Source organism: Thalassophryne amazonica, chromosome 16 (assembly GCF_902500255.1).
Source record: "Thalassophryne amazonica chromosome 16, fThaAma1.1, whole genome shotgun sequence".
Classification (NCBI taxonomy): Eukaryota; Metazoa; Chordata; class Actinopteri; order Batrachoidiformes; family Batrachoididae; genus Thalassophryne; species Thalassophryne amazonica.
The window spans coordinates 73417960-73490048 of record NC_047118.1 but is presented as its reverse complement, the minus strand read 5'-3'; the positions used below and the strand labels follow the sequence as shown (position 1 = coordinate 73490048).

Genomic DNA, 72089 nt, shown 5'->3' with positions numbered 1-72089 from the left:
CTCTGCCTTGTGTAATATTTCTGTTTTCTGTCCAAGACGAACACAGATGAATCTATTGATGCTGCCGGGGTCAGATGTCTCCCGAGACGCACTTTGATCATGTTGTGTTTACTTTCAAATACATGTGATGAAGTTCAGCATGTGGCCATTAAGTTGTAAATCTGCTCTGGATCCTTGTCCTGCATGTGTCATAGCCAGTAATTTGTAATCATTTTAATAGCACATTAGCTGCTGTTGATCTCGATTGATCGTGGAAGATGGATTGGTGCTGCTTCTGAGGTCTTGCAGACGTTGTACCAGATTATCATGGTGAAGAAAGAGCTGAACCAGAAAGCAAACCTCTCAATTTACCAGTTGATTTACACTCCTATCCTCACCTACGTTCATGAACTTTGGGTACTGACTGAAAGAACAAGATCATGGATACAAGCAATGGAAATGAGATTCCTCCGTTGGGCTTACACTCAGGGACAGGATGAGAAGCTTGAGTATTTGGGAGAGGTTTGGAGTAGAGCCATTGCTTCTTCCCATGAAAAGAGTTCAGTTGAGGTGGTTCAGGCATCCCCCTAGTCGTCACCCTCGGGAGGACTTTGAGGCACATCCGACTGGGAGGAGGTCCCAGAGAAGACCTACTGTAGATTTCTGGACTATATTTCCCAGCTATCTTGAGAACACCTTGGTATCTGACAGGAAGAGTGAGGGAACGGGCCCAAGGATTGGACCAAGGAAGTGTGGGATGAGCAGCAGAAAATGGATGAATGAACACTGCACAAAGCAGAAGACATCACAACAAACCAAGTCAAGAGGCAGGAAGCTGGTTTGTGAATCCAGACAGACAGTTTCCGTTTAGCAATATAGTCGGGTTCATAAGTAATTGGACAATGAATTTCACCATGTTGACATCAAATTCAGATCTGAGACAATCTTTGGCACTCAGCTTGCAAATGAGACAGCTGAATGTCAAACCTTAATGTTTTATCATTGCTTCATTCACATTATTTCATCGTTTCATCAAGCTAACAGTCTAAATCTCCAGATTATCCCAGATATTTTAAAATTTAACCAGTGTACTAGTTACTTAAAACTAGTTCTAAAATGGCTCACTTATGTTTTGAAACCAAATCAAACGAGTGACAACGCATTTTAATTCTACATTGTAAAAAAATATTTCCTTGTTTTTACAGAAAGATTCTGGCAACTGGGGTTACCTGGAGAATTCTGTGAAAAATTACAGTGAATATATAAATGGTTTTACATAAAATATGTAAATTTTACATAAACCTGTTGTAATTTGGTTGTCTAAGAAGATAAAATCTCTGCAAAACTGTCACCTTAAAATGTAGTTTAAACATACACATCACCTCTTTTTTCAAACTGTTAATTATCAGATTTTACTGTATTAGTGAAAATTCTCCTTTGTAAAATCTAACTGTATTGTTCAGTTTTTAATATAACAGTTTTTCTGTGTTTAAACTACAATCATTTGTAAATTCTACAATGATATATGATTAATTTAACATATTTGTACTGTTAAATTCACAGTTCAGTTTCGTTCCACATTTTTGGTGTAAATTAAACACTGCTCCATTGTTTTTCTTTTTACAGTTTTTTATATCATGATTTCACATGATTTCACTGTTAATTTCATACTTTTTTACAGTGTTTCTTTGTCATTGAACTTTTTAAAAACTGCTTGTTCCCCATTTTAGACCTTATCAAACCAATTCATACTATTTCACCAGTTTGAAGAGTTTTTATAATATGGATTTTAGTGATTTTAGAGCAGTAAAACCCTTTTATGTCAAATGAAGAAAGTATGTAAATTGGCATGTTTCACAAACACATCAGTACTCTGCTTTTTCTTCCAGATAACTTGTTAGATGATCATCAAATCTTTGTGAATTGTTTGTACATTAGTTGTTAAATATGTTCTATTGTCATATTAAAATCAGATATCTCCATTTTTAATTGTGAATTTATACTTCATCTTTAAAACAAAAATACAAGATATAATATGACCTGGACATTTACATGAAATTTATACTTATTCATTTATTTATTTTAGGATTTGCTGTTTTATTCTTTTTGTATATTATTCAATTATGTATTAATTAATCAAGAAGTTTGAAAAGCCTGAGACTGATAATTTCTTAGAGCAGTTTGCCAGTGACAAATTTTTGGCCCCAATTCACGTTCTTATTCCAACACTGATTAATTGATTGATTGACTGAATCAGGCCCGTGTTCTTTTTTTTTTATAACAGGCCAAATTCATATTACCTAAATGGTACGTCTTTTCCCCCCACATTTCTGTTGAAGAGTGCAACATACTTTTCATGGATGTTTTGTTGCGGAGAAGGATCAGAATGATGCTTCTGCTCAGGGAATGGTAGATCCCGATTACTTCATCTTGTACCAGGATGTGCATTTTTACCTACATTTACGCAAACTTACCCCTGATCTGCATCAATTAAATCCATTTAATCACATTATGTAAATCAGGACTTATTACTATGTTGCAAAGTTTTTAAAGCATTTCTAAAACTTTCCATTTTGTTCACAGTGGTCTACAATGCTAATTTTCCTACCTGCTTACACCTGATTTCAGACTCTGATTGGGTGTTCAAAAACCTAGACAATCTGGTATAAAAAACTGGCAACGGGAGACTATACTTATTCTGTTATCAACACCAATATGCCTGATGTAATCAGAGATCTACAGTGTTGTCCAGCACCATGTTTGGCTTGAACAGACAGCAGTTCATCTAATTAAAATACAGGTTCAGATTCCAGTGGTACTGTATCAGAGGTACAAAACAATAAACTAGATTGTTGCACTGTGCTAAAAGGTAAAGACATAGGCAGGCAAAGTTCAGCTAATTGGTAAAAAGCAAATTAGTGAAGCAGAGTTTTCCTTAGCAGATTAGCTTTCAGCTAATTTTGAAAACAATTAGCAGGCCATTTAACTTTCATGACATTTAGTCCCACTAAATTTGAATCAGCTACCTTAAAATCATACATTTTTTCTACTTGGAGCGAATGGACGTGTGAAGTCAGCAAACATCAATTCAAGGAGATGGAGGAGCAGGAAGCCAAACCAGAGTTAATACATTTAAATTAGCTTGTTAGACTTACACACCAGTGGTGGACAAGTGCTTAGTGTGCTTGGTTTCGGTACAGAAGGTTCCCGGTTCAAACCCCACCCCTGCCACATTTCTCCATGTAATGTGCAGTTGTATCAGGAAGGACATCTGGCATAAAACTTGTGCCAAATCAACATGCAGACCTGCTCTAGTTTTACAAGTTTATTAAAATTATTTTCCATTTGTATTTTTATTTGAGTATTTCTTATTAATTTAATACTTGTACTTGTACTGTGAATAAACTCCGTCTTTAATGGAAACTACTGTTTAATTTCACTGATTTGCTTAATTATTTATGTACGTTTGGATCATCATCTGATCTTGGAGTGCTAAACTTTTGTGGAAACCTCCGTGTTTACAGCATATTAAAATTTCACTTATTTAGAGCTGTTTTTGTTCAGGGTTTTACAGTAAACAAAAAGCCAAAGCAAAATGTGTATAATAACAGTTAGTGGTTATCGGGAGCTTCAGCTAAATGTTTTAACATACCATAATTAACTTTTTAGTTTGTGGATGAGCAGTTATCAAAGCTAACTTTGCTTCACCCTCCGCTGGACGTAGGACAGTTGCCCTACAGTGGCACATTCTATATAATTTTTGTGTTGACACTAAATTATGATTATGATTATGATTTTATACTTTCTTCACTTCTAAAACTGTTGCAACTGAGTATAACGCTAGTGATTATTTTTGGTATCTCCAACACCATTTCTATTTCTTGCATAACCCCTCAACAGAAGATTGGTAGATAGTTGATTCACTGAAAGTCATGCTCATGGACAGGGTTAAAGTGGGATTTGGCAGGTAGATAAACTCTATAATCAGCTGGCCTACAACAACAATAACAAAATCTACAGCAGTTAATTAAACTAAATACTATGAAGATTGAATGAAAAGTAATGCCTCCAAGAAAATTACTTGTGACTAGATGGGAATATTTTAAGGAATGAAACACAATTATTTTTATTAGAATCTGCACTTTATTTACATACCTTCATTTGTCAATAAAGTCACCAGATAACTGAATAAATTTAGTGATGTTTAGTGATGCTGTCACAGAAGAACTGCCCCTTCTGTTTCCGCAACCAGCTCCTGACTGCTGTCTGAAATTCATCATCATAGTCGTAGTGATTTTCACAAAGGTCTTCCTTCATTTTAGGGAAGATGTCAATCACACAGTGCCAAGTCTACACTGTAAGGTGGACGCAGTAATGTGTCGAGTTCCAGCTTCCTAATTCTCTCTGTAAGGGCTTTTTTTTAAAAGCTCAGAGAGTCTCTCTGTAATGAATTGAGTTCATTGTTGTCTCTTTGTTTAGCCTATTGGTACAAGTTCTTTTCTCCTCCCTTTTAGTGTTTAAAACTTGGTATACAGCTCACAAAATTCCTTTCCTCAGTCTTTGCACCTTCTCTTTTCACCTTATGCTGTATCTCCTTGTACTCCTGTCTACTTTCTTCATCTCTTCGACTATCCCAATTCTTTTTCACCAATCACTTTCTCCTTGGACTTTCCTGAACATCTTTGTTCCACCACCAGTTCTTCTTGTTTTCCTTCCTCTGTCCACATGACACACCCAGTACCTCCCTAGCTGTCTCCTTAATCACATCTACAGTACTTTTCCAGTTGTCCACTCCTGCTTCCCCTCCATTCACTGCCTTTCTTACCTTCTCCCTGAATTTCACGTCTTCCTCCTTCAGCTTCCATCATCTGATCCTTTGTTCTTTTTCTTCACCACTAAAGTCATCTTACAAACCACCATCTTATACTGTCAAGCTACTCTTTCTCCTTCCACCAAATTACAGCCTCCAATGTCATTTAGGTAGCATCTTCTAAAAAGAATGTAGTCCACCTGTGTACACCTTCCTTCAATCTTATATGTCACCCTGTGGTCCGCCTTTAAAGTATTCATAACAACCATTTTTTATCCTTTTTGCAAAATTATTGACCATCTGTCCTTCCACATTCTTCTCCTTGATACCATAGCTACCCATTACTTTCTCTTCACCTCTGTTCCCTTCACAAACATGCCCACTGAAGTCTGATCCTTGCACCACTCTTTCATGCTTGGGTACACTCTCCACCACCTTATCTAACTCACTACAGAAATCTTCTTTCTCTATCTTGCAACTTACCTGTGAGGCATATGCACTGATGACATTCATCATCTCCCCTTCAATTTCCAACATCACTTGTGTGATGAGCCGAGAAATGCTAACCCTCACCGTAACCTTATCCGTGACTATAACCATAATCAAAATGTACATGAATGTTCCCTGATGACGCAGAACTGAATCAGATAGGTCTGTGCACTGCCCGAGAGAAATGATGCAGCTGCCAACAAATGCATCTTTTCACATGTCACTGAGGGCCCCTTCACACATAACATGAAATTGGGTGAAAGAAACAGAAACCAGCTGAAAAACTGCAAACAAAAAACAAAATGGGAAAACGTGTCACATTCTACCTGCTATTGGGAGGGACACAGGGTCAGACAGCCATGGACAATACCATGGTGTGCGTGCACAAACATAGTGGGCCTCAAGTATCAATGTTGCGCACTTGTGGCGTAAATTTATGGCGTAAACTTGAAATACACCAAAGTCACCGTGACATGTATCAAGCAGTGTGCACCTGCCCATTTCTGGTGTACGCCTGACGTGATCTTGATAAATGCGGCGGGTGTAAATGATCGTAATTATAATAAACACGCCCATAAACATTCAGACTCCGCTTCAGACACACCCTCATTTTACGACATGGAAGTCAGGAGACAGCAATAAAAAAGAACTCCACCAATCATGATGCGTGCCAATAGAGCGTCAAAAGCGGCCGTCGCATCGTTTTGTAGTATATAATCAATAAAGTGTTACAGTGGTCCCTCATTAATCGCAGGAGTTACGTTCTAAAAAATAGCCCGTAATACGCGAAACTGCGACGTAGTCAGCGTTATTTTTTACAATTATTATAGACGTTTCAAAGCTGTAAAACCCCTCACTACACAGTTTATACACCTTCTCAATCAGGCATGAACATTTTCTCACTTTTCTCTCGTGTGTAAACACTCTCAAAGTTCAAACCTTATTAGGAAAATAATACCAAACTGTTTTCAGGCCCAAACATTTGTTTGAGAAATAAAAATAGAACGTTTTCCTATAAATAATTATGATGGCATTTAGAACTAACGAATTAATTTTAACGATCAACGAATGAGGTCGGACACATAAGAAATTATTAATAGTGACTGACCAGTATTTCACAGATCGGGCCTCTGCGTCCTGACGCCGCACCTTTTCCCACTCACACCTCGCTGCAGCAGGTGTTTGTTTCCGAGTGACAAACACAGTTATGAGTAGTTGTTGGCACTCTTTTCTCTTCTGGGCAACAAGATTCTTATAAACAGATACACAGAACACAGAACACTGTAAAAAAAAAAGGCATGCAAAATTGGACTAAATACTCCCCGAGACTCTGAGGCCACGACAGGTGAACGGCGTTATAGCGAGGGACCACTGTATTCTCTTTTCACATGTCAATAATTCTTGAGCGTGCATCCAGCCGGCCCCATGTGTCCAGCGTGAGGCACACCGAGGACACCGCGTCATGTGGGCCACAGTTCATGTGGGTGATGTGACATTTAGATCACCAGCTGAGTGTGCACATGATCAGACAGTCCTTTTCACCTGGTACAGTCTGCCAATGTGTGCACTGTACGGTCGCTCCAGCCTGTTGCAAAGGTGATATATCTTTTTATGTATTTCCATGTGAGGACAGCATGCCCACGCATGCGCCTCATGGTGGAAAGTTGTAAGGTCATGTCCATCATAACACGGTATGTGTTCTCCAGTTGTGACTTGCAGGTCCACAGATCTCAACAGCAGCCCGCGCGGACATGCCCACCTTACTAAATGAACTCAGCTCAAAGACAAAAGTGTCACTCTCTGTTCCTTTGTTATGTGATTATTTATATTATGTATCTGTTATGTAATTATGTATGTAGTTATTGATGTATGTATTTATTTAATTGTCCTGTTCTGTGTTTTTGATTTAACATGTCATGTGCGCTGAGCTGCACTGTCATCTGGAACTGATGAGAGCATGAGAGCCCACCCACACATCTGCATTGCTGGAGTGTTGTTCATATTGTTGATGGCAAGACACAAGTCATCCAGCTGAGTTGCGAGTACACAGCAGTCAGCTGTTCCAGCTGTGCACTGCGATGGACAGCGATCGCACTCCTGGACCCTCAGCCACACCTCACAATGTTGGAGTATGGTGTGTGTGTGTGTGTGTGTGTGTGTGTTTGTGTGTGTTTGTGTGTGCGCGGGGGGACACACTCCACAAGCCATTTGTGTTGGGGGGAGCACTCTTACATACCATTTGTGTATGTGTGTGTGTCCATCTCTGAAAATCTGTTCTAATCCATGTATAGTACATTCAGTTTTTTTTATTTTAATACTGTACAATTGTGACATGTCAGGATGTTAAGGAAGAATATTTACTTTAATACTTTCTGTGTGTCCACATGTGTGCTTAGTGGTTAGCACTGCTATCTCACAGTGAGAAGGTCCTGGGGTCGCTTCCCTCCTGGCCCTGTTTGTGTGGGTTCCTTCCGGGTGCACCAGCTTCCTCCCACTTCCAAAGGCATGCAGGTTAGGAGAATTGAAAATTTTTAGTTAAGTTTGTCTGTCTATATGTGGCCTTGTGACAGACAGGCGGCCTGTCCAGAGCATATATCACCTCTCGTCCTATGACTGCTGGCTTCAGCTGCCCTTTGAACCCTGATTGCTGTAAATGGGTATAAAAAATGAATGCATGAATGAATACTTTCTATATGCAGTTTTTATTAATGTTTAATGCATTTGACACAAATCTAAGGCTGTACAGATGTTTTAAAGTGTTTAGACAGTAAGATATTTCAGATTGCTGATCACAGAATGTCTCACATCCTGAGACATTTGTGTCTCACTGTAGTTTACAGACAGTGGATACGTCTCCTCTGACACTGATAAAGATCTGAGCTATAAAGTGACTCAGGGACAAAACTGAAGCTCCTCAAAGTTTCTCAGAAGGAAAAGAAAAGCTGAATCAATTTATGAGCATGTCAAAAACTTAGAACCATTCTTAAATTGCATTCTTGTTGCAAAAGAAGGCTTTAAGAATTATTTGTACCAAATTGTATTGTGAGCCAACGAATCCATTATTTGCCTATTTACATATTCTAAAATTCTGGGACTCGGTTGATTACATCACAATACAAATTATGTATAAAGTTTAAAATAAACTGTTGCTACAAAATGTCCAGGATTCGTTTAAACTGAGGGACTCTCATTATTTGAGAGGGATATTATTTTTTGAGAACTTAAGGAATCGAACTACTGCAAAAAGTCATTGTGTTTCTGTTAAAGGTGTTAACATCTGGAATAATTGTTCTGAGTACTTGGTACTTTAGTAGGCTTTAAAAGGCATTGCAATAGTAATAAACTTGCTTGCTGTACTTTGAAGACTTAGGTTTATTGATTTTTGTTATTGCTTTCGGGCTTATAAATGGACTGCATTTATATAGCTTTTCCATCTGCATCAGACGCTCAAAGCGCTTTACAATTATGCCTCACATTCACCCCGATGTCAGGGTGCTGCCATACAAGGCGCTCACTACACACCGGGAACAATAGGGGATTAAAGGCCTTGCCTAAGGGCCCTTAGTGATTTTTCAGTCAGGTGGGGATTTGAACCCATGATCTTCTGGACTCAAGCCCAACACCTTAACCACTAGACCATCACCTCCCCTTATGTGTTGTGCACCATTGTTTGTCTGGTTGTGTTTTGTAAATTTGAGTTCATTGACATTGATATTGCGCAATTTTTTGTATGTGTATAGGTATGTATGCATGTGTATATATATATATACCATGGTCAGTGAGAATTCCATGCCTAACTGGCGTGCATTATTTTTGTGTATACGCACATGTAGTTTGGCAAGTTAAGTCACTGTAATATCACTCCGCTCTGGTCGTCACCATAGCAACATGCAAATCAGTTGGTGCAGATCAGCTGTGTTTTGACAGGTGAATGACAGAAACACAATAAAACATGGATTTCCAAGTGAATTTTAATATTTTTGGCCAAAATAAAACGTTTGAGGAATGGGAAAAGGAGGAGAGCAAACGAGAAGAACAGCAAAAGCAACGGCATAAAGATTTAACATCGGACAAACTGGACAAGATTGAAGACGGGAAAGAAGAAGAGAACATGAAAAAAGTTAACTTAAATAAATATTTGTGTGTTAGCTCACTGTGGGACCATGGTATAAGCTGATTAAACAACTCGAAGCCATGCATTAAATGGTTTGAATGCACTTTGCGGAGTAACACCACACCGATTCGTGTCATGGTGTTTTATGCCGCGTTCACACCGGGCGCGATCAGACGCTACAAATTCGCGGGGGTCGCGTGGCGACGGACGCGCCTCCTTCGCCCGGTGTGTCGCTCTGCTTGGGTGGACTTTCCCTGTGAAAATTCGCTCCAATGCATCATCAAATAGGAGGAGCTTCCATTCCGCTCGGCGTCAAGTCATCATTACGGACCGTGATCACACGGAGCGAGTTGTTGTGGAAAGCTCCCAATACAGGGAGTATCATTATTTGCTGCAGGAGCTGTGTCTAGATGACGGCCGCTTTCAGTGGTCCTTCCGCCTCTGCGGGACCCAGTTTGAGGACCAACTGTCCCTTTCACGCACGCACATGTAAACAATTAAAAAAAAGAAATAAAGAAACTCCGCTGCTTGCTGCGGGGCTGCTCAAAGCTCTTTTCCAAAAAAAACTCTGTCATAATTGTTTTTAAAAACCAGTCACCATTTGCTTTATTATACATCTGTGTAGTTAATATGTAAAATAATCTCCACGGACGATTTGCTCTCGCGCGCACGTAAAATAAAAACAGAAAGAAACTCCTCTCCCACTGCTGTGGTGCTGCTGCTCGCTCCAAAAACTCTGTCATAATTGTGAAATGAAGGACAAAAGAGACATAAGTCCTGCTCACAGGCTGCTACCAGATACAGGACATGTTCACATCTTCAGTCAAACTCCAGACATCTCCACGTCACTACATTTTCAGTCCCTGATTGGTCATTGCGGCGCAAAGAGACGATAAAGTTCAGATTTTTGAACTTGGGGTGGAGGGCAATGTGATGTGATGTGACAATATCACGCCACAAACACACCAATTGCTCAAAATCGCTTCATTCGCATCACTTCACTCGCGCCCATCGTGTCACGCTGCGTGACTTGGCGCCAAAATGCATCATTCCATAGGGATTACATGGCAACCTGTCGCTGCTGTCGCTCGCGCCCGGTGTGAACGCAGCATTAGACTCCGCGTCGTGCATTCAAACCGTATAATGCACGGCTTTGAGTTGTTTAATCCTTACATATACAGTGGTGGGCACAGCTAACCAAAAAAGTTAGCTTTGATAACAGCTAATCAACTAACTGAAAACTTCATTTTATAATGCTAAACTAATAAACCACTAAAAAAAAAATTAGCAGAAGCTACAGCTAACCAGCAACTTTCAGTATTGTCTCTGGTACACTCAGCTACTGACAGGCTGGTTTTGAGTTTAAACACCACCAATGCTTCTGATCAGAATCAAAGACAATCACAAACCCAACACAACCAACAAGCCAGGGTGTCAGTCTTTGTGCGTCCTGCCTACTGCTGTAAGGAAGAGTCATTTCCATTCAGAGAATACAGCGGTTCAGCTGTGAGGCCAAAGTCCTGAAAAGGAAAGCAGGTTTGACTTAAGGTTTTGATTTATAAATCAATTAATCCAGATAGTTTAACTGCAGTGCATGCGTCTCATGTACTGCACTCTGAATATATTTTACTTAACTCAGGTAGGAGGTACAGGGTTCCTCTTTGTAAATATAATCGATATAAACATTCATTTATTCCACTGTCAGTGAAGCTCATAAATCAGCAGATAGCTCAGGGAAGAAAGTATAAGGTTATGTATTGTGGAATTGCACTAAGATGTTAATAATGTTTTTTTTATTAATTGTGTATTTATATTTTAACTTTGATCTACTATGTTGTTGTTTTTGATGTATGGGTGGTATGTATCGGATATGTTGTTGTGTAGCAGACCCCTCTGTCCAAGGCAAATTTCTCCTTAGGGAGACAGATAAAGACACTTTGACTTTGACATTAATGTCAAGTCTGTCATTTGTACAAAGTGAAAATATAACACATATCTTTTAATTTTAAAATAATGCAATAATTTTACATTAATGTAGTTAAACTATCCAGATTCATTTGGTTTATAAATCAAAACCATAAGTCAAGCCTGCTTTCCGTTTGAGGACTTCGGCCTCATGGCTGGACCGCTGTATGCTATAAAAGGTAATGACTTTTTTTTTTAGCAACCTGGTGGCAACATCCCTTCTGCTGGGGTACAGTTGAGCTCAGCTCCTCTTAGCTGCCTCACTGCTGCAAAATACATAGCAGACAGGAGCTAACAGGGTTTATAAATGTTTTTCACCTTTACTATGTAAAAAAATGTTAGTGGTCTAAAAGTTATCGGAACTAAATGTATCGGAAGCTAATTGGTCCACTGATGGTTTTTGAAGTTAGCTGTATATAGCTGTATATAGCTGTGTATACATTTCTTATTTTTATAGTATAAGGGGTGGATTTTTATAAGCTTTGCTTCTGCCCTCACCCGTTCGGTCACTCGGGTTTGTTGCTGAGATGTTTTGTTGAGTTTTATTATTGTTTTGCGTGCCGAATAAATAAATAAATGAATTCATTCATTCATTCTTTCATTCATTCATAAATGATAAGCCAACCTTCAAATGGGTGGTTACTTTTTTGTGATGTTTGCCTTAATGTTGTGATAAACACAGACTATTCAATGACTATACCTTGAAATAGAAACCGTTTTTAAATATCAAAACTATATGATTTTTCTTATGAAAATGTTTTTATAAAATATTAAAATTACCAAAAACTACTTGGATTACAGGGTCTTTGTTGTAATGGATTGATTATTTATGTATATATGATAGCTGCAATATTTTAACCTCATAAGTAAGTAATAACAGATCAGTCCAACTTGGTACTGGTCCAAAGCCTGGGTAGAGTTATAGTGTTCGGAGGACCCATACATAATCATAAATTAAGAATTTATTCATAAATATTGACAATTCCATCAACTTGTTTCCAGGCTTGGGGAGTAATGGAATACATGTGACGGTGTTATGTAATTAGGATACAAAAAAGGTAACTGTATTCCGCCACAGTTACAGAAAAAAAGACGTATTCAGATTACAGGTATATTTAATAAAAATGAGGATTACTTTGCAGGATTACAATTTTAATGCATTTTATGATATTATCCAGGGTTCTAGCCAGTGCAAACTTGCGTTACGGCCCATTACGCTATAATTTTGGACCGTTCCACTTATTTTGGACCGTTACAATTTTCAATACAGCGTCTGTAATCAACCGTTTCTGCAGCGCGACTCCAGTTTGAAGTGTGAATTGAAGCAATGCTTCGATTCAATGGCTCGTGGCTCTTTGATTCGCTGCTCTTCAGAAGTGGTAAGTCCGCTTCTTAACCTCTCTGAAAGCCATTAAAATATCATGAGTCACTTTTGTGTGGATTAAAGTCACTAACTGGGACTCTGGTCTTGTTGCAGTCGAGAAACGAGAATCGGCCTCCGTTTTGTCACAGCTTCAAATGCTGTGTGGCTCTCTGACTCTGTCTCTCTAAGACAGAGTCTGCTCGGAATTAATAACTTCAAAACAAATCGCCGCTTTAAATAAAATGACACCTCTTACAAAGTTGCAATACAGACAATAAACTACAATCGACTAAAATGTTTTTTCCTCCCAAAATGAGACGTGTTGCATTCTTTATAAACCTGACCTGCAGCATATCTACAAGAGCTCAGCTCATAGGTATGGAAAGACATTCATGCCAATAATAATGTCTGAAAGGAAATGCTTTTGACAAAAACTAACAGATTTTATTTCTGTTTATGTCCAGAGATCAAGGATCCACCATGTAGAGTTTATTATGTTCAGAGTTTAAGGATCCAGTAACCAATTTCATATTTATTTACTTTAAGACTCAATAAAATGTTGTTCAATTTCAATTTAATCATCTTATAAAGCGCCAAATTACAACAAAAGCCGTCTCAAGGTGCCTCACACAGAACAGTTCAATATAAAAATTAAAATAAATAAATAAAAATAAAAAAATCAAATACCTAATTAAAAACAGAAGTAAAAGAATAAAACATAACAAAATAAAAACTACTCATAAGAAAGAGAATAAAAATAGGTTTTAAGTCTTGACTTAAAAATGTCCACAGACTCCGACTGCCTCACTGAGGGCCATGTACTGGCTAACCCAGAATGAGATTGCCCACTCAACAAACTTCCCCAGCCTTCTGGACATGATGAAGGAACTTTCCCCTTTGGGTACCCCTAGAATGGCCAATTTTTAGCTTAAATTCTCAAAAGCTGCCCCCCCCCCCCCCCCCCCCCCCCGGTCGCTTCACTCCCTCGACATTACCACTGCGCTAAAATGTTATCCTAGCTAGAACCCTGTTATCTGTACATCCCTTCATGAACAGCGACATGACGTCTCCTCAAAATATTGATGAAGTACCCGGATCCGCAATTGGACACACTCAGAAAAATGCTCGCAAAATACGTGTTAAAAAATGCCATTTTGACCTGGATATTGAGCCAGTAAAATTAAATTACATTAAATTATCTCAGGAAAGTATTAAACTTACTCTGACACACACACATTCCCAAATATTAGTGTTGAAAGTTACACGGATCTGTGCTGTTCAAGCTGCTGAGCTGAGGCGTCCTGCTGCTGCTGTTCAACGCAGCTCCTAAAACCATTACAATACATTTATATACATATTATATTTTTACACAATTATCCTTTATTGACCGAGTTTCATTCATGAAGTCAGTGGTGTGGGTACACATCTACGTGTGGGTGTGACTGTGAGCGGCACAGCGCGGGTCATTATAATCTCATTATTTTAAGGTGCAAATTTTTAAAAATCCCCAGTCTCATCGAACAGTTTTAATCACTAACGACAAATATTTTAACTAGACATTGGTCTAGCAGTGGAAAATATCAACTAGACATAAGTGAAGAGTTAATGGTCCATGTCATCAGGCGACACAGGTACAACAGGAAACATCAGCTGTTTATCATCCAAATATCACAGACAAAGTGACAAGAAAAACCAAAACCACTTACTTATGGAAGGAAATATTGTCTCCCTTGTTCCTCCGTTTGTGGCTTTCCGGCATATTCCACCTGTTTCTTGAACTTCTATGCATGCAAATCACTAAGTTGCCCGGAATTAAAATGGCGACCACGCCTCCTTACTGACAGGATTTAATTAATGGTTTTCATTATGCTGTTGTTCTTATTTTGAAAGTTCAAAAAGTGGACTGATATGTTAAACATGGTGCGAATTTACTGGACAAGTAGTAGACTTTTTTTGTTTTGTATATTGTTCTGCAAGCCACTTTTAATTACAAATTCATCCGCACACGCCTGAGTTTTCATTATCCTTCATTTGTTTGGCATTTTTTGTTGAACATTTAGCAGGTGAATACTGGGTGTGTTTAAAACAATATTGTGGTGCTCTTAATTCATAATGTGAAGTAAAACAGAGCATGCCATGTAAAAGAAACAGTTTTATTTTTGTTTAATAAACTGTACTATGTAGTCAAGACTATTTCTATTTAGTTTCTTTTGTCTGTATTAGCATATTTGATATTGGGGTAATTCAGAAGTAATTGAAAGTAATAAAATTACATTACTTTAATATTATGGTACTTGGATTACGTTACTGATTACATTTTTCAACAGGTAACTAGTAACTGTATCGGAATACATTTTTATAGTAACCCTCCCAACCCTGCTTGTTTCCTATAGGGAAACATGACTGGTTACTTAAATAATTGATAATCAATAGAAGACTTTTTTCAAGATTGTGACATTTTTTTTTTATTTCATTAAAATTGACAGTTTCTCTTTTCAACATTAGCAATTTGTTTCTCTAACTGTAGGTTAAATGTTTTTAAAATGTTTTTGCATATTATGTTTTGACAAATTATTCTACAATGCTGTGAAAACGTTTGTGCAACCTTGAGCTTTTACATGATTGATTTTTTTAAGACATCAAAAAAAAAAAAAAAATAATAATAATAATAATAATTCTGGCTTTTTGTATTAAAATTTCTAAAATAATGCCCTTTAAACTCAAAGTAAAAAGTAATCTCTACATCACGAATTAAAAGAAATAAAAATTGAAAAGCCAAAATGATGGTGTAAATAAGTAAGTGCACCCTTACTATAACACATGTAAACTATCACTTATACATCCAGTTTTCTTCAGACAAGTCAGGGGATGGATATACGTATGAACATTTCCAAGACACTGGTTATGTCCTGGACTTTATTTACACGAATTATGAAGAAATACAAACAGTATGGTAGTCTATGATAAATCTGTGCAGAGCAGACAGTTCTCAAAAACTAAGTGAGCGTATAAGAAGGAGATGAGTGAGGAAAGCCATCAAGATGTCCAGACAACCCAGAAGAGGCTTCGGCGACTGGACAAATTGTGCATAGTGAAAGTTTTGAATTTTGCATCACCAGGCAGTTATAGAGCTTCATGATGAAGTATAAAAGAGGAGGACTGAAAAAAAAAGACTTGAAAGTTCACCAACAAGTTGCCAGAAGAAGAATTGGAGATACAACCCTATATTTGTTCTGTTTTGTTGAAAGAAAATTATTTGCTGCTGTACTGCACTATGAAGCTGTGAATGATAATGCAAAACCAATCCAATCTCATGTCATGTCACAGCCACAGAAGCCTGTAACACCTAAAGGCCAGTAATTATGCCAGTCTTCAGAAGATTTTATCTTAAAATGACAAATTGAGTTTTATCTTTTGAACATATATGATTAAACATTTTTTTAAAGTGATTCGAAATGCATTACGTTCACGCCCTCAAAAAGGTATTTGAGCTGAAATTTTGTTTACATTCCAGTAATCTAATACAAAACATCATAAAGACACAAAGGTTGCTTTAGGATGTAGCTCCGATACTTCCTATATTTAAAATACTTACAAAAATGATTTTTTATGATTTGGCTGGGTAATTAAGAAAGGAAGCATCTGTAGTTTTACAGTATCTTATATCCTAGGTTGGGTAGGATTACTTTGAAATGTAATCCAAAAGTAATCAGATTACAAGTAATCCAAATGTATGTACATTCATACATGTAATCCACATGTATTATTTCAAAGTAATCCTACCAAACCTTGCTTATATCTCATATTATTTGTACATTGAATGTGATTTCAGGCAGCACAGTGGATTAGTGGTTAGCAGTATTACCTCCTAGCAAGAAGGTCATGTGATTGATTCCCACTAGTGGTCTTTCTGTGTGGAGTTTGCATGCTGTTTGTCTGGTTTACCTCTGGGTGCTCTGGCTTCCTCCCACATCCAAAGACATGGAAGTTAAGTGAATTAGAAAACCTTAAAATTGTAAGTGTGCAAGCGGGTGTGAACATGTTTGTTTGTCTATATGTGGCCCTGACAGACTGGCATCCTGCCCAGGGTGTACCCCGCCTCACGCCCTATGACTGCTGGGTTAGGCTTCAGCCCCAGTGACCCTTAATTGAAGAAAGTGGCTGAAGATGTGTGAGTGAGTGAGTGAGTGAGTGAGTGAGTGAGTGAGTGAGTGAGTGAGTGAGTGAGTGAGTGAGTGAGTGAGTGAGTGAGTGAGTGAGTGAATATGATTTTAAAATGTACAATAGTATTAAATTTGAGTGTATTCTGTGACTGTTTTTCTTTATTTTTAATTAAATCTCCTGCAAAAGTCGTAATTGAAAAGGTATTTGTTAAACATCATTGAACGTTGCTGTTAAATATTTGTCTTTTTCTGTTTCAGCTGTTTATTGCTTTTCTTAAAATATTTAACCGTATTTATATATTCATATACTTCTTTCAAATAAAAGTAAGAATTCTCACTCCTGTAACACGTTTCACTAAACATCTCAGACATTCAAAATACTGCAGTGTGACAAATTGTAATTGTGAGCATCTCTAAATTTGCACCTTGGTAATGACTCCAAATGGAGGTTTTAGTTCCACAAAAAACTGTTTACACTTTGAAAAACACATATTTCTTGTTGACACAAATGTGACATCAGTTCACTCTGATGCTTAACTCAGTTACAGTGCATCCCGAAAGTATTCACGGCACTTCACTTTTTCCACATTTTGTTATGTTACAGCCTTCTTCCAAAATGGGGTAAATTAATTTTTTCCCGTCAGAATTCTCCACACAACACCCCATAATGACAACATGAAAAAGTTTTTTTATTAATTTTAGAAAATTTATATAAAAGAAACAACAAAAAACTAAGAAGTCACATGTACATAAGTACAGGTGAGCCTCATGAGCTTGTGCATGCATAAGTCGTGATTCAGCTTTACTAGCAGTTGATTTGCCAACCCCGAAAATTTAGACTACTGTATAATAATCAACATTTTTGTCAAATTTGGCTATTTTTTGAAGTGGTGGGTGCAAGTATAAATTTGCACCCATCCACGCACGAGGGAAGGGCACGGGCCTCATGCTCGAGGGGCACACTGATGAATCCGCCATCCCTGAAGTGCAGCAGCCCGAGGAGGAAGAAAAAGATCCCAAACTCACTCCAGAAGAAGAAATCATCACCATCCACACAAGAATCAAACTTCAAATGGTCAAAAGTATTGTAATATGGCAAGGTAAGCTGATTTTAAGGTTTCTGGGTTTTTTTTTTCATGATGACGGGGCTCAAAAAAAAAGTGAGACTGGGCTGCCCTAAGCGCACCTTGACACTTGCACAAATTCTGGCTCCACATGACCACAGAATTCATCGTGCCAGTGCGTGTCATTAGATAAGCACGCACCTTGACACTTGCACGAGTGTGATACCCACACTGGCACGGAATCTTGTGTGCCAATGAGTAAACTTGTTGTAAACTGTGCATGCAATGATGCGCATTGACATGCAGTGACATAGGTTGTGCAATGTACATGGCTATTTCATGCAAGTGGCACAAAATTTATGCGTGCCAGAAATTTTGAACATTGCAGAATCTTCTTTGCGCACTGGCATACAGCCGCGCACAGTTTACAACAGTTTTCGACGAGTTTACTCATTGGCACACTAGATTACATACCAGTGTGGGGATCAAATTTGTGCAAGTGTCAAGGCACCTTGACCCATATCACCCCTCATTTCATGCCCCCATCTCAAAATCTGGCCCATTTTCCTGACGATATCATAAACCATAGATTCATTTAGTTTTTGAAATGCCATCATGAATGAGATTGGGTTGGATTGGGTTGCTTTTAATATCAAGTGCATCTGTATTTCAGTTCTTGCTCAAGGAGTGATATAAAGAACATATGTGTTTAGATTTGTTGCATAAGCATTTAGATGAAGAGTATCTCATCAGCATAGTGCATAGTGCACAGAAAACACATCATCTCATTGGCTGGAAGTGATAATTCTCATTTATGTAAATACATAAATAAATTATAATGAACTTGTTTTGTTAAGCATATTTTTTTTTCCCTAAAAGAAATAATCTCGTATTAAAACAAATCTTAAATAAATAAATAAATAGTTGTTTTAATTCGTTCTGGTTAATTAACCTCACAGTCTAAATGTAAAACAGCAGCTCAGTGCAAATGGATGAGGTTGTTTTCTGGATTCTGCTCATAACAACTCTTCAGCATACTGATGGCGTTTTTCCCTTTTACATCACAAACCATTTGCCCAATTTTACAGCATCTGTGATGAACAGAACAAGCAGCACTCTTTAGAGCGCAGAGCTCCAGAAAACGAGGCCTGATCTCAACTTATAATATCTGCTATTTATACTTTCTAGAACTGTAAACAGATTTTCGATGCATCATTTTTAGTTAAAGAAAAAAAAAATCAGTTCAGCATAAGGAAAGAACAGTGTATTTTTGTCAGACAATACGGTGTTTCTTTTACAAATTGAAGTGAAGAACGTGTAACATCTTGGTTGGAGTTTGTGGGTAAATTTAGAAAAATTCTAAAAATTTTATTGGGAAAATGTGTTTTTTTTTTTTTAATCTGTACCTTTAACTGAAACTATATATTCTTGATGAATTACGATATTAACTGAAAAGTTAAGATGTTCAGACGTGGATCAAACAGAGGGGAAAAATGCCCAAAACAGGACTCTGTTAATCTCATTTCTAGTCCACACAGAGTCGACATTTAAACAGGGTGAGTGGGAGGGGGCGGTGTGTGTGTGTGAGTACGTGCGTGCGTGCGTGCGGTCGGGGTGTTAATCTGTTCAATTCAGCAATTAAGCATCTTGTGCAAAATTAATCTGGCGGTTAGCAGATAATGTCTGGAGTATTTTTCAGCGCCACTGTCTCCAATTAACGCGCTGCACGGGTCCGACCCACAGGGCGGAGGCTCCCCAGAAAATTAAAATTCTTGCTGCAGAACCCCCACCCTGAGCTCTGAGCACAGGCCAGCAAGAAAAAAACGAAAAAGAAAAGAAAATCCTGCCTACAACAAAAAGTAAAGTTTGAGTGAACATGGCAACATAATAATTTAAACGATATGCATTAAAATGGATTGAACTGGATTAGATAACTATTTGAGAAAACAGATGTATTTTTAAATTGAAGTTCAAATTTGAAATGAAGGCATATTTTAAAGGAGATTTTTTGATTTTTTTTTTCAACATGATTTTTTTTTTTATCAGTCATATGTATTTGCCTTAAGAGGTAGTACAAGGTTACTGAGAGATACGTGGCCTTTGGAAATCATCACGTATTAAAAAAACACAAACAAAAAACCCATAAAGAGCGTTATTTTTTGTTTTTGCTTTATTTATTTGTGTATTTGGCGTACGGACGGATTCAACCCCTCGACGCTTCCCATCACATTTTATAATTTGCCAAATCCACACATATATATATATATATATATATATATATATATATATATATATATATATATATATATATATATATATATATATATATATATATATATATATAAAACGGACATATTTCTAAGTGCAATTAAAAGTGCGACAGTATCTGTTTTGAAACCAAAGGCCCCATATAAAGAAATGCACTGAAATTTTCATGAAATTACGCAGAGTAAAATCACAGGAGAGCTTTAGTGTGCGAGTAATAAAGAAAACTGCGTAATGAGCAGCTCGACTTCGCGCACAGAATGCACTTTTAATGTTACGGATAAATTGTGATTGTTTTGCTTTAGGAAAGTCACTGAAAATAGCAATAAAATAGTGAAATAAAGACATATTAGACAGAGAACTTTTACCATTTTATAGCACTCGTATGTTTTATGAAATTTAGCTGCAAACGAACTTTACGCATCCAATTGGAGTTTGAATGTTTGTGGTTTCCGTTGTGCGTCTTACTGGCTCGCTGTTGTCTCACAGAAGCTGTCCAGATGAGCTGGAAGTGGATCCTTTAAAAAAAGCCGGAAGGACAGAGGAATGTGCTGAATTCAAGCTTGAAGGCCAAAGCTGGGCACCAGAGTCCAGACTGATCCATTAAAGACTCTGTCTGGGACTTTTGCTCCTGAAATGAAGGCGCACTATCTTGCGCTGAAATCCGTTTCTATTCCTTCATGAATAAAAAACTCCAGCGCCACAGTCAACATGTATTTCATATTTAGTCGTCATAAATAATTGAGTTACCTGCGAGACAGCGCTGAGATTTACAGCCCCGAAGAGTCCAGGACTACTTCTAAAAGAAATATAAAGACTTACAGTGATGGTGACTTTGATAAAGACCAGCAGGAGGTCAAGCGTCTGTTTTCCCAAACCAGTCCAGTCTGCTGCTGCTCTGCCTTTAGTCCTCATTAAAACTAAAGTGACGGATTCGAGCCCTCAAACCTCACAACCAAGTAGCTCCAGCGCTGCTTTTACTTTGGTGCTTTTGTTCGATCTCTGGTTCCAGCTCTAATGTGCGTCCTGCCGTGGTGAGACTCGTCCTTATCCAGCACACCGGGAGCACTGCGAAAGCCTGAGCCGCGTTTACGGCCTGGGCCAGCACAGGCCGTATATCAACCCAATAAAACCAAAACAGCAGCCCTGATGTAGAATTTTATGACGGTATTAAACGAAGCCCAAAAAGTACTTGGAGTAGTTTGCGCCGTAAAGACAAGCAGCAGCGCCGCGCAGGGCGCGTTTTAATGGCGCTTGTTAACAAAAATGACCGTTAATCTGCCAATAAAACAGTGACAGAAAACCTTCACAAGGTAAATAATTCAATGCACTGTTTTTTTTTTTTACAGTACAGCTCATTGGATAGAAAAATATCATTAATGGGTTTTAACACTTCCAACTCCCCCATGTCAAGATTGATTTAAACGATAACTTCAACAAGATGTACTCAATGCATGCAGTTTGAATCACGAAGCATAAATAAATAATGTAATAACAAACAACTACATAAGTAAATGAACATGAATAGTGAATGGACATCCTGATAAATGTAAATAAAGAAAATAAAAGTGCATTCAGGATTTATAAATATATTAAGAAAAAAAGTCATATATAAGTAAAATATATATTTGAGTACTTCAAACAAGTATTGTTCTTTTGAACATTTTGTCCAGACGCACCGTGAACGATGGTTTCATCTCTTTCTGTCATGAATTGACAGCAGTCATGGATACTCCAACTGGATATATGGTCGAACCGCTCCATTTTCCATATGGCATAAACGAGAGAGAGAGAGAGAGAGAGAGAGAGAGAGAGAGAGAGAGAGAGAGAGAGAGAGAGAGAGAGAGAGAGAGAGAGAGAGAGAGAGAGAGAGAGAGAGAGAGAGAGAGAGAGGAGAGAGAGAGAGAGAGAGAGAGAGAGAGAGAGAGAGAGAGAGAGAGAGAGAGAGAGAGAGAGAGAGAGAGAGAGAGAGAGAGAGAGAGAATTGATTTACGCTCCACTGAAGCTTTATCAAGCTCGAAGAAAAAGTCGAGCCAATCAGTTTGCGCCTTTACGCACGGAGCTGACAAACCCCCGCGCATTGTGCAACTCTCTGCGCCACTTTGAAAAGGGGGAGAGAGAGGAAGGGAGGGGGCGAGTGAACAGAGGAAAGAAGGGGGAAAGAGAGAGAAAGAGAAGTGAGACAGAAGAAGCTCGTAACGTTCTGCGTCCTGTCTGTCCTCCGTTTATCGAACTGGCGGTGTTTGGCGGATAATGTCCGACAATGTCCATTTCTGGAACTTTGAGCAGCTATTACGTGGACTCCATCATAAGTCACGAGAGCGATGAACTCTCAAGTCCTGCTCGTTTTTCCGGTGTGCAGTATTCTGGTAGCAGTGGAGCCGGAGCTTCCGTGGGTGCGAGGCAGCCAGGCGGCGCTGCGCACGCGGATCATCCACATCCAGAGTCGTACCCGTCCTGCAGCTTCCAGCCGAAGCCTCCGGTCTTCTCCTCGCCCTGGAGCCCGTTCAACCCCCATCATGGCGCGAGTGGCCTCCCCGCTGTCTACCACCCATACATCCCGGCTCAGCACGTGCCCGCGCCGGACGCGCGGTACCTCCGCTCCTGGCTGGACTGCGCGCCCCGCGGATCAGAGTCTGTGTCGGTCCAGGGTCAGGCGGGGCAGGTCAAACTGGAGCCTCAGCTCGGACATCTCGGCGCGGAGCTTCCTACCAAAATGGGCGGACAGCACCCGCACGAGACCACCACCTATATCCTGGAGTCCACGTCCACGGCGGCGCGCGAGCTGAGCCATCACCCTTCCGCCATCCCGGGAGCAGGGTTTGAAGAAAGTAAAGACATTTGTGAAGGCAGCGAGGACAAAGAGACCCTGGATCAAAGTAAGTGATTAAAGCAGGAAATGAGGAAGAGAGAGAAAAGAGAGGAAGAGAGCGAGCTTATAAACGCGTTTAATGCCGCCATAAAACAAGAACAAAGAGCCAGAGACCCAAAATACCCCCAACAACCTTCTGCTCCCCATCCGACCTGCTTCAGCTCCGTGAGAAACCGGTTTTAAAACAACTAAAATATCCAACTCAGACTAGGCTGAAAATATCAGCCAAAATATAAACGTGCTCCCCCCAACACGCGTTAATATCTTTGCATAACCGAGTCATTTGTTCTGTTTTGTTTGTTTACCATTAATGGTGGCGAAAACAGAATCATTTATTTCAAAGCACGAAAGTCTGAAATCCAAAATACAGATTTGGTTTTTGACTCCATTTTCTGTCAAATTTATTTTGAGACTGCTTTAGAACTTGTTCGATACTTTTTCTAAATAACTCAATGAAAGCACTGTAAACCACTTCATCTTTGGTTTAATAACATCCATTACAGAATATTCCACATGCTGTTTCAAGACTAAAAGCACACATCTGTCTGTTTATGACAGAGATCTCAGCAGGTATATGCTGAATTGTTAGATTTGAGAAGAGAAAAAGCCAAGTTTAGTTTCACTTTGATTTTGAAATGAATAAAATGTTTAACTGATTATCAAAACGCCACAAACTATAAATATACTTCAGCGAGTGGACAAATCAAAAAGTGTCTCATCCACTGCATCAACAATAAGCCTCATTTATTAGAATAAAAGTTTGTAACAGCAGATTTGCAGAGCAACTGCTTCGAAACGCATTTTGGCTTTTAGTCAGAAACACAAAGAGGCACTTTGAGTAACGGACATTCGTTGGAGAAGAGGCAACTTTGAATATGTGAAACTTCAGAGGTCCACTTTTCACTTTTTGGAAACTGTTGCTTTTCTTTCCGCCACACGTGACAGTCTGAAACTCGTTAAAGAACAATTGATCAGTTATGTTTGAATTGTTTTAGTTTGGTTAACTGTCATCAACGTTCAACACAAAGTGGAACAAGCGAACTAAAAATACTTTCATGCTTTTATCACAACGTCTGTCTCACGCGAGTGCAAACAATCTGCTGAGGTCAAAGTTTGTGTCACCAGTCAAAAACTTTGTATGTCGTAGAGGCAGAGTACATGCGTGTTTGTGCGTCAACGTTTTGGGCTTGTTATGTAATTTTTTTTCCCCCACCGCTGCTCTGGATCAACAATAAAAAGAAAACCGTTCAGCTGTTCTCCAGATGGAACGCCGTGCGTCAGATCCACATCGTCCATCATGTGTACCTGTGGCTCGGAGCCGCAGAGCGGAGTAGAGTCGCTCTGGGGAGACCGAAGGCGTCATAATTCTGTCTGTCTCCTACGCGGAACCTTTTAAGGGGCTCAGCTCTGCTCACACCTGAGTGCGCGCCGGGGTGCGGGAGGACCGTAAAAAGCCTCCGCGCGTCTGAGGGTGTCTCAGCCTGAACTCAAAATGTGGATCACAGGTCGGAGGATAAAAAAAAACAAACCCTTGTACTCGGAGTGCGCGCACCTCGTCCAGAGATATTCTGGAATGTTAAAGAAAATAATGTTATAGATGTGGAAGTTGGATGACGATTTGGAAGTTACCTTTGGGTAACTTCCAAATCCTTCTTCCTACAGACTGAGAAATAAATCAGATCGCATTTTAATGTTTGCATTTCTGCTGTGCTGCGCACTCCTTTTAAATAAGACAGAAAAAGATATCTCCAACAAGTTTCACTGAAAAAGTATTTGTATTGCTTTTTTTTTGTATCAGTCAGACAAAAACGGATCTTGTCCTTATTTATTTATTTATTTTTTTGAACACTGATATCGTCATTATTTCTGTTAGAAACTGGAAACACGAAACCAAACCAATTTATGACTGGTTCTGAGTAAATTCAAAGTACATCAAAATTGATTATGAGCTTGAAATCCTTACTGGCATCGTAAAACAAACAAAACAAACAAACAAACAAAAAAAAACATTTAAAAGCAGATCATTTTATTTAGTCATTTTAAACATCTTATATTTGGTTCTGAATCATTTCAAGCAAACATGATTCAAATCAGTTTCAAAGTACAGAACTGTTTCAAAGCAGATTGGATATCATCTGAAATGTTACATGATGATATCATCATCTGAAATGTTTTGATCAGGTTCAAAACATTTATAAACAGACTAAATTAGCCAAATTAATTTAAAACATTTTCAAACTGGTTTATAGGCATACAAAGCAGTTTAAAAGATTTTAAAAGTCATTTGAAACAATTTGAAATGTTTAGTGTTTAAAATTGGCCAATGTTGAACTTTACAAAACCAGCTGAAACTGGTTTATTCCAATTTTAACTATATATTATTCACTATTTCATTTCGAAAACCATGATCAGGTTGTTCTGCAAGTTCAGAAATAACGTCGGCTTAAACCACTATTGTTTAGAACAGTTTAAAGAGCTTAAACAGCTTTAAATTTTAAATGGGTTAAAATCATTTGCCGTATTTTGAGTATGGTAGTTCTAGTCCAGTCCACCACACATTCTATCACTTTTTTGCTAGTTTTAAAAACAGCTAAGCAAAGAATTTTTAAACTTGTCTGGATCAGTTTTTTCAGATAAATCCTGATTATAATTTAGCCAGTTTAAGTTAGTTTAATTAAAAGTAATGTAAGGACAGTGACAATAAAATGAACTGTAGTTCAGTGTAAAATGTGCTTGTAGCAATTTAAAAACAATTTAATTTTATTTGAATAGCACCAAATCACAAAAGATTTCTTGCCCCACAGAGATCCAAGACAACTATTTCCTATTTTAGCATCTGTGTGTCATTAAAACCCTGATTATCTCTTTATTTAGCCACGTTCAAGCCTGTTTTAACAGTTCTGATTTTGAGTGCTTTTGATCCATTTAAAAGCTTCTTAAAACCACTTAATCTGAGTCTATTTCTACTGCAGGACATCTTAAAAGCACAAATGTAGCCCGAATGTAGGCATCTATGTTGTTTTAAAATAACAGGCAAAATATTAGTTTTAACTAAGTTTTTCACATTAGTGGATTAGTGGTTAGCACTGTTGCGTCACCGCAAGAACGTCATGGGTTCGATTCCCTTCTGTGGCCTTTCTGTGTGGAGTTTGCATGTTTTCCCACGATTGCGTGTGTTTCCTCTCACATTTTAAAGATATGCAGGTTCGGTGAATTGGAGACTTTAGAATTACCTAAGTCTCTCTTGCAAAAGAGGTCTCGATCTCAATGAGACTAATAAATGTACAAAAAAAAAAAAATGTTTAGATGCAGTTTAACAGCATTTGATGTACTCAGAGCAAAAACTGCCTAAACCAGTTTACTGAAATGTGGAGTTTAATCCAGGTTTACACCAATTTACAGTGTTAGTGTCCAACACGTGTGCTTCGCTTGTAATTAAATTCATTTTTAAATTATTGCAAACAGATTAGTAGAAGCAAAGAAAGTGATATCTCCTGAACTTGGAGAGAGTAAAATTCTGTGATTTAAGGATATTTAAGACCTAAAGTCTTCCCTATTTGGGATAAATGATTACTATAATTTTATTTTGAATATCTGACAAAGTAATCAGTTTTTGTTTAAAACCAAAAGCATCAGCACCGAATAAATTCCAGTGAAATAAACGTTTGGTTATGAAAGAGAATGTGTTTTTGCTCTGCACAGTGTTTTTTTAATGTGCTCGCTGTGGATGTCGTGATAATATTTATCTTGTCTTTAAATGGTACTTATTTTGATATAAAGCCGCGCGCGCCTGCTTCTGTTTTCCTTCCCTCGCGCGCTCTAACAACAACATTGAATCCATCACGTGCTGACGGGCTCTGAACCGTCTGAACCGTCCTCTTTAGACTGATGTGAGGCGGAACCGTGTTTGTTTTAATCCGCGGTTCTGACTCGGTCCGGATAAATCGTAATCCAGAGCGCAGTCTGAGCCATCTGGCTCCGTGCGCGATCGTTTCTGAGGACCGAATACACGTTCCAGCACACGCACGGACGCACACTCATGCACCTTACTGGAGCCGGTGATCCATCAGATGAGTTAAAGGCTGGACGGAGCCCAGCAGTGTGAATTATTGGTCTTTCCACCAGTATCACAGTGCGTCCCAGATACTGGGTTGGTCCCAGACTGGTTGGGCTCAGGATGGCCCCAGGCTGATGGAGGCAAGAGGCAAAACTGAGAGTCATCGCAATAAATGCGTTTCTCTCAGAGCCATTTCACAACCTCAGAGATTTTCCCTTTTCATTTTTGTGTTGAAGTGCAGCTGCAAATCCAGCAGGTTGCACACATGTCCAACATAAAACCAAAATTAGAAGGCAATGCTAAAATCCCCTCATCTGAGCATTGTGTTCTTTATAATTTGCAATTGTTTCATTAATTATTAAGATCCTATTGTCTTACCAGCCTGGTCTCACGTTTTTTGTTTTTTTTTCAGTACCCCATCACCAAAAGCGGGCAATTTGAACATACTCGTATTCTTGTTTTTTACAATCAGGTTATCTCCAATTTAAACTGTTAAAAACAATTTAAATCAGTTTCGTGGTGTTTGCAAAATGACAATGTTCAAAATTGTGTACCCTCCCCAAACATTAACCATTACACCCCCTCTTCACCCCACATTTTGTCACAATCATTTGTGCCCCGTTATGAAAAGCGCCCCATTTTCATACCCTGTTACGAACCAATAGGTTAATGTACTTTTCCCACGAACTGCTGTGACACTGGGTTGTGACTTACATATAATTTATACATGTTCAATAAAGTCCCTCAATCAATCAATCAATCAATCAATCAATCAATCAATCAAAAACAATATTTACATGCTAATGGCATCAGCAGGAGACCTTGCGTGTGCATGTACATGAGCTTTTGACAAGAGTGGAAGTTGTGCAAATCAAGGAATATTTGTAGATCACCCTCTGTGCATTTGCAGGTATTAATGAGACAAACTTAACTCAATGGGAAGTTAGCTTTGAGTTAGCAGAAGTTAGCGGGCATGCTAATGTCCACAAAATGTCTTGTAAATGACTCCAGAGGTGTTATGAGGTTGCAAAAACAGCGTTTTCTGTTTTAGAAGTATTTATATAATATATGACAAAGAGGATATATTTGCACATTAATGAAATGCTAGCTACCAGCCTGTGACGTCACCATGCTAATGTCCGCGAAATGTCTTGTAAATATGTTCAGAGGTGTTACTGGGTTCCAAAAATGGCATTTTCAGTTTTAGAAGTGTTTATTTCTTGCTAGCTTTTACATAATATGTGAGAGACATGTATATAAATGCATAAAACAAAGCGGTTATGGAGGGGCCAGCCACTGACGTCATGGTGCAGCTCTGCTCTGATTCGCTGTCACCCCTGCCACTCAAAAACAAAATGGGACAGATTGAAACACACTCAAAAAAATGGCTCATCGGATGAACTCAATTCAGTTATGTGCAGGATTTCCATCTAATCAATATATGTAGCCCCAACTCAAACATAGCACATTCATGCAAGACAATGTAATTTAATTTAGTTGGGACTACATATATTTATTAGATAGAACACATCCAATGAGTCAGTTTTTTGAGTGTATCACACAAACAAATGACTCCCTGGATGAACTCAAATACAATTATCTTGCATGGATGTGCTTCATTTGAGTTGGGGCTACATATATTTATTAGATGGAAATCCTGCTCATAATTGAATTGAGTTCATCCAATGCATCAGTATTTTTGAGTGCAGAATGTGGCTCTGTAACCTCTTAAAATACCTCTTAAAATAGGTCCAGGTTAGCCATCTTTGAACTTGTCCAAGGTCTGTGTCCCAAGAATGTTTCCTGTGAATTTGAAGACTGTGGCAGTAATAGGACTGAACTTATGCTGAGCACAGACAGATGGACGGATGCAAAGCCTTCACAATACCCGATGGCCATTTGATGGCCTCAGGTAATAACATATCTCCAAAGAAGAAGAAGACAAAGAAGAAAACCCTCAAAATAACCCAAACATCTTCAAACTGCACTTTCAGGAAACAAAAGTCCACAATATTCTTGTTTTTACGATCAGGTTATCTCCAATTTAACCTGTTAAAACTAGCTAAAATCAGTTTGTCAGGGGAAGTGATGGTCTAGTGGTTAAAGTGTTGGGCTTGAGATCAAAAGATCCTCGGTTCAAATCCCAGCCTGACTGGAAAATCACTAAGGGCCCTTGGGCAAGGTCTTTAATCCCCTATTGCTCCCGGTGTGTAGTGAGCGCCTTGTATGGCTGCACCCTGACATCCGGCTGAATGTGAGGCATTATTTGTAAAGCGCTTTGAGTGTCTGATGCAGATGGAAAAGCGCTATATAAATGCAGTCTGTTTATTTTGTTGTTGTTTGCAAGATGACAACCTTGAAAAATTAATGTGGTCTGTAAAAGATTTTAAACTGTTTAAAACTCAAAGCTGTTTAAAAGTGGAACAGAAGCAGGTGAAGTTGAGTCTGGGTCCGAGATGGAAGAGCCGCATTAGTGTTCCACCTGCTGCTGTTCTGTTCGAACAGAACAAAGCATCTGAAGCGCCTTAAAACACATTTCAGTGAGTCCTGGGTGCAGAACAGCGCCACTTAAAAACTGTTTAATTTTCACATTTAGCAGATTAAAAATATTCAGGAAAATTTACTGCTGGTTATGAGGTTTTTAGAATCAGAACAAAACAACTAGTAATGTCTGACTTCCTGGATTTTAAAACCTGTTTGATATAGTTTTAAAGTAATCCCAACCCAGAACCAAATTATGTCAAACAGATGTTGGTTTGAAGCCATTTGAACTAAACTAAACTAAATGCCGGAATACTTTCTCAAACTAGTTTCAAACAAATGTGGTTTAAAATCAGTTCAAACCAGTTTATTCTCCCAATGTCAAAACCATTTAAAACCAGTTTATCCCAACTCAAACAGAGAAGAAGCAATTTTTTGTTGTTAAGGAGCTCAAATATTTGAAACAAAGAATCAAACAACAACAAAACAATAATAGTAATATAATATAATATCTGGTTTCCTGGAGTTAAAAATCATTTTGACATTTTTTAAAAGTAAACCAGTTTAAGCTCGTTGGTCTGGTACAGTTTAAACCTACCGAAAACCAAATTATGTCAAACTGATTTTGGTTTAGAGCCATTTGGAGCAACTACAAACAATAAATGTTCTCCCAAATTACTTTTAACCAAATGTTGGTTAAAAACAGATCGAATCAATTTATTGTCCTTGGTGACAAAACATTTAAAACCAGTTTATCAAAATTCAAACAGAGAAGAATCTTCATCTTTGGGGAGCTCAAAAATTTTTAAGAAACAAAAAAAAAAAAAAAAAAAAAAAAAAAGAAGAAGAAGCCCAAATCAAAACAAAGTCATATCTGGTTTCCTGGACTTCAAAACCATTTTGATACTGTTCAAAAGTAAACCAGTTTAAGATCACTGGTCCCATACAGTTTAAACCTACAAAAAAAAAAAAAAAAAAAAAAAAAAAATGATGTCAAACAGATGCTGGTTTGGAGCAGTTTGAAGTAAACTAAACTAAATATAGAAATACTTTCCCAAACTAGTTTTAAACAAATGTGGTCTGAAATCAGTTTAAACCAGTTTATTGTCCCAATGTCAAAACCGTTTGAAACCAGTTTATACCAACTCAAACAGAGAAGAAGCAATTCTTTGTCTTTAAGGAGCTCAAATATTTGAAACAAGGAATCAAACAACAACAACAACAATAAAACAACTGAGTAATATTTGGTTTCCTGGAGTTCAAAACCATTTTTACACTGTTTAAAAGTAAACCAGTTTAAGGTCATTGGTTCCGTAGAGTTTAAACATACAAAAAACTAAATTATGTCAAACAGATGTTGGTTTGGATCAATTTGAAGTAAGCTAAACTAAATACAGAATATATACTTTCCCAAACTAGTTTTAAACAAATGTGGTCTAAAGTCAGTTTAAACTAGTTTATTATCCCAATGTCAAAACTGTTTGAAACCATTTGATCCCAACTCAAAGAGAGAAGCTATTATTTGTCTTTAAGGAGCGCAAATATTTGAAACAAAGAATCAAACAACAACAACATCAACAGCTGAATAATATCTGGTTTCCTGGGGTTAAAAACCATTTTGACACTTTTTAAAAAGTAAACCAGTTTAAGATTGTTGGTGTGGTACAGTTTAAACCTACCAAAATCCAAATAATGTTAAACTGATTTTGGTTTGGAGCCATTTGGAGCAACTACAAACAGTAAATTTTCTCCCAAAGTACTTTAAACCAAATGTTGGTTAAAAACAGTTTGAAGCCCTTTTATTGTCCTCAGTGACAAAACATTTAAAACTAGTTTATCAAAATTCAAACAGAGAAGAATCTTCATCTTTGAGGAGCTCAAAAATTTTTGAGAAAAAAAAAAAAAAAAAAAAGAGAAGAAGAAGCCCAAAACAAAACAGAGCAATCTGGTTTCCCGGAATTTGACGCAGTTCAAAAGTAAACCATCTTATCATCTTTGATATGGTGCACTTTAAACCAGGGAAAACCAAGTAATGTCAAACAAATTTTGCTTTGGAGCCATTTGAAGCAACTAAAAACATTAATTCATACCTAAACCAGTTTTAAATGCATATGGTTTAAGAGCAGCTTAAGTCATTTATTGCCCTCAAAGTCCAAACCGTTTAAAATCTGTTTATCATAAAACAGAGAAGAAGCAGCTCTTCATATTTGAGGAGCTCAAACGCTGGATATTAACATTTGATATTTTGTCTTCACTACAGCCTAAAATGATTTATTGATTATCGTAAGAGCTGCTGATCATTTCTTATTGACTGATGCTCACGGTCTAAATGTGGCGCTGAGGGCATGGCGGCAGCACAGCTCGTCTTTGTGTTAGTGGAGCCGGGCAGCCGTCCAGAATAAACTACAAGATTACACTTCAGTCCTTGTGCTGCTGCTCCACACGGGGAAAGTTATTACCCTCCACGTTTATTAAGTTATAACGCTGGCTGAACAAGCCCATTAATTGGCGTGTTGCTGTTGCCGGCCTCGGTGAGATGGGGTAGAAGGCTCAGGGTGGGTGGGGGAGGTCGGGCCTGTGAAATACGACTTCGGGAAATGTAATAACGTGCCTTTGGGATATGTGAGAGGTCAATTTCTGGAACTATTAGGATGAAATTGCAAGGAGAGGCAGACAGAGAGAGAAAGGTTTGTGATATTAGTGTGTAACCGTTTGGGTCACTGTTTCCGTGTGAGCGGCGTTCATCATGGCGGACAGGCACACGCACACCGGCCAGCAATTTAACACATCATGGTGCAGGGCCATCGGCTACAGCAGGCAGCTTTACGACAATATCAATCTCTCCGTCCATGTTCCTGTCCATCTGTCTCTCTCTCTCTCTCCTTTTCTGTCTCTCTGTCTCTGTCTCTCTGTCTCCTTTTCGGTCTCTCTGTCTCTCTCTCTCTCTCTCTGTCTCTGTCTCCTTTTCTGTCTCTCTCTCTGTCTCCTTTTCTGTCTCTCTCTCTCTCTCTCTGTCTCCTTTTCTGTCTATCTGTCTCTTCCCTGTCTCCTTTTTTCTCTCTGTCTCCTTTTCTGTCTCTTCCCTGTCTCCTTTTTTCTCTCTGTCTCTCTCTGTCTCTCTCTCTGTCTCCTTTTCTGTCTCTGTCTCTCTCTGTCTCCTTTTCTGTCTCTCTCTCTCTCTCTCTCTCTCTCTCTCTCTCTCTCATTCTCTCTCTCTCTCTGTCTCTCTCTCTGTCTCCTTTTCTGTCTATCTCTTTCTCTCTCTCTCTCTCTGTCTCTCTCTCTGTCTCCTTTTTTCTCTCTGTCTCTCTCTGTCTCCTTTTCTGTCTCTCTGTCTCTTCCCTGTCTCCTTTTTTCTCTCTCTCTCTCTCTCTCTCTGTCTCTCTCTCTGTCTCTCTCTGTCTCTGTCTCCTTTACTGTCTCTCTGTCTCTGTCTCTCTGTCCCCTTTTCTGTCTATCTCTCTCTGTCTCTGTCTCTCTGTCTCTCTTTCTGTCTCCTTTTCTGTCTATTTGTCTCTTCCCTGTCTCCTTTTTTCTCTCTGTCTCTCTCTGTCTCATTTTCTGTCTCTCTGTCTCTTCCCTGTCTCTTTTTTCTCTCTGTCTCTCTCTGTCTCTCTCTGTCTCCTTTTCTGTCTCTCTGTCTCTTCCCTGTCTCCTTTTTTCTCTCTGTCTCTCTCTGTCTCCTTTTCTGTCTCTCTGTCTCTTCCCTGTCTCCTTTTTTCTCTCTGTCTCTCTCTCTCTGTATCCTTTTCTGTCTCTCTGTCTCTTCCCTGTCTCCTTTTTTCTCTCTGTCTCCTTTTCTGTCTCTCTGTCTCTTCCCTGTCTCCTTTTTTCTCTCTGTCTCTCTCTCTCTGTCTCCTTTCTGTCTCTGTATCTCTTCCCTGTCTCCTTTTTTCTCTCTGTCTCCTTTTCTGTCTCTGTCTGTCTCTGTCTCTCTCTCTGTCTCCTTTTCTGTCTCTCTCTCTCTCTGTCTCTCTCTCTGTCTCCTTTTCTGTCTCTCTGTCTCTGTCTCTGTCTCTCTCTCTGTCTCCTTCTCTCTCTCTCTGTCTCCTTTTCTGTCTCTCTCTCTCTGTCTCCTTTCTGTGTCTGTCTCTGTCTGTCTCGGCCCTTCGTCTCTCTGTCTCTTTTACGTCTCTGTCGCTCTCTGCTCCTTTCGTCTCTCTGTTTCTGTCTCTCTCTCTCTCGTTGTCTCCTTGCTGTCGCTATGTCTCTGTCCTCTATGTCTCGTCTCCTTTTCTGTCATCTGTTTACTGTCGCTCTCTCTCTCTATGTTATACTTTTCTGTCTCTCTGTCTCTCTCTCTGTCTCTCTCTCTGTCTCCTTTCTGTCTCTCTGGCTCTGTCTCCTTTTCTTCTCTCTCTCTTCTGTTCTTTCTGTCTCTCTGTCTCGCCTACTCTCTGTCTCCTTTTCTTGTCTCGGTCTCTTCTCTCTCTGTCTCTGTCTCCTTTTCTGTCTCTCTCTCTCTCTGTTTCCTTTTCTGTCTGTCTGTCTGGCTCTGTCTCTTTCTGTCTCTCTCTCTCTCTCTCTCTCTCTCTCTGTCTCCTTTTCTGTCTCTCTCTCTCTCTCTCTCTGTCTCCTTTTCTGTCTCTCTCTCTCTGTTTCCTTTTCTGTCTCTCTCTGTCTCATTTTCTGTCTCTCTGTCTCTGTCTCTCTCTCTCTCTCTGTCTCCTTTTCTATCTCTCTCTCTGTCTCTCTCTCTCTCTCTGTCTCTGTCTCCTTTTCTCTCTCTCTCTTTGTCTCCTTTTCTGTCTCTCTGTCTCTGTCTCCTTTTCTGTCTCTCTCTCTCTCTCTTTTCTGTCTCTCTGTCTCTGTCTCTGTCTCTGTCTCTCTCGCTGGCTCTGTCTCCTTTTCTGTCTCTCTGTCTCTTTCTCTGTCTCTCTCTCTGTCTCCTTTTCTGTCTCTCTGTCTCTGTCTCCTTTTCTGTCTCTCTGTCTCTGTCTCTCTGTCTCCTTTTCTGTCTCTCTCTCTCTGTTTCCTTTTCTGTCTCTGTCTCTCTCTCTGGCTCTGTCTCTCTCTCTCTGTCTCCTTTTCTGTCTCTCTGTCTCTCTCTCTGTCTCTGGCTCTGTCTCTCTCTCTCTGTCTCTGTCTCTCTCTCTCTCTCTCTCTCTCTCTCTCTCTCTCTCTCTCTCTGTCTCCTTTTCTGTCTCTCTGTCTCTGGCTCTGTCTCTCTCTCTCTGTCTCTGTCTCTGTCTCTGTCTCTCTCTCTCTCTCTCTCTGTCTCCTTTTCTGTCTCTCTGTCTCTGGCTCTGTCTCTCTCTCTGTCTCCTTTTCTGTCTCTCTGTCTCTGTCTCTCTCTGTCTCTCTCTCTCTCTCCTCTTCTGTCTCTCTCTATCACTGTCTCTCTCTCTCTTTCTCTGTCTCTAGTATATTCTTGGGTGCACATATGTTTTTCTGTTCAGTACTCTCGGTAAACGTACACTTGAGTTGTTTCTCATGTTATACACGTTCAAAGATGATTGATAACAATTAATATTTGATGTGTTCATTCGTCAAAGTTTCATCATGTAGACTTCGTACCAAAGACATCCAGTCTTATAGGTCACTGGTTGGTTTCCGAGTCTCACAACCACACAGTAAGACAGGAAGGACCAGGTCCTAAAGACTTGGGCCTTTGTAATCATGTTTGACCATCGCTGGTAACGATGGTCAAACATGATTACATCCATCAAACCACAGAGGTGGAGTTTAAATGTGTGACATCACAGAGCAGGCTGACATAAATACCATAATTCTTTCACCAACATGTGTAAATAAGGGTCACAGTGATGTCAGAAGGCTGTTTCTTAAAATATCAAGAACGGGATAAGTCCATAACAAAGAGATAAAAGAAAAGATTTTGAATCAGACTGATTCAAAATGGGCAGCCTGGCGGCTTAGTGGTTAACACTGTTGCCTCACAGCGAGAAGGTCATGGGTTCGATTCCCGTCTGTGACCTTTCTGTGTGGAGTTTACATGTTCTCCCTGTGTTTGCGTGGGTTCTCTCTGGGTGCTCCAGCATCCTCCCACATCCAAAGAGGCAAGTCAAGTGGACTGCAAACTTTAAATTGGTGTCCTTGCGGGCGTGAGTGTGTTTGTTTGCCTATATGTCTCCCTGCAACAGACAGACATACAGACTGGCTTCCTGTCCAGGATGTACCCTGCCTCACTCCTTGTGACTGCTGGGATAGGCTCCACCCCCCAAGTTACCCTTGATTGGAGACAGCAGGTGTCAGAATCAGAATCAAATTTATTGCCAAGTAAGTTCTCACATACAAGGAATTTGATCTGGTGTCACTGGTGCATAAACAACAATAAAAAGAAAAGGAAAAAAATAAGAAGAAGTAAATGAGTCAAATAGACAAATGGGCGAAGCTAAATGTCCCATCAAATAGATATAGTGGAATGGTGGAATGGGGCTGTGCAGGCACGCAGATGATGTTCAGTCTGTACTTTGTGGGAGTGGGGGGGCGGAGGGTAAATGGGGTCTCTGACATTATTTTTAAATCTAGCTGCAGATGGAAAGAAGCTGCTTTGGTGTCTTGAGGTTTTAGTCCTGATGGACCTCAGCCATCTGCCAGAGGGGAGGGTAACAAAATGTTTGTGTCCTGGGTGAGAGGGATTGACCATCTTCCTTGTTCACCTCGGGGCCCTGGAGGTGCACAGGTCTTGTAGGGATGGCAGATTGCAGTCAATCACCTTCTCTGCTGCATGGATAGAAAATAAATGAAAGAATGAATGTATTATTTCTGGAGTTACTCAGCCATTCCAGTACCCCCTCCCTGCCCTTTGTGGCAACAGAATTCAGAGGGACTCAAGAGGAAATCCAACTAAATATCCTTACTCACAGAGTGCAACAGCAAACAAGCTTCTCGATCTTCCACCACCTGCAGAAAATAACAGCACATAGACTGAGATGGTGATGAAGAGAGGAGAGATCGAATTCATCCTGACAGCAAATGGCAGTGACACTGGAGTTCCTTTGGATACAGATCTTGTCTAGATCTCAGTCCAGAACAAAGTCTCATCCTCCAGAGACAGACCAGGAGCAGCTGGCAGTCTGTACATGGGGGGGTTGTCTGGTAAGGAGGCACAGTGATTTTATGGAGGTGCTGGTTTGCCAAACCTTCCCCCAGTCATCTTTTGAATCATTCACGGATCCTCGTTTTTTAGTCTCTCCCTTCCTATCTGCCACACCCACTTCTTCCCTCCCACCCTCCGAATGCTGTCTCTGTGCCCCTATCCCTACTGCTGCTTCACCTAAAGATGAGAAAGACAAATCTTCTTCTGACTCACTCACACACACATCACCACAATTCACAGCTCTTCTCCGTCTGCCCCTCCCCTCTGACTGGTTTGTTGTCTTGGGTGACAGCGGCGGTTATAGCACAGCTCGGACGGTAATGGATGGTTCTGTAGGTTATTATACACGGCCCACATGCAAAACACTCATGTTGTCATGTGACAAAAACACCTCCTGCTAGATCTCCTCAGCTCTTTAGCAGGCATCACTCAGCCCCGAGAAGAAATCGATCCTCTACATGCTGGACATGTTGGAGGGAATTGATTCCAGAGGGTGTTATGGACTCATTTGCTGCTGCTGATGATCATGATGATCTGCACTAACTAAAGAGTTACAAAAGTAGCTGCAGGGACAGATGCTGGGTAATCCATCGCACATCAGTTTCTAACCTCTGCAGCTGTGAGGACATTCCCCCAAACTGAGAAGAAATGACTGAGGAAGTTTCCAGAAATATTCCAGTGCAAACATATCTTAAAATCAATCCAGTCTCACGATATGTCATAATTCAGCAGCGCGAAATATACATTAATCTACTGGTTCGTCATATTTTCACGAAAAGTGCAAAATTTTCATCATGGGAGCACAAATTTATTCTAATTCATTCTGTGACGGGTGCACGGAATTAAAAATGAAGTGTGTGTGTGTGTGTGTGTGTGTGTGTGGGGGGGGGGGGTATGGTTAGGGTTAGGGGAAAGAGTAGGGTTAGGTTATGGTTAAGGTTAGGTTTGGGGGGTGGAGTAGGGTTAGTAATAGTGAGTTTAAAAAAAACCTAGTCACAAAAATTGTTATCATTTTGTGATGGGAGGACGGAAAAAAAAAGTACAATGGCAAAACAGAAACAACTGACAGAGTATGACAAATGTACCCCCACCCCCACCCCTGTTGATCATCTTTACTTCTTTCATTAAAATACATCTATTCCTGCAACACTTAAAAAACCGCCATGCACAAATACCCTCAGCCATAAGAGCATTGTCTCTTTATAATTTGCAGTTCTTTAATTTATATCACAGTGCAAAAAAAAAAAAAAAAAAAAAAAAAAAAAAAAAAAATATATATATATATATATATATATATATATATATATATACGAGGTCTGTGAGAAAAGTATCTGACCTTTTTATTTTATGCAAAAAATATATGGATTTGATTCATATGTTTTTACGTCAGCCAAGCTTGAACCTTCGTGCGCATGCATGAGTTTTTCCACGCCTGTCGGTTGCGTCATTCACCTGTGGGCACGCTTTGGTTGAGCACTGGTCCACCCCTCTCGTCGTTTTTTCATTGCAAGGAAATGGCGGAATGATTTGGGCTTTGTTCCATCACAACGGATTTGCTGATGGAGCGAGACAAAGAACACAAAGACAAGTTGGGACATGCCTATCTTGGCTTTCAGTGCTTACCAGTCGAGTGAGTATAAGAGAAATTGTGGAGAGCTGGGCATGTCCCAACTTGTCCTCTGACACTCCAAAACGGAGGTGTTCTTTGTCTTGCGCCATCAGCAAATCCGTCGTGACGCCGAAGCCTCCGCACGGCTTTCCATGACAAAATCTCTTGTTAAAAGTGAAATCTGCCAGAAAATGGCTGATGGCCAGCTCTTGTGATAACCAGAGAAATTACACACGATGGTCCCGGATCCATACAGCCATCCGTTTAGAAATGAAATGGTGGTTTCAGCCTGTCGATTGCGGCTCAGAGCGCGGCGTGCCGTGCGCCATTGTGGGCCATCCTTAAAGCGGTAACACTCCTTAATCTCTGTGAAGCCCATAAAATTTTCACCGAAAGCCATGTGAATTTTCCGAATGGTTTCCACAGGGTTGGGTAGGATTACTTTGAAATGTAATCCAAAAGTAATCAGGTTACAAGTAATCCAAATGTATGTACATACATGCATGTAATCCATATGTATTCTTTCAAAGTAATCCTACCCAACCTTGTATACAACCCCTGGCAAAAATTATGGAATCACCGTCCCCGGAGGATGTTCATTCTGTTGTTTAATTTTGTAGAAAAAAAGCAGATCACAGACATGACACAAACTAAAGTCATTTCAAATGGCAACTTTCTGGCTTTAAGAAACACTATAAGAAATCAAGAAAAAAAGATTATGGCAGTCAGTAACGGTTACTTTTTTAGACCAAGCAGAGGAAAAAAAATATGGAATCACTCAATTCTGAGGAATAAATTATGGAATCACCCCAAATTTCCATCCCCAAAACTAACACCTGCATCAAATCACATCTGCTCGTTGACATTGACCCTATGTGTCTTTTTGCAAGGAATGTTTTCACAGTTTTTGCTCTATGGCAAGATGCATTATCTTCTTGACAAATGATTTCATCATCCTCAAACATCAGAAAAGTGTCCAAAATATCAACGTAAACTTGTGCATTTATTGATGATGTAATGACAGCCATCTCCCCAGTGCCTTTACCTGACATGCAGCCCCATATCATCAATGACTGTGGAAATTTACATGTTCTCTTCAGGCAGTCATCTTTATAAATCTCATTGGAACGGCACCAAACAAAAGTTCCAGCATCATCACCTTGCCCAATGCAGATTCGAGATTCATCACTGAATATGACTTTCATCCAGTCATCCACAGTCCACGATTGCTTTTCTTTAGCCCATTGTAACCTTGTTTTTTTCTGTTTAGGTGTTAATGATGGCTTTCGTTTAGCTTTTCTGTATGTAAATCCCATTTCCTTTAGGCGGTTTCTTACAGTTCGGTCACAGACGTTGACTCCAGTTTCCTCCCATTTGTTCCTCATTTGTTTTGTTGTGCATTTTCGATTTTTGAGACATATCAATCAATCAATCAATCAACTTTTTTCTTATATAGCGCCAAATCACAACAAACAGTTGCCCCAAGGTGCTCCATATTGCAAGGCAAGGCCATACAATAACCATGAAAAACCCCAACGGTCAAAACGACCCCCTATGAGCAAGCACCTGGCCACAGTGGGAAGGAAAAACTCCCTTTTAACAGGAAGAAACCTCCAGCAGAACCAGGCTCAGGGAGGGGCAGTCTTCTGCTGAGACTGGTTGGGGCTGAGGGAAAGAACCAGGAAAAAGACATGCCGAGAAGGGGGGCAGAGATCGATCACTAATGATTAAATGCAGAGTGATGCATACGGAGCAAAAAAAGAAAGAAACAGTGCATCATGGGAACCCCCCACAGTCTACGTCTAAAGCAACATAACCAAGGGATGGTCCAGGGTCACCCGATCCAGCCCTAACTATAAGCCTTAGCGAAAAGGAAAGTTTTAAGCCTAATCTTAAAAGTAGAGAGGGTATCTGTCTCCCTGATCTGAATTGGGAGCTGGTTCCACAGGAGAGGAGCCTGAAAGCTGAAGGCTCTGCCTCCCATTCTACTCTTACAAACCCTAGGAACCACAAGTAAGCCCGCAGTCTGAGAGCGAAGCGCTCTAATGGGGTAATATGGTACTACGAGGTCCCTAAGATAAGATGGGACCTGATTATTCAAAACCTTATAAGTAAGAAGAAGAATTTTAAATTCTATTCTAGAATTAACAGGAAGCCAATGAAGAGAGGCCAACACGGGTGAGATATGCTCTCTCCTGCTAGTCCCCGTCAGTACTCTAGCTGCAGCATTCTGAACCAACTGAAGGCTTTTTAGGGAACTTTTAGGACAACCTGATAATAATGAATTACAATAGTCCAGCCTAGAGGAAATAAATGCATGAATTAGTTTTTCAGCATCACTCTGAGACAAGACCTTTCTGATTTTAGAAATATTGCGTAAATGCAAAAAGGCAGTCCTACATATTTGTTTAATATGCGCTTTGAATGACACATCCTGATCAAAAATAACTCCAAGATTTCTCACAGTATTACTAGAGATCAGGGAAATGCCATCCAGAGTAACGATCTGGTTAGACACCATGCTTCTAAGATTTGTAGGGCCATGTACAATAACTTCAGTTTTATCTGAGTTTAAAAGCAGGAAATTAGAGGTCATCCATGTCTTTATGTCTGTAAGACAATCCTGCAGTTTAGCTAATTGGTGTGTATCCTCTGGCTTCATGGATAGATAAAGCTGGGTATCATCTGCGTAACAATGAAAATTTAAGCAATACCGTCTAATAATACTGCCCAAGGGAAGCATGTATAAAGTGAATAAAATTGGTCCTAGCACAGAACCTTGTGGAACTCCATAATTAACTTTAGTCTGTGAAGAAGATTCCCCATTTACATGAACAAACTGTAATCTATTAGACAAATATGATTCAAACCACCGCAGCGCAATGCCTTTAATACCTATGACATGCTCTAATCTCTGTAATAAAATTTTATGGTCAACAGTATCAAAAGCAGCACTGAGGTCCAACAGAACAAGCACAGAGATAAGTCCACTGTCCGAAGCCATAAGAAGATCATTTGTAACCTTCACTAATGCTGTTTCTGTACTATGATGAATTCTAAAACCTGACTGAAACTCTTCAAATAGACCATTCCTCTGCAGATGATCAGTTAGCTGTTTTACAACTACCCTCTCAAGAATCTTTGAGAGAAAAGGAAGGTTGGAGATTGGCCTATAATTAGCTAAGATAGCTGGGTCAAGTGATGGCTTTTTAAGTAATGGTTTAATTACTGCCACCTTAAAGGCCTGTGGTACATAACCAACTAACAAAGATAGATTGATCATATTTAAGATTGAAGCATTAAATAATGGTAGGACTTCCTTGAGCAGCCTGGCAGGAATGGGGTCTAATAAGCATGTTGATGGTTTGGATGAAGTAACTAATGAAAATAACTCAGGCAGAACAATCGGAGAGAAAGAGTCTAACCAAATACCGGCATCACTGAAAGCAGCCAAAGATAACGATACATCTTTGGGATGGTTATGAGTAATTTTTTCTCTAATAGTCAAAATTTTGTTAGCAAAGAAAGTCATGAAGTCATCACTAGTTAAAGTTAATGGAATACTCAGCTCAATAGAGCTCTGACTCTTTGTCAGCCTGGCTACAGTGCTGAAAAGAAACCTGGGGTTGTTCTTATTTTCTTCAATTAGTGATGAGTAGAAAGATGTCCTAGCTTCACGGAGGGCTTTCTTATAGAGCAACAAACTCTTTTTCCAGGCTAAGTGAAGATCTTCTAAATTAGTGAGACGCCATTTCCTCTCCAACTTACGGGTTATCTGCTTTAAGCTACGAGTTTGTGAGTTATACCACGGAGTCAGACACTTCTGGTTTAAAGCTCTCTTTTTCAGAGGAGCTACAGCATCCAAAGTTGTCTTCAATGAGGATGTAAAACTATTGACGAGATACTCTAGCTCCCTTACAGAGTTTAGGTAGCTACTCTGCTCTGTGTTGGTATATGACATTAGAGAACATAAAGAAGGAATCATATCCTTAAACCTAGTTACAGTGCTTTCTGAAAGACTTCTAGTGTAATGAAACTTATTCCCCACTGCAGGGTAGTCCATCAGGGTAAATGTAAATGTTATTAAAAAATGATCAGACAGAAGGGAGTTTTCAGGGAATACTGTTAAGTCTTCTATTTCCATACCATAAGTCAGAACAAGATCTAAAATATGATTAAAGTGGTGGGTGGACTCATTTACTTTTTGAGCAAAGCCGATAGAGTCTAATAATAGATTAAATGCAGTGTTGAGGCTGTCATTCTCAGCATCTGTGTGGATGTTAAAATCGCCCACTATAATTATCTTATCTGAGCTAAGCACTAAGTCAGACAAAAGGTCTGAAAATTCACAGAGAAACTCACAGTAACGACCAGGTGGACGATAGATAATAACAAATAAAACTGGTTTTTGGGACTTCCAATTTGGATGGACAAGACTAAGAGACAAGCTTTCAAATGAATTAAAGCTCTGTCTAGGTTTTTGATTAATTAATAAGCTGGAATGGAAGATTGCTGCTAATCCTCCGCCCCGGCCCGTGCTACGAGCATTCTGACAGTTAGTGTGACTCGGGGGTGTTGACTCATTTAAACTAACATATTCATCCTGCTGTAACCAAGTTTCTGTTAGGCAGAATAAATCAATACGTTGATCAATTATTATATCATTTACCAACAGGGACTTAGAAGAAAGAGACCTAATGTTTAATAGACCACATTTAACTGTTTTAGTCTGTGGTGCAATTGAAGGTGCTATATTATTTTTTCTTTTTGAATTTTTATGCTTAAATAGATTTTTGCTAGTTATTGGTGGTCTGGGAGCAGGCACCGTCTCTACGGGGATGGGGTAATAAGGGGATGGCAGGGGGAGAGAAGCTGCAGAGAGGTGTATAAGACCACAGCTCTGCCTCCTGGTCCCAACGCTAGACAGTCACAGTTTGGAGGATCCAAAAAAATTGGCCAGATTTCTAGAAATGAGAGCTGCTCCCTCTAAAGTGGGATGGATGCCGTCTCTCCTAACAAGACCAGGTTTTCCCCAGAAGCTTTGCCAATTATCAATGAAGCCCACCTCATTTTTTGGACACCACTCAGACAGCCAGCAATTCAAGGAGAACATGCGGCTAAACATGTCACTCCCGGTCTGATTGGGGAGGGGCCCAGAGAAAACAACAGAGTCCGACATTGTTTTTGCAAAGTTACACACCGATTTAATGTTAATTTTAGTGACCTCCGATTGGCGTAACCGAGTGTCATTACTGCCGACGTGAATTACAATCTTACCAAATTTACGCTTAGCCTTAGCCAGCAATTTCAAATGTCCTTCGATGTCGCCTGCTCTGGCCCCCGGAAGACAATTGACAATGGTTGCTGGTGTCGCTAACTTCACATTTCTCAAAACAGAGTCGCCAATAACCAGAGTTTGATCCTCGGCGGGTGTGTCGTCGAGTGGGGAAAAACGGTTAGAGATGTGAACGGGTTGACGGTGTACACGGGGCTTCTGTTTATGGCTACGCTTCCTCCTCACAGTCAGCCAGTCAGCCTGCTTTCCCGACTGCACGGGATCTGCCAGGGGGGAACTAACGGCGGCTAAGCTACCTTGGTCCGCACCGACTACAAGGGCCTGGCTAGCTGTAGAATTTTCCACGGTGCGGAGCCGAGCCTCCACTTCGCCCAGCCTGGCCTCCAAAGCTACGAATAAGCTGCACTTATTACAAGTACCGTTACTGCTAAAGGAGGCCGAGGAATAACTAAACATTTCACACCCAGAGCAGAAAAGTGCGGGAGAGACAGGAGAAGCCGCCATGCTAAATCGGCTAAGAGCTAGTAGCTACGCTAAGCTAGCGGATTCCCAAAAACACACAAAGTAAATAATGTGCAAATAATCCAAAGGTGACTCAGCAGAAGGAGTGCCCCAATCAAGGCACCAAACAGGCCATGAAGCAGCACAGGCAACGCACGACAACGGTGCTAAAATAAAATAAAAAAAAATAAAATAAAAACGAAAGCGTTAGCAAGCTAGTTAGCCTGCCAACGCTAATAAAAGTTAGCTGATAAAAGTGCTCCGTCGCGATGTTTCGACCGTTAGAGGTCTTCCTTAGGCGTTGGAGCACAGTAAAAAGTTAAAAAAAATTAAAAAGTAAAAAAGTAAAAAAACTAAAAAAGTCTTGAAAAAGACTGTTAGTTCAAGTCCAAAGCAGCAGGTAGCAGTCTCTGTGTAAACAGTCCCAACAGAGAGCCCTCCAAATCCAACCTACTACCCGAACCCGAACAAGACTCGTGGAAGGCTGGTAAGTGAACGTGGAAATACAACAAACTGCCCGAATTTGAGAGTTGTTTAGAAGCTCCTAAGTTGCTACTCATTAGATGAGATGCAAAGATGCATATTGCTTTAAGTTTTCTGTCTTGACGCTTTGATGTCTTCCTTGGTCTACCAGTATGTTTGCCTTTAACAACCTTCCCATGTTGTTTGTATTTGGTCCAGAGTTTAGACACAACAACATCTTTTGCAACATTGCGTGATGATTTACCCTCTTTTAAGAGTTTGATAATCCTCTCCTTTGTTTCAATTGACATCTCTCGTGTTGGAGCCATGATTCATGTCAGTCCACTTGGTGCAACAGCTCTCCAAGGTGTGATCACTCCTTTTTAGATGCAGACTAACAAGCAGATGTAATTTGATGCAGGTGTTAGTTTTGGGGATGAAAATTTACAGGGTGATTCCATAATTTATTCCTCAGAATTGAGTGAGTCCATATTTTTTTCCTCTGCTTGGTCTAAAAAAAGTAACCGTTACTGACTGCCACAATCTTTTTTTCTTGATTTCTTATAGTGTTTCTTAAAGCCAGAAAGTTGCCATTTGAAATTACTTTAGTTTTGTGTCATGTCTGTGATCTGCTTTTTTTCTACAAAATTAATCAACTGAATGAACATCCTCCGAGGCCGGTGATTCCATAATTTTTACCAGGGGTTGTATACACACACATTTATTGTTATTTACATTAATTATTAAGATCCTATTATCTTATGTCAATCAATCATAACCAATATTGTATTTACAGTTTAACGCGTGTCCAGGAAGGCGTACGTGTGCAGATACATGAACTTTTGACAAGAGTGGAAGTTAGCTGTGAGTTAGCGGAAGTTAGCATGCATGCTGATGTCCGCAAAATGCCTTTTAAATCACTCCAGAGGTGTTATCAGGTTACAATCACTTTTGGAAGCGTTTATTTCTCGCTAGCTTTTACATGATATATGACAAAGAGATTATATTTACACAACTGAGTTTGCAGCTAGCTAGACCTGCCACTGACGTCTTGATGCTGCTCTACTCTGTTTGGCTGTCAACCCTGCCCCTCAAAAAGAAGAAGAAGAAGAAAAAAAAACAGAACAGAATGAAACAGAATGTGAGCTTTTAACCTTTTAAATACCTCTTAAAATAGGTCAGGGTTAGCCATGTTTGAACTTGTCCAAGGTTTGTGTACCAAGAATGTTTCCTTTGAATTTGAAGACTGTGGCAGTAATTAGACTGGACTTATGCTGAGCACAGACAGATGGACAGACACACGGACAGATGGCTGGAAGGATGGACAGATGGAAGGATGGACGGATGGACGGATGGACACAAAGCCTTCACAATACCCAATGGCCATATTTGATGGCCTTGGGTAAAAATGGAACAAGCAATTTAGGGCTATCAGGAGATAAAAATACTTCAATAATAATGTTATTCCAAACAGGTGACTGTAATCATGATTTGGTATAAAGGCTGTATTCACAAACGGCTGAGTCTTTGAGGAACAAAGATGGGCAGAGGATCTCCAGTTTGACAAAAATATGTGAGAAAATTATTTAAATGTTTAAAATGAATGATCCTCAAAGAAACATTGGAAGGGATTTGCACATAATTACCTTAAATGATTCAAGGAATCTGGAGGAACTGCAGTGCATGAAGGGCTAGGGGCACAAGCCGAAACTGAACACATGTGATCTCTTTGTCATTCATCAATAGCTGATATAACCACATGCCATTTGGATTACTTAAGGTAGTATCTCACTGGGCTGCAACTGCTAGAGAGCAGTTGGACACGCAAAGTATTGACCAAACATGCAAACGAGCAACAATTTCTCAGTAGATATCTCACTGAAGTGCCCACTTGCAGCTGAAATGATGACACATTTGCACACAAAATGTTCAACTATTACTGTCCTGCTATTATCCATGAGAATCTTCCTCTTTCGGCTGCTCCCGTTCGGGGTTGCCACAGCAGATCAATCATTTCCATCTCACCCTGTCCTCTGTACCTTCCTCTTTACACTTTTCCACCTGCATGTCCTCCCTCACTACATCCATAAACCTCCTCTTTGGCCTTCCTCTTCTCCTCCTCCCTGGTGGCTCCATCTTCAACATCCTTCTCCCTATATAACCTGGGTCCCTCCTCTGCACATGTCCAAACTTTCTCAATCTCACCTCTCTGACTTTGTCTCCAAATGGTCCCACCTGAGCTGTCCCTCTGATATGTTCATTCCCGTCCATCCTTGTCACTCCCAAAGTGAATCACAACATCTTCAGCTCTGCCTCTTGTCTTTTTGTTAGTGCCGCCATCTCTAAGCTGTACAACATAACTGGTCTCACTACTGTCTTGTAGACTTCCCCTTCACTCTTGCTGATATTCTTCAGTCACAAATCACTCCTGCCACCTTTCTCCACCCACCCCACCCTGCCTGCACTCTGTTCTTCACCTCTCTACCAGACACTCCATTACTTTGGACAGTTGACCCCAAGTATTTACACTCATCTACTTTCACCACGTCTACTCCTTGTAACCATACTATTCCAGTGGGCTCACTTGCATTCACACAGATGTACTCAGTCTTGCTCATACTGACTTTCATTCCCCTCCTCTCCAGAGAATATCTCCACCTTTCCAGGCTAGACTGAACCTGCTCTCTACTGTCACTACAGATCACAATGTCATCAGCAAACATGATAGTCCTTGGAGACTCCTGTCTGATTTCTTCCATGAACCGTCCATCACCATTGTGAACAAGAAAGGACTCAGCGCTGATCCTTGGTGTAATCCCACCTCCACCTTGAATGAGCCTCATTCCTAGTCACCTACTACTTCTCTGTCACTCCAGACTTCCTTATACAATACCACAACTCTTCTATTAGCACCCTGTCATAGTCTTTCTTTAAATCCACAGACACACAATGTAACTCCTTCTGGCCTTCTCCACACATCTCCATCAGTATTCTCAAAACAAAAATTGCATCTGTGGTGCTCTTTCTCAGCATGAAACCATATTGCTGCTCACAGATCACCTGTTTTCTAAGCCTAGCTTCTACTACTAGGGAGGTGATGGTCTAGTGGTTAAGGGTTGGGCTTGAGACCAAAGGATCCTTGGCTCAAGCCCAAGCCTGTCCTGAAAATCACTAAGGACCCTTGGGCAAGCTCCGTAATCCCCAAGCTGCTCCCAGTGTGCAGTGTGTGCCTTGCATGGCAGCACCCTGACATTGGTGTGTGTGTGTGTGTTTGTGTGAAGGGGTGAATATGAGGCATAATTGTAAAGCACTTTGAGTGTCTGATGCAGATGGAAAAGCGCTATATAAACGCAGTCCATTTACCATTTACTCTTTGCCGTGACTTCATGCTGTGGCTGATCAAGCTTATGCCTCTGTAGTTACCACAGCTCATCACCCTTGTTCTTAAAAATAAGAACCAACACACTTTGTCTCCGCTCCTGAAGCATCCTCTCACTTTCCAAGATTTTATTAAACAATCTGGTTTGAAACTCCACTGCCATCTCTCCTAGACATTTCCATGACCCCACTGGAATATCATCTGAACCAACTGCCTTTCCACTCTTCATCCTCTTCATAGCTGCCCTCACTTCATCCTTACTAATCTCTTGCACTTCCTGATTTACTCTCTCCACATCATCTAGCCTTTTCTCTCTCTCATTTTCTTCATTCATCAGCTCCTCAAAATACTCCGTCCACTTTGTCAACACACTACCCTCCCTTGTCAGCAGATTACCATCTGTATCTTTTACCAACCTAACGTGCTGCACATCCTTTCCAGCTCTCTCCCTTTGCCTGGCCAATCGATACTGCACTGATGATGTTCGTCATCACCACTTCATTTTGCAACTTCACACTAATCACCTTGTTGGACACTCACTTAACCTCCAACTCACTCTTAATATACTCTTCCTTTAAAATAAGCCCAACACCATTTCTCTTCCTATCCTCACCATGACACAACTTGAACCCACTGCCTCTGCTCCTGTTCTTAATTCTCTTCCACCTTTTCTCTTGCACACACAATATGTTTGCCTTTCTCCTCTCCATCATATCAGCCAGCTCGCTCCGTTTCCCAGTCATACTGCCAACATTCAAAGTCCTGACTCTCACTTCCACCCTTCTAGTGTTCCTCTTCTCCCCTGTCTGTGGGCACATTCTCCTCCTCTTCTTCTTCTTTGCCCAGCAGTAGCCCAATTTCCGCTGGCACCATGTTGGGCAACAGCACCTGTGATGGTCATTGTTAACCTGGGCCTTGACCGATCCAGTATGAAAATTCGATTTGTACTCTGCATCTTTATTTGGGCATGTTTTATGCCAGATTTCCTTCCTGATGCAACCTTACTTGTTTATTCGGGTTTGGGACAGCACTCAGAATGTACCTGTTGCACACCCCATTTCTATATGGAGTTCTATTATCCATGCAAATAGACTATGGAAATTCTCCTAACTGTAGCCAGTAATGACAAAATAACATAAAATGAATCATAAAATAATAACAAACCAAAAAATAAATAAATAAAGTGCATACAGTGCACTCACCTACAGCACTCACCCACGCACTGGGCCAGCCTCTTCTCCAGGATGCAGCAGTGTCCAGCAGTGCTTTGGGGGTGTTTGTCCTTTTATTTGATTTGATTTAATCAACAATAACATTGTAAGTCCTTTTGGTTGTTCCCTTGTGCTTTTTCACTCAGGGTTCCCACAGCAGATCTAAGTTGGATCTACACATCGATTTGGCATGGATACTTCCTCCTCCGTCCTCTTACATTTTGGCTGTGATGGACAGATATCCTTACGTTTCCATGGCACAGCATTTAACAGGAAGATTTTCCCAGTTTAAAGACACAAATGTGCACTGTGGGAGAGCTGGATTTGAGTAGAGTGTGTCGTTCAGTGAAAGCATCTCATCATATTTCCTCACTGATCCCACATATTCCTCACAACAAGCACACCAAACAAATCGGTTTATGGACCATTCACAGACAAAAAAAAAAAAAAAAGACTATTTATAGACATGGACCATTCGTAGACATATGAAGAATCATTCATTATTTATTAAAACACAGCACTGTCACAGGTGATGATTGTGGACTGGTTTATGGCAGGTGATGCAGGGATATTCCATGGTGTTAGCTCCAGCTCCATACTGATTTTTATGTCTGGTACAGCTCTCTTTTAAAAGAGACAATTCCTTTAACACAGGTGTGATCTATCAGTAGTATGACCGCTGGGAGAAACTTTGTCGCCTTGCCAGTTTTGAATAATTCAAAATCTAGGTGCAACTGAAGTGAAGGGAGCATCACCCAAAATCAAGCGATTTGCCTTGCAATGGCAGTTCACAGGCTGTTGCAGCCCAGTGTGATAGTACCCTTCGTGACACCTTTGTCAAGCACTACTAAGCACTAATTCAGAGTTACATCCACAAACGTCACTTAAAACTTTACTGTGAGCAAAAACCCTTGTGGAAACCTTGTCCAGAAGCAACGGTAACTTCTGTGGGCTCAGAGGCATTTTTATTGGACCATCACACTGTGGAAACATATAATGTGGTCAGATCAATCAGTGTTCCAGATTTTTCTTTATTATTATATTATTTTATTTTATTTTTTTGCAAGAAAGGGAAACTGTATGTTGTGGACCTAAGATGAAAAGGACCAGCCAGACTGTTGTCAATAACATATCCAAAAGCCAAGGACTGTCATTGTATGGGGTTGCGATTTTAGATCAGCATGGTTCCTTCAAGACAATATTTTTTCCATGGATGTCCATGCATTTGTAAGACAATGCAAAACCATATTCTGCACACATTACAAAGGTCTGGCTGTGGAAGAATAGGATCCCCAGTACTGAATTGGCATTCCTGCAGTCCTGACCTGTCCCCAGTCGAGAATGTTGTTTTGTCTGTCAGCCGGATCCAATTCTATTTTCACCTGGAGAAACATACACACAACCCCTGGTTTTCCTATGATGTCTCTCATCCAAGTACAAATCAGGACCTACCCCGCTTAGCATCTGAGATCTGATGAGATCGAGCATAGACAAAGCAGGGCATAGCAATATATAATTATTTAAAAAAATAAGCAGATTAAAAACTAACATAGACAAAATTAAAATATGTGTGGTGAATTTTGAAATGAAAAATACAACATTGATCCCGTATTGAACACCTGAAATGCTTTATCGCTTAGTATTCAAAATGGTAAAGCATCTTCGGTGTTGTGAAAAGGAATGAAAACATTAGAATGTCACACACTGTAGAGTCCCAACTTTTTTTTTGGAACTTGATATGCAAGAATGGATATATATTACACAAATGAAATGAAGCTGATCTCACAAATCATGAAATATAAGAATTACTGCGGTTTCTTTTTTTCTTTTAATTTGGATTTGTATAATGGTGCTCTGGAGGATAACAAACAATCCTTGGATTTTGTGTCAGTATCACTATTTATCATTCTTGATATTTTACTGTGAGATCCTGATCCAGATCTGCTTTAAAATTTCTCTTGTCGAATGTCTGTCATGTGATATCAATGATACACTCTTTTAAATTCTAAGGAAATTAAATATAAAGATAACAGGAGCCACAGCTAATGGTGCCACGGTGATGCTTAGAGCACAAGAATTCTTTGTGTTTGGGATATTGTGTAGTTTTGTGAAATCCTTTCTAATGATAATCAGCAGTGATTGTTCCTCCAGAAAAACAGTTACAAGTCAATTAAACACAGGCAAAGACAAACTGCCAACATCAGTTAGGAAGCCTGAACGTTAAAGCGGAACAAGTGCACAGCGATAAAATCAACTACCGTAAGTTTCATTTTAAGGTTAAGCACTTAGGTTGAGGAAGAGAAAGTCTCTTTTCTAATGTCTTACACTGCAAAATAACTCTCGATTTAGATTAAAGAAACAACTTCATTTTGGCTTTTTAGCCAAAAACAGTAACATGTTCCGGCCCAGCAATACTAACTAAGACCTTTAAAAGTGCTATTGGTCGTGAGACTTGACTTCATTCAGCTCGACTCACTCTGCTTTGGAAATTCTTCAATTTTGTCTTTAAAAAACATATAATAAAATTCACATTGTGCAGTAGTGAGCGCAGCTAACCTAAAAGCTTGTGCTGATAACCGCCAATCTGCTAACTGAATATAAACTGTGATAAACCTAAAAAGAAAAACTGTTCAAGCATTTTTCTGATGCTATTGCTACCTGCTAACTGCTAACCACTAACCACTAAGTTTTATTTTATGAATGTAGTTTTTGCTTGGTTTACTGGACTCTAAAAGCCTGAAAAATAGACCGAATGAACTGAAATTGGAATATCTTGTCGTGTAAACAGGGGGTTCCCCTTAAAGGTTTAGCATGACAAAATCAGAGAGCTAATTATCACAATGTGCTTAAATAAATGAAAATTAAACAGTTGTTTCCATTCAACATATAGTTTATTCACAGTACAGAAAATACTAAATGAATAACAAACATTAACAGTTAAAATAATTTTAATAATTTAATAATTTATGTGTTTATAATGGATTGACCTCCTGATTCTCTCCTTGAGGCGATGCTTGTTGCCTTCACTTGATGTGTCGACTTTGTTCATTTTATTAGCATATAAGATCCAACAGGAACAAACATATATAATTTTTGGGTTTCCAAACATTTTTGACGGTTAATGAGTGGAAATTAATTTAGTTGAAGCTAATGGTTTATTCTCTTTGTTCCTTGTTGTTAGTTGAAGCTCCAATAATGGTTTCAAAGTTAGCCAAGAAGCTAATTCATTGGGGGGGCGGGGGGGGTTAGCTTGACTGTTAGCTAATTACTTACGTAATTAGCTTTTCTATCCCCATCACTGGTTCTGCGTATGTTAAGAAACAGCAGATTGAAAGAACGATTCCTGCACCATCTTCTCTGCTCTCTGTCAAGCGGTACAATTTCTTGTTCAGTTTCATCTTAGTAAGATCTGCGATGGTTTAGGTTGACCAAACTGATCTCACACTAAGTTCCTAATGCCGTTACAAAAAGAGATTTGATCAAATTGTTTATGATACCATCACGAAATGGAGTAGATTTTCATGATGTGTCATGAAAAAATTTGTGATGGTATCACAAAATATGGTTAGGGTTCAAATGAGAAAAGGGTTGGCATTACGGAGATGTGTTGGGTGCTCCTCTGGACCAACACAGTAACAACGGACTTCAGCTCTTATCTAATGTTCAGACAGTGTCAGAGCCAAAAGTAACCCAGGATCAGGTTTCCATCTGGGGAAGGTTTAGGTTAGGATAATAGGTTGTGCTTAAGGTTACTGTTTGGTCAGCTGCAACACTCGGGTAGAGTAGAAATGGCAACCAGTCTCATGGCAGTTTGTGGCGGCATTATGAAAAGTACATGAATCCATGGGTTCGTGCCAGGGACACAAAAATGGAACACTTTTTGTGATGGGGACATGAAATGTGGGGTGATGGTCGTGGGAGTCTGGGGGTTATGGGAGGGTAGACACTTACACTATGGTTATGGTTAGAGTTAGGACAAGAGGAAGATTATAAATAGGAAATTAAAAAAACGTGTCACGAAAATGGGATGTGCTTTTTGTGACAGGGGCAAGAAAAAACCATAAGACTGGGCTGGAAATGGTCAGTTAAACAGTGCTGATACCGTGAGAACATTCCCTCATAGTTCAGATACTTTCAGCTCCAAACCACAAGAGGAACCCTCTAATTATATCTAGATGTGGACAACAGACACAAAGTCAAATCAAAAATAAATCAAGCTGACAAATCAGAACTCTTAAAAAAAACATCAAATCAACAGCATTTGATGCCTTCAAAACAATTTTGTTCTTCAAATATCACAGTTTTAATGACAGGTTTAATTCCCCTTTATTTCCTGTTCACTATGAGTATGGACAAAAATAACACTTTATGTTTACTGAATGGGTGAGTTGTCCATTAACTAAAAGGTCATCAGCATAAGTCCTGGTAGCCTAAAGATGAGAGAAGTAGGCTTATCACCTGAATGTCAGTGGTCAATTCTACAATCGGGCAGAGGAAATCTTAAGTAAGGTAAATTCACTTTCTTTGTTTCAAGGTTCTCCTGGCATGCACATGAGCACGTTGATAGCAGCACCTGTGTGTGAGTGAATGGGTGATTTTGACATAGGTGAAAGAGGTCTATCCTGTTCACATTCTCCTGTTTAGGCCTCATAGTGAACTCTATTCGGACAATGAACTCAAAATTATGCCTGCAGCTCAGTTCGGCAGGCTGCAGGTCCTGACTGGATATCAGTTAGACTGAAATCTCTCAAATATTTACATTTTATAGAATTAAATTGATAATTCTTCTTCTTTCAGCTACTCTCACTAGGGGTTGCCACAGCAGATCAGCCTCCCTCTTCTCCTCCTGCCTTTTGGTTCCATCATCAGCATCCTTCTCCCTATATACGCTGGGTCCCTCCTCTGCACATGTCCAGACCATCTCAGTCTCACCTCTCTGGTTTTGTCTCCAATCCATCCTTCTTGTGCTGCCCCTCTGTCATGTTCATTCCTAATCCTGTCCATCCTCCCAAAAAGAAGCGCAGCATCTTCAGCTCTGCCTCCTGTCTTTTCATGAGTGCTGCCATCTTTAAGCTCCACAACATAGTAGCTGGTCTCACTACTGTCTTGTAGACTTTCCTCTTCCCTCTTGCAGATATCCTTCTATCACAAATCACCCCTGCCATCTTTTCCACCTACTCCACCATGTCTTTACTCTCTTCTTCACCTCTCTGACACACTCCCCATTACTTTGGGTCGTTGACCTCAAAATTCCCCTATGTTAGCTGCCACTACTCCCTGTAACTGCACTATTCCACCAGGCAACTTCTCATCCACACAGATGTACTCCTGCTACCGTGGACTTTCATTCCCCTTCTTTCCAGAGCATATCTATCTATCTATCTATCTATCTATCTATCTATCTATCTATCTATCTATCTATCTATCTATCTATCTATCTATCTATCTATCTATCTATCTATCTATCTATCTATCTATCTATCTATCTATCTATCTGATACTTTTTTCATTAGAATTTTGTGGAGATTTTCAAAACTTTTGAAAAGTATACTCAACAACCAAACAGAAAATAACTTATTCCCTTTTCCATCAATGATGCTATTTGTAAAAATGGTTGGTCAAAATTGGAGTTTGTCAACATCTCTACTTCTAGATGATGTAGGATCTTGATTCCAATGGATCAATACACATTTTGAGAGCCAATGAATCCAGTGGTGCTAATGAAGAAAATTAGGTAGGTACACGTGAGCAAAGTCACACTTACGGATGGCCACCTTGGATTTGTATATGTGACTTTACCCAGACATTGTAAATAGTATTTAAGACTTCTAACTTCTAAATAGTGTTTTTGTTGGGATATCTGTTAAAAACAAAATGTAACTGCTTCAACCTTGTTTTCATTGTATCACTCAACTGAAAAATTTAATCTGAATTTTCATCACATTTCTTAGAGCAAACATGATGCAACCACTTCACAATCAGACATACAGTATCTTTTTTAATCAAATAGAAGCCAACAACATAAGAACAAGTCATTCACCAACTGAACATCAATTTATTTTAATATCAGAGGAGAGGGGTGGATCAGCACTTTGTGGATCAACTCAATTTGTATATTATTCTATCTGCATCATTGTATTTTTTTTTTTTTTCTGTCTGCAAACCTGTTTTTAGAATCACAGAACCCCTGTGAACCTAAAGCAGCATGCCAAAAAAATTCTCCTGCACTCTGCCACATTTTATGCATGTATGTGAAATGAAGGTTACAGCAGGTCGTCTGTCTTCCACATGTCCAATAAAAAAGGAGCGTGTCAAAGCTGCACTTCGTTAACACCATAAAATCAGTTTACGCATGAAATGTCAATTACGCACAAAGGGTCTGTCGCTTTTATGCACAGGATAGATAGATAGATATACAGATAGATAGATAGATAGATAATGATTTTCTTATTCTTTTTTTTCAGATGATCCCTCCGCCAACTGGCTGCACGCACGCTCTTCGCGGAAGAAGCGATGCCCCTACACCAAATATCAGACGCTCGAGCTGGAGAAGGAGTTCTTATTCAACATGTACCTCACACGGGACCGGCGGCACGAGGTGGCACGCGCACTGAACCTGACGGAGCGGCAGGTGAAGATCTGGTTTCAAAACCGCAGGATGAAAATGAAGAAACAGACCAAGGACCAAGCCAAGGACTAGCACTTGTGCACAAGTTACACACCCACACACAGAGACGCACGTGCACGCATGCTGTTATGATGCACCACGACACATTCATGTCCCCAGTTTAACAAACGCACCGCAAAATGGCCTTCAGAAGAAGCACAAAATGTGCACAAATGTCTTCTGTTTTCCTTTCAGGCGCTACAGACTGATTTCACATCCAATCACATCTATCTATTGATTGGATCGATAGCTCTATTGATCATACATGACAGCGCAGGAGACGCCAACTGTTTGAGAAACAATTTTGAAGTCTTAAAACACGAAAGGCTCCGCTTGTATATAAAAATGGAAGGAGACAAAGGACACTTCGCTCCTGCTTGGACGTCTCTCCAAAAAGAACAAGAAAAACCAAACTGCGGATTGGAGCATTTTTTTTAAACTGCCTTTGTTGTCAGTAATGTTTTATATTTGAACCTTGTGGACTGTCAAAAAGATGTTTTGTTCTTCAGCAGACTACCTTGTATTAGTTATTTATTGCTCCATAAGATGACCTTTAAGATTACAATTTGACACAAAAAGAAGAAAGGTTTTTTTTTTTAAATCTCAAAATTTTTACTTGTAAAGTGGAAATTTTGACTTTTTATTTCGTACGTTATGGCAGAATGTCGAAGTGTCGAGGAGTTGCTGTTTTACTTTTCTCATAATTATGACTTAAATTTAGACTTTTTATTCTCATACTTTTGACATTAAATCCATATTTTAGGTCTCGAGGCTTTGATGCAAAATTAAAATGAAGCTCTGCCGCAGCCTGCAGACAGCAAGATAGAGACACGCACAACCTTTTATTAGATATTTATTGTTCCACAATGCGCAGAGGTGCTGAAATCCGGGTTTCACATGGACATAAATAAACAGGAGGTGGGACCATGCACATTCATGGTTCATCCTTCTTCTTCGGTGTTGCTGCTCAGTTTGATTAGAAAGAAGCGTGATGCCCGCTGCTGATATGGACAGAAAGCCACCGTTTGTTTCCCGGGTGTCGACTTAAGTAATGAGAAGGAGGAAGGAGAGGAGGAGGAGGAGCGGGTGGATGCTGATGGGGTTTGGAAACCACCTCGGCAACCAGGGATCCGATTAGGCTGCTGTCGATACTCTGGATCTCCAGATGCTTTACGCACTGTGACAGCGTATCTTCAGGCTGCCAATATGTGCACACGGTTGGAGCTGTGCGTCACAGGAGCCTGCAGGAATCGTCAGGGTTTATGTGGGAAAAAAGAAAAAAAAAATACTCAGCTTAGTAGAACAGAAAATACATCCTTTTGTATCATTTAACACAGCCTACAGCAAAACACAGACATCATTGTGATTCTTGCAGAGTGACTTCTGAAATTTGCAGTATAGTAGAAAAAAACAATTCACACAGCATAAACTAAAATCCAAAATGTTGAAAGTAAGTTTGGAAGGTTTAAACAAAGTGTTTTATTTCTTATTTCTTTCATGTCTGCATGTTGAGATTTTAAGCAGTGGAAAAATTTTAATTTATTTTGCAAACACTAAAGAATTTCCAATACCCAGTGTAAAATAAATCTGTAGTGAATTTTCAGAAAACAGAAATAATTTTTTTTGGTAAAGTATTCACCTAGTAATATTGGAAATATTAAGCAATAATTTTGGGCATGCAATTTATTTTTTACGCTTTAAAACCATTTTCTCCATTAAAACTATAAAATGTTATGTCTCAGATAATAAAAACAATCTTTACTTCTTTAAATATTCTTTCAAATGGATTTTGGAACTAATATTTTCAATATTAAAAGATGCTCTTTCAGATTGAAATCCCTGATGGTGATTTTAATGAGTGGAAGATTTTAAACCTTTTGCTATTTCACAAACTTTTAAAAGCAAATTCCATCACCCAACGTTGAATCTTTTGTGCACCAAGTCTGTAAAAACTGCAACAAAAAGAACTGTGTGCAAATATTACACTGCTAATGTTGAAAAAGAGATTTGTAATGTAACATTTTTATCAACATTTTTCTTTAAAACTAGTTTAAGTCTAGTTTAAGTCTACCAAAGTTACATGCAAATGTGTTTAAATTACCTTTTTTTGTTTTAACTTGATACAAAACATACTTATTTTTCAACCAATATTTTGATCATTTTAACATTTGTTTTAAACTTGTAGTAGTTAAAACAATCCCAGTTCTTAAATTTTAAATTAAAGATTTTAGTTTAAAGTCTATTTTCTTTGTTTATGTGCAAATATTGCACGTTTAATATTACAAATAGAAATCTATTGCTTTTTTCCACATTGAAGCAGCTTTGTAAACTTCCAAAATTTAGTTTCACATCTCAGTTTTAGAGTTCATACCTGAAAATATTTCAAAGATAAATGGTTTCCACTTCTAACATATGTACGGCTTTGCTTGTTCTTCCTTCATTTCACATCACAGATTATACTGGTGACACTTTTCCACAGAACATTACATTAATTAGTCTGACCAAATGTTTCATGGCTGCTAATAAATTTTAATTTGTCACCTAATACAGGAAAGAAGAAATGTTAAAGCACTGCAATTTCAGTCCCACTTTCTAGTAAAAGTGACTCTTGCATTGCATGAAGTATCATTTCTATTTTTATACATATTGTTTATTATCTCCTATGCAAGGCAGTTTTCGTTCTCATTCATGAATAAATTATTACAAATAATGGAGACATAATTCAAGTGCAGCTAAATCCATCACAGTGCACTACAGACAATTTTTACACTAATTCCCCCTCCTGAAAATTAAATTTATAGGTTGACACACAAGTCACACATCGTAAACAACCGTGTTCAGTGCAAGCGTGTTGATGTGGTTTGCAGAAAGTGGTCGATGTTTAAATGAAAACAGAGAGCACATTCTTCTACTCATTCCAACCAGCGTGTAAATTAGGGTAAATAATAGTTTTAGTAATTACAACATTTGAATTTAACAGATCTGAATCCTGATCCACGGTGGCCTCACAGCAAGAAGGTCATGGGTTCAATTCCCACCTGTGGCCTTTCTGTGTGGAGTTCGCATGTTCTCCTCATGTTTGAGTGGGTTTCCTCCAGGTGCTCTGGTTTTCTCCCACGTTTAAAGGCATGCAGGTTAGGTGGATTGGAAACTTTATAATTGTCCAGGTCACCCTTGCAAAAGAGATCTCGATCTCAATGGGACTATAATATAATAAATACATTTTAAAAATCAAGAAATTAATAATAATAATAGAATAACTGAAATCTGCATCTGGATAACGGGCAATACTGAAATTAAACATTGCTCCCCCCGACATGACAGGATTGATGATACCACCAAGTGTCACAAAAAAAAAAATCACCTAAAACAAAATTTGAGAAACTGAAAAATTTTAAATATTCTCCATCTTTCCCCAATTTAATTATGTAAGATCCAGTTCAACACCAAATTATATTCATATTAATGTTAAAGAGTGTTAAAGAAATGGAAGAAATCCTCATCCAGAGCAGGATCAAGATCAAGGAAAAATGATTGAATTCTTCCACTTGATGCAGTTAACCATTCCATCACTTTTTGTGTGCATACATGGAATAAATGGATTCCATTTCTGCAATGATCACAGGGGTTTACAATCTCTCTCTCTCTCTCTCTCTCTCTCTCTCTCTCTCTCTCTCTCTCTCTCTCTCTCTCTCTCTCTCTCTCTCTCTCTCTCACACATACATACACACACACACACACACACACACACACACACACACACACACACACACACACACACACACACACACACACACACACACACACACACACACACACACACACACACACAGACGGAGCAATTCCAGGGTTCAGGACCTTGCTCAAGAAAGTTTAGTGAGTTTCACATCTGATGGGAATTGAACAGACGACCCTCTAGACACGAGCCCGACTCTCTAACTCTCATTTGTCAAGTGAACACTTTCTGAGTAATCCTGTTTAGAGTCAACAAATGCAAACATTTTTACAAATGTAAAATTTATTTCCACTATATTATGAAGATTTGTTAACACAAAAACCAAACAGATTTCAGTGTAATTTAGGCACTCAAATGAGCAGGTTTTAGAACCACCCATTGTTTTTGTTTGTTTGATTTTTTTCAAATGACGGATACCTTAATTCTATTTTTTTAACAGCTTTGATTATATGAGTAAAAATGTTTACATGTTTTGAGCATGCTCATCATTTTGTCTTTGAGCTCTGTGTGTGTTCCATTTGTTGGAGAGGAATGCTTAATGATATATTTCTAATTTATTGTAAATACACTTTGTCTTTTCTTAACTGGAATGAGTTAAATATTCTGAATATCGTTTGTCTTGGTTAAAACAGGATATGTGTTGCTGTAATATAGATTATTGGTCAGTTTTGTCTGTCATGATTTTTTTTACCTTTGTTTGTTTGAGTTTTTTTTCAAGACAACATGCTGACTGTATGAATTATCTGTTTTAATGTCAGTGTTATTCTGTTTTTGTTTTTATTTGTCGAACGTGTTGGGAAGACACAACCACAATTTTTCATATGAATATTAATTATTGACTCGACTTATGACTTATGTGATTTACTCTTTGTGGTCCGTATGTAATTTTCTGACTGATAAAGTTTTGTTTTTCAGAGGATTTTAAAGGAGCACCTTCAGTGTTTTAAACACTAAAAACCCAATTAGGCTTCAGTAACACAAATTTGATTTGCTCAACAAAATTCTATTTGATCATCATGGAAAATTTTGATATGAAACATTGAGTAGATACGAATCAGTAGTCATCCTGATATGCTGATCTTTGACATGATAAGACTGAACAGTGTCCAAAACATGGAGGTTATCACGTAACAAGTTGCCAGATCATGTATTACAGTTCTATATTTGAGTAGTGTATCTGAACAGCTGTTTCTTATGACTTGGCTTTGGAAAAGCCTAGGAATGTATAATGTGAAGGCGGTCTCTTATTGCTAATTTATGATGCCCAACTGGCAACACTTTTTGTACCCAGCCTGACACTGGGTGCACATTGTGGTAAAAGAAGAGTTGTATATCTTGAGGAATCTGGAAAATTGTGTCTGGTGGCTACCAAAGCCTTGGTCTAGTGGTGACCAAAATCTCGGTCTGGAGGGATCTGGAAAATTGTAAACATGTTAAAAAAATTGTGATGGTATACATCTTTCTCCAAGCCAGACCAAAACCTAAGTCTGGTCACCAAGAAAGCCTATGACTAGTGGTTACCAAAGCTTAGCTCTGGTGGCTACCAAATCCTAGGTCTAGTGGTGACCAAAACCTTGGTCTGGTGGCTACCAAAGTCTTGGTCTAGTGGTGACCAAAACCTCGTTCTGGTGGTTACCACATCCTAGGTCTAGTAGTGACCAAAGCCTCGGTCTAGTGGTCACCAAAGCCTTGATCTGGTGGCTAACAAATTCTTGGTCTATTGGTGACCAAAGCCTCAGTCTGGTGGCTATCAATAACTTGGTCTGGTAACTAAAAAAGCCTAGATCTGGTGGTGACCAAAGCCTCTGGTGCTTGTTAATTTGATGTTCAAAGCAAAAGAAACAATAAAATCATAATATTGTTTGGAAGATACACATTATTTTTCCTTCTAGTTTTTGCTTCATGGGTTATTACTAACAAATTAATCTGGCTAAACACATCTTGTCCTCTTGCTGCTGACTTTTGAGGTGCTGGAAGTAAACACCATGCAGAATATCATATTTGGTAGATATTTTCTGTTAAAGTCCGAGCTCCCAAAATGTTTCAGACACAGATGTATTATTGGCGTTGGTTGTAAAACAAATCTGGGAAGCACAAATATTTTCTTTTACACAAAAAACTCATAAATAACTTCTTTTCTGTACCAAGTGTTGGAACATATTACCAGAATCATCCTAAACAAGCTCAGCATCTCGTCTTTGAGTTAGCTAGCAGTTAGCTGTCATAGCTGACTTAGCGAGCTATATAGGAACCATTTAGGCTAGCTAGCTTCAGCTGCTACACAGCTACATTAAAAGTCAGTTGAGCGGAATTTATTTGTTTGATGTCTTGTTATGTGACGTGTGTACAGACCTATGGATGGAGCAGATTTATTTTTTAAAGGTTAATGGTCATTGTGGACACTGTTGCTGTGAACTTAAAGGTGAAACAGACAGGTTGTGATGCTGGTATCAGCATAAATTAAAACTCAACTCCTAACAACTGCATAAATTAATCAAACAATTATTTAATAGTCAGCTCAAGTGAAGGCCTGAAGCCTGGAAAATCTTGACTTTCAAACTGCCGGTGTGAAAAGCTCCTTTAATCCTCTGTGTGTGAAATGTGGATAATCTCAGTCTTTTTTTTCTTGTCTTTGTTTTCTTCCTCTATGTTCTTGTCTATTTGATTGTGCGATGGCACTGCTGATGCTGGACTCCTATTAAACAAAGAAAGATTTTCCAGGGTGTTGATGCCTTCTTTTATAGCTTCTTCTGTTCCGTCCAAACTTTATTTGATGTGTCTCCACACAGAGATGAGCCATGTGCTGAAAATGTGTCTGCTCAGTTGCACGCTGGATCCTAAAGGAGAGCAGCGTCTCTTTGGCTGCAACACCAAATGACTGTTATGGACGCTGCCTTCCACAGATGATGAGTGCATTCATTAAAAATGTCGCCATCCGTCCATTAGAGCCTGTGAAGCTGCTGCGGTTCCTCTCTGATTGTCAGAGTGTCTGCTCAGGGCCCCACAGTCTCGATTATCTCTTGTTGTGGAAGCAGTTAGTGCTGTAGTGCACAGTGAAGCATGAAAAGCATAGTAGCATTTTATCGACGGACGTTCAATGGGAACGTGTTCTCCATCAAAGACAGCAAGTCCAGGCCCTTTTTCAGGAGACGTGAGGGATCTCACAGGGGATCTTTGGAGGTACAATGATACCAAATTGAATAGGTAACATTTTTTGTGTTGTTTCACACCGTATGTCAAAATAACTCAGCTTTCTCAATTTGACACGTGCACGATGAGGTTTTATGATATTAAAATGTGATATTTCTTGTAGAGGTTTTTAAAAAAACTTTCTCCTCAACAGTGTTGCCAAAGTAACTTTAAAAAGTTACTTTATGAGTTACTTTATACAGTTACATTTTACATTTACTTGATTGGCAGCTGCGGACAACTTGTCGGCAGCTGCTTAATGTATCTAATAAAGTAACTGGTAATCTCACTTGCTTATTTTAAAGATTGAGTACTCAGAAAAGTCACTATTAGTTACTTAGCTGATTAGTTACTTTGTTGATTACTCAATCTTAAGAGTAACCAAGTTAGATTACTAGTTACCCTATTAGTTACATTACTTATTAGTTGCTAGTTGTTGGCAGCTCCTAACAAAGTAATTGCATAAAGCTGCTAATGAAGTAACTGCATAAACTAACTGTATAAAGGAACTGTATAAAGGAACTAAAAAAGTAACTAATAAAGTAACTGTGGCAACACTTCTCCTAGAGTAGAACAATAGAAAAAAGACCCCACTGCTACACTGTAAGAAACAAACAAATGAAAACAACAACAACAACAAAAAAAAAACCTGTAGATTTTTTGAAAACAAAACAAAAAACAATCACACTGGCAGCTGTATATTCAAAAAAGTGACTCACTGGATTGGATTACCATCTAATAAATATATGTAATCCCAACTAATTGAAATTAAGTTATCTTGCATGGATGTGCTTTCTTTGAGTTGGGGCAACATACTTTTATTAGATGGAAATCCTGCACATAATTTAATTAAATTGAGTTCATCTAATGAGTCATTTTTTGAGTGAAGTTGCTAGAATAATACAGTAAATAATACAGTAAAAATATATAAATACCTTGACCAAAAATACTGTAAATTTTACACCTTAAAGCTATAATTTACAAAAAATTACAGTAAAACTGTAAATCCAACAGTTTCTTACTTTTTGATACACACACACATACACACACACACACACACACACACACACACACACACTATATATATATATATATATATATATATATATATATATATATATATATATATATATGCTGTTACTGAACCAAATCAGGTCTGCAGTTGTTGCATCCTGTTCAGTGAGATTTTATAGTGTTGCTCCCATTTTGCTCAGTGACCCACGTCAATCTGGTAGATCTAACACAACTAAGTCTGTATAATGCTTCAGAAGAAAGTATGTTAATATGAGGGGTTCTTAAAAAAACATCATCGGTTGAGAACTAAGCCATATATCAACAGAATAAAATAGATTCTACAGTTCAGAACCCCTTCAGACAAACTCACCCAGATGAAGCAGTTAGTGTGTTTACTTCCCAAACAGAATATGTCGACTTCAATGCTTCTTATGCTCGTTCGTCTTGTCTTACTACACTGCAAATTGCAACAGTCTTCTAATGTAAAATTTACATTATTTTCTATAAAGTTATTAACCACAGCTGCCAGTTTTGTTTTCTGTAAAAGCATCAGAATCCAGTGTACAGCATCCTGTGTCTTTCACACACACACACACACACACACACACACACACACACACACACACACACACACACACACACACACACACACACACACACACACACACACACACACACACACACACACACACACACACACACACACACACACACATATGCACAAGTGCCATTCTGAGTATTTTATGTTGAAAATCTCTAAACATTTCTACAAGGCTCTGTGTCATCGCTGCAGCATCTTTTCAGACCACCAATCAAATGGCAAAAAACTTTTTACCCTGACGGAAGAAAGGCCTGGTCCCACTGGCGTTTAGGAAGATTTGAGCATGAACTGCGCACAAACTTGGTTTATATTCGCTAAACATCCGCAGTATCCATGAAACATGCTTGTATGAGTTGGCTGACATCCGCACACGTCCACAATTATCTGCAGAGGCACGTTTTTCCGTTGCCAGGATTTTTGAGCTGCACAAAATTATATCCACCTTACATATGCAATACATACTCAATACATACTCAATACATACTCAATCTATGCACTGTATATCCGCCGTTATCCGCTGATATCCGCAACTGACGGGGTATTGTGGCTTGGCAGCGGACTGGGACAGTGTGTAAAACAGATATATTACGTGCCTATCATGTCCACATCACGAACTAAAATAAGCTGTAGCGACTGCATACAGAGTGGCCACGGATAAAGTGTTTGTATTACATCTGCTTTGCATCTGATTTGTGGACAATCTGGGAATGCATAACAAACATTTTACGTGAACCCAAAGTACTATATAAATGTGGCAGAAATCAACATACCTGCCAGTCATTGCCAGTCCAGTTGTGGAGACATACAGTTGTAGTTATGGATCCCCAAAGACATAGTGTGATAGTTGCTGCCATCCAACAACATACCAATCAACTTGTCCAAGGCCAGCAATTGCTCCAGAGGCTGTGGTGTTGGCGTGAATAGTGATGCCGACAGGCCAGCGTGAGCTTCTTTTATGACCGCAATGCAGATGCCGTGCATGTGCAATACAACCACTGTTCCCGCAACACGTGTGCAATGTATTCTCAATACATCCGTAATACTTCTGTGATGATCTGTTTCCTCAATACATGCATTATACATCCGTGATTGTTCGTCATATATTCATTATACATTATTAATATATCCATAATTCATACTGAGAAATTTGTCATTCTTTGCCAATTTTGTTGTGGACGACAAGAACACCCGAAATTTGTATACTCAATTCATGCACAATTAATCCTCTCCCCAGATCGAGTAAAACTGTAAATCGACATGAAATGAATTGCGGCCCTGGTCTGAGATTGTTTTATCATCCAGCTCTATGGATGACACTCTAAAACATTGCAGCACGTTTAGTTAAGTCCACTTGCTACCTCTCTTTAACATAAAGGATGTTGACCTCAAGAGTTCAACATCCAAAACTTGTAAGAGCTCTTTATGTGAACCCTCTGGGGTCCGAGGGCATTTTTTGGACAGTTCACTTGCCTGGCATAAATGTTTTATTATTGCTGTTAACAGCTCTCCCTGCATCCCACAATCAATTTTTATGTCTCTTTTCTTTCAGGACAACCTGTGCTTTCAGAATATATATGTTTTTGTTGTGTTTTATAAGTGTAATAAAGGTTTACAATCAGAAATAAGAAAGGAAAAATAAAGCGAAAAATAATTTTCCATACACATTTATTCAAAACACACAGCAAACTATAATAAACAACTGTTTTGACACTTTATAAAGGGAATTTGAGGTCTTGTGTGAAAGACTGTACAACAAAAACATTCAAACAATAAACACAAATGCACATTTTGAACAATATATACAAAATGGTCTATGCGTTTTGTTATTTTGATATGGTAAACAGTGCTTTACGCAGAGAAAGCAACAGAGTTATCCAGTAACATTCACATGCAAACTAGTGGAGCAATCCTGATAGTTACACACTCTTTATTTGAGCATGTGAGATTGTCATCAGAGGCTCTCCGTCTGCTTTCACTTTCGCTGTGCGTAATGGCACAGAGCGCATTGGAATAGTATGTACTCATTGGAGCACCCAGGGGGCTATTCAAAAGGGCCAACTAGTAACATATCACTCCTGAAAACGATCTTTGGCTTTTCATGTGAGGTGAATCTGCCCTACGATTGGGTTTTGGAAAACCATGTGACGGTGAACCAATTCCGATTGGACACTCACATTGCGCACGTCATCACACAGCTTCTATGAGGAGTACAAAGATGGCTGATGGCTGGCTCGAAAGTCTGGCTCGAAAGTCCGCTTTTCAGCAAAAAAAAAAAAAAAAAAAAAAAAGAGAGTAAGTTTCTATCTCATGTCATTAAAAAGTTATTTATAATTTAGTAAAGCTTGGTCTTAGCCGTCGTATACTATGGCGTCGCCCCAGAGAATTAAAGAGAGGTAGCAAGTGGATATAATTAAACATGCTGTAATGTTTTAGAGTGCAGGTGCAGCCAACATGACGTCAGTGTCTGAAGAAATTTCCACAGAAGACTCCCCTGACACTTAAATCATTTTTGTGGCAGGATTTTAGTGGAAACAACTTATGGTGACAGATGAGACACAAACAATATGTAAGTACTGTAAGAAAAGACCGCTGTAACACGAGCAGTATGCAAAGACACCTACAGAATGTTGCATATAGAACAGAAAGTACATGTAGAACAATGTTTAGTTAAAACATTTCATAATGCGCCTCCATTGTTTTGCATTTTGTGACTTTTAGTCAAATAAGAGCTATTTTTCTAGTCATACATTGCAGCATTGGAGTTTTCTTACAAATAATGTCAAATAAAAATATTGTCTCATCTCTTTATCGTCTCATCTTATGAACTGAGTGTACTGTCACACCCCTAAAGTTAAGTGTTGAAGGTTTGGCTGACTGATTTTCAGGTGGGACTGTCTTTACTATTAGAGGAGTTATATGTAATTAAAAGATATAAATACACATGCTGCATTAAAAACCAATAAACTACTATACTACTGTGTTATTGTTCATCACTGGAAGATCACAGAATGTAGTCTGAGCTACAGCTTGCATATGGTGGTTGGTGTGGGAACAAAACATTTCAATACACATGCAATATACACATATACATGCAATTCACATCTTAGTCTATTAGGTGGTAGTTATGCACCTGAAGTTAATCTATCAACCGAAATTAATTTGAAAGGAGAAGAAAGGACCATTTAGTTTAGTGCAGCAAATAACTGAAACAATCATGCAGATGGTGATAAAAGCATCAAATTCAGCAGAAATACTCCTTAGTCACTCCTCTTTTGAAAAAAACCGATTGGCCACTCAAACAAGGTCTATGTCTATTGGACTCTATGACATGTGACATATGTTACACTGTAACATGATAAGTAAGGATGATACATTCCTATTCCTATTCCTTTTTAAAACCATGTTAACTTAACTAGTAATTTGCATCACTTTTTTTACCAAAATTGGAGCAACTTTAACTTTTTACCCCTGTACAAACTGACACTGACCTTTGTCACCGTTCTTGCTGTTTTTATCCCATAACTCCATAGAATTCAGTTACAGACCATCCAAACTATACCTTTTTGGAATCTTTATGATCAGGCAAATAATGTGGCATAGGTTTCAATATGATTGTAGCATCTTTTAATTTTGACTCCTGTGTAATTCTTCAATTGACCTCTACCTGAACACCAACTGAAAATTCAAGTGGCCAATCAGTTTTTCAAAAGAGGATTGTCTAAGGAGTATTTCTGCCAAATTTGATGCTTTTATCACCATTTGCAGGATTCCACTCTAAATATTCTCTTATCTGTGGCAGTAGTTCTCTATGTTGTTGTTTTGCAAGTTTGAGAGCATTATGATTGGTGAGTCCAACATTTATAAACAAAAATCACTTATATTCATTAATACAGTAGTTAGCTATTAGCTGGCAGGCTCACTACATACTCACTGTTATTCACCTTATTCAGCCCCGCCCACTTTTACAACAGAGGCATTTCCATTTTGTTTTAGGACTTCCAGTGAGCGGTGTTTTCAATATAGAAAAAATGGAAATCAGTTTGAAAAGCTCTAAGGCAACGAGTCTGGCTCACTCACAGGTCATAACAGAGTGGGAAGAAGACATGAAAAAGTTGCACTCGATTATGTTTGCTGATATTGTTAACTACTTTGTGTTGTCACTCGGCATAGACCGTTTGGCTATGAGGAACTATAAAAGCACTGAAGCCTATCAATATCTCCTTGAATCAAGTTAAAATACTACTGACAAGTAGTATCACCATAACGCCAAGATTACATAATGTTAATAAACGTATGGTGTTATTTCATGCAGTGCTTGGTTGTATCAAATGCCAGAAAATGGGTAAATTAGATAGCAGCTAATGCTACAAACACAACTTACCCGTTTGCCTCACTAGCATCCGCCGTGGCTTCTTCAACAGAGCGTTGTAGTCCATCCATTTTTCTGGGTAAAGATCCAGTGGTGTGGGTTTTTTTCTGCACAAAATGAAAAGAACAGACATACAGACGTTTGGGTGGATTTTCAAATTCAGCGCCTTTAGCCAGCACCGGAGATCCTCGTCTTTTGATGGAGGAAGGAACAAGTTAAATGATAGTCCACAGCACTCAGATCTCTCCTTTCCATGTTCAAAACATTGTTCTGAAAGCGATAATTTCCTGTTCTTCCACTTTTTGTGGCACCCACGAACTGAACAATTAATGCTGCTCATGTTTGGACACTTCTAGCATACTGTGTTCCCCATCAGACGCAGTGGCAAACCAGAAGTTGTTTGCCAAAATAGAGCCACCCACCCTGACTTCCTGAATAAAGTGAATACCTGTGAGTATAACAGTACTAAATAACTTTGGTTGACCATAATGGAGATATCTTAGATATATCTGGGTGCAGTGGATTAGAGCCTGACTGATATGACAATATCGGCTGATATGAGCCTTTACACATCAGTATCAGTGTTGTTTTTGCCGACATGAAAACTTTTATTTTAAATCAAATAAAATCAAATCAATTTTATTTATATAGCGCCAAATCACAACAAACAGTTGCCCCAAGGCGCTTTATATTGTAAGGCAAAGCCATACAATAATTACGGAAAAACCCCAACGGTCAAAACGACCCCCTGTGAGCAAGCACTTGGTGACAGTGGGAAGGAAAAACTCCCTTTTAACAGGAAGAAACCTCCAGCAGAACCAGGCTCAGGGAGGGGCAGTCTTCTGCTGGGACTGGTTGGGGCTGAGGGAGAGAACCAGGAAAAAGACATGCTGTGGATGGGAGCAGAGATCAATCACTAATGATTAAATGCAGAGTGGTGCATACAGAGCCAAAAACAAAAAACAACAACAACAAAAAAAAAAAAACACTTTGTTTAATGGAAATGGTGTCATTACATAGTTGATCCAGAAGGGGGTGCTATGATGGCATTATTTATAATGCTGTCAAGAATAGCTGGGACCCCTTCACCCCTTGGTCACATTAGCTTTAAGAGATAGAGGCAAAGTGGCCAGCTGTCATACATTTTCAACAGCAACAAGAGACAAATGGTTACTATGCTGCCAGGTAGGTGGAGCTAGAATAGATGAAAAGTCTATTTTATGCAAATACTGAAGAATGCAATGTGGTGACTGCCAAGCCAAGTGAAGGCAGCATGATGGCAGCGTGATGTACGTTGGTTGGCAGTTTGTTTTATTAATAGTAATTTGTAATTATAATAAAATTCATGTTTAAATTGTAAAACATTCAGCTTCAATTACATTTCTTTGTTATAAAGGTTTAATAATGAATTGTTCTGAATCACCTTCGTCATTTTTATGTATGTATCAGCAGACATATCAGTATCGCAAATTTTTGAATCCCTAATATTGGTATTTTATCAGCCCCTCCAAAAAATCCATATCTGTGGAGCTCTACAGTGCATGCTGGTCAGTGTCAGATCTTTAAACATCTGCAGCTATAAAAAACATTGATGTTTTTATCTGTTCATTTCTGCTGCTGAAACAGTCAGATAGTGAAGCTTGGTTAGAACCATTGGCATCAGTACAGAGAACTCTGAGCTTGTTAACACAGTGAACCAATCAGAACTAACTCCACCCTTTATGTGCCCCTCTGCTTTGCTCCAAACAATAAGAATCCCTGCCCCCCTGGAGGGCAAAATGAGTATAAATTACAAGACAATAGTGATCGGATCAGAGGATATTTTGTTGCTATGTTCCAGGATACACTTGGAGCGCCACCAAGGGGCTTATTTAGTTCAAGCTGCATTACATCAACATTAGTCACCCACATGCTGTAGTTTTTGTTATGTAGAGTCTAATGTTCTAATATCGTTTGTGATCTAAAATACAAAATCCAAACAGATAATTTGAGAGGACATGAATGCTTAATTTGAGCGCATCTTTCAGGGCAGTGATCCCACCTGAAATAAGTTTATTACTGAGATGAAAGATGTATTTGTCATGATTTTTAGCTTCATCAACATTTACTGGAAGAAATCCATTGCTGTTCTGATGTAATACTTACATTAACCCAATTTATGTAAGTTAATCCAATTAAAAGATCAGGTGAAATAAAATTGTGCAAAGTCAAGTCATTAGACTGTTGTATACAAATATTTCACCGATGTACACTTTTTTAGGTCACAAACTGGAGGGGTATGTCCTTGCCACATGCGATGATACTATTTTTGTTTATTTTTACATTTTCTTTCTTTTTTAAATGTTGGCAAAAAATACTGGTTAAATATTTTAAGTAGTTGTTAAACAACAAAAACAACAAAAATCTGTATTTTCAGTTCTCTTAAATTTACACACTCTGCAGTTCTTATCGAATCAAATGCAACATTTACATTACTGGCTGAAATGACCTGAAAGTCAGTTTTGGAAAGCATGAGACACAGAAAAGATATATGACGAGATGACTTAAGTGAACACACAAAATTGTTGTCTTTATTGTCATCATGTCCAAATATATTTTGTTTCTCATCGCTATCAACATGACTGTTCTAAGAACAGTGGCCTCTGATTAAGGTCACTTACAAGCACAACTGTGAACTGACCAAATAAAAATAAAAGAAAATCACTTCAGGTCACTTCAACCAGTAATGTGAACATAACAGAAAACATGCTGTTTTTGTGCTGTTCTCAGCCCTAAACTGATACTGGTGGATCGATTTCTGCCGGCTTCTGTCTGTATGATGAAGCATCTTTGAGGGAGACATTGAATTCTTACTTGCTCTTGTTTTTCACCGTAGCTTCGTGTACGGAATATTATGCGATTTGAGTGTTAGTGAAATGGTGAAAGCCAAATATTCAAATTAATGTTGATTTAAACTGCATTTATGTTAGTAAAATTGAGTTAACAATTGTTCTTTATACCCCCATCACACCAGAGCACGAATGAACATGAATGATGTATGAATGGACATTTGAATGACATTTATACAATTCCAGCTCAGCATTCACGCAAAATCCTGGAACAGCATTTGGGACATTTGTGCGGCCAGAGCACATACAGTGTAGATTCGTGTTGCGCTCGTGTTGGAAAACATTTGAATGGCAGTCAAGTAGCAGTTGTACCACATTTTGACTGCAGTACGAATGCGGTATGATATTTGTATGCAATTCGTATGCAATTTTCACACAATTCGAACCATTTGGACTGTGTTCAAGGGGCTGTACGAATTGTTCTAGCACGCCGAATCCTAGCCGAATGTCTTGACCATCCTCCCTGTCACACTAGAGCATGAATG

General features: G+C 39.1%; 1 protein-coding gene across 1 annotated transcript; it reads left to right on the top strand.

Annotated features, from left to right (window-relative positions):
- The first annotated feature begins 22432 nt into the window (after positions 1–22432).
- Positions 22433–55924, top strand: hoxb9a (homeobox B9a). The gene is made up of 2 exons (XM_034190254.1): positions 22433–23091; positions 55605–55924. Exons 1-2 carry the CDS (start codon positions 22476–22478, stop codon positions 55838–55840), a joined length of 852 nt encoding a protein of 283 aa, XP_034046145.1. The 5' UTR covers positions 22433–22475; the 3' UTR covers positions 55841–55924.
- Positions 55925–72089: the final 16165 nt, after the last annotated feature.

Bases quoted from the DNA above. Each gene is read 5' to 3' on its own strand.
- hoxb9a (XM_034190254.1), top strand. From the start codon at position 22,476: ATGTCCATTTCTGGAACTTTGAGCAGCTATTACGTGGACTCCATCATA. The intron at 23,092-55,604 runs GTAAGTGATTAA...CTTTTTTTTCAG, and splicing joins CAAAGAGACCCTGGATCAAA to ATGATCCCTCCGCCAACTGG.